Source organism: Elephas maximus, chromosome X, assembly GCF_024166365.1.
Source record: "Elephas maximus indicus isolate mEleMax1 chromosome X, mEleMax1 primary haplotype, whole genome shotgun sequence".
NCBI lineage: Eukaryota > Metazoa > Chordata > Mammalia > Proboscidea > Elephantidae > Elephas > Elephas maximus.
Window position 1 is genome coordinate 146,806,005 of NC_064846.1, and position 72,089 is coordinate 146,878,093.

Genomic DNA, 72,089 nt, shown 5'->3' on the forward strand with positions numbered 1-72,089 from the left:
ACATAATTCAATCCATGACACAGATGTTCACTCAAGAGATGGAATTGTCTCCAACTACGCTCTGAACAAGAAGTTCATGGGAACCCAGGGAGATTATAAGGGTACCCTGTCAACTGATGGGATGAATGCAATTTTCAGAGTCACACTGAAATGATGTGTCTTTAAACACGCTTGCAATGTGTCTTTCAGTTGAGAAGAAACCATGGAGAAAGTTACAATCGTTATTCCTGTGGGACTTTGCTGTTCGCCATGTAAGTTGTCATATGCGTCTAACCACAGCATACGCCATCTGATCTTTAAGGAACCAGGTAAGTGACTATCCTGTCCCTAACACGTATCATTACCGTGTTCTTTTTCTTTTTTTATTAACTTTTATTGAGCTTCAAGTGAACGTTTACAAATCAAGTAAGTATGTCACATATAAATTAATATACATCTTACTCCTTACTCCCACTTGCTCTCCCCCTAATGAGTCGGCCCTTCCAGTCTCTCCTTTTGTGAAAACTTTGGCAGCCTCCGACTCTCTCTATCCTCCCATCCCCCCTCCAGACAGGAGATGCCAACACAGTCTCAAGTGTCCACCTGATATAATTAGGTCACTCTTCATCAGCATCTCTCTCCCACCCACTGTCCAGTCCCTTTCATGTCTGATGAATTGTTTTCGGGGATGGTTCCCGTCCTGTGCCAACAGAAGGTTTGGGGACCATGACCGCCGGGATTCTTCTAGTCACATCCAGACCATTAAGTATGGTCTTATTATGAGAATTTGGGGTCTGCATCCCACTGATCTCCTGCTCCCTCAGGGGTTCTCTATTGTGCTCCCTGTGAGGGCAGTGATATAGATTGTGGCCGGGCACCAACTAGTTCTTCTGGTGTCAGGATAATGTAGGTCTCTGGTTCATGTGGCCCTCTCTGTCTTTTGGGCTCTTAGTTGTCGTGTGACCTTGGTGTTCTTCATTCTCCTTTGCTCCAGGTGGGTTGAGAACAATTGATGCATCTTAGATGGCTGCTTGTTAGCTTTTAAGACCCCAGACGCCACATTTCAAAGTGGGATGCAGAATGATTTCATAATAGAATTATTTTGCCAGTTGACTTAGAAGTCCCCTTAAACCATAGTTCCCAAACCCCCGCCCTTGCTCCACTGACCTTTGAAGTATTCAGTTTATCCCGGAAACTGCTTTTGGTCCAGTCCAGTCCAGTTGAGCTGACCTTCCATGTATTGAGTGTTGTCCTTCCCTTCACCTAAAGCAGTTCTTTTCAGCTAATTAATCAGTAAAAAACCCTCTCCCTCCCTGCCTCCCTCCCTCCCCCGCTCGTAACCACAAAAGTATGTGTTCTTCTCACTTTATACTATTTCTCAAGATCTTATAATAGTGGTCTTATACAATATTTGTCCTTTTGCCTCTGACTGATTTTGCTCAGCATAATGCCTTCCAGGTTCCTCCATGTTATGAAATGTTTGACAGATTCGTCACTGTTCTTTATCGATGCGTAGTATTCCATTGTGTGAATATACCACAATTTATTTACCCATTCATCCGTTGATGGACACCTTGGTTGCTTCCAACTTTTTGCTATTGTAAACAGAGCTGCAATAAACATGGGTGTGCATATATCTGTTTGTATGAAGGCTCTTGTATCTCTAGGGTATATTCCTAGGAGTGGGATTTCTGGGTTGTATGGTAGTTCTATTTCTAACTGTTTAAGATAACGCCAGATAGATTTCCAAAGTGGTTGTACCATTTTACATTCCCACCAGCAGTGTATGAGAGTTCCAATCTCTCCGCAGCCTCTCCAACATTTATTATTTTGTGTTTTTTGGATTAATGCCAGCCTTGTTGGAGTGAGATGGAATCTCATCATAGTTTTAATCTGGATTTCTCTAATGGCTAATGATCGAGAGCATTTTCTCATGTATCTGTTGGGTGCCTGAATATCTTCTTTAGTGAAGTGTGTGTTCATATCCTTTGCCCACTTCTTGATTGGGTTGTTTGTCTTTTTGTGGTTGAGTTTTGACAGAATCATGTAGATTTTAGAGATCAGGCGCTGGTCTGAGATGTCATAGCTGAAAATTCTTTCCCAGTCTGTAGGTGGTCTTTTTACTCTTTTGGTGAAGTCTTTAGATGAGCATAGGTGTTTGATTTTTAGGAGCTCCCAGTTATCTGGTTTCTCTTCATCATTTTTGGTAATTTTTTTAAATTAATATTTATTAAGCTTCAAGTGAACATTTACCATTGCAATCAGTCTGCCACATGTAGGTTTACATACATCTTACTCCCTTCTCCCACTTGCTCTCCCCCTATTGAGTCAGCCCTTTCAGTCTCTTGTTTCATGCCAATTTTGCCATCTTCCCTCTCTCTCTATCTTCCCATCCCCCCTCCAGTCAAGAGTTGCCAACACACTCTCCAGTGTCCACCTGATTTAATTAGCTCACTCTTCATCAGCATCTCTCTCCCCACCACTGACCAGTCCTTTTCATGCCTGATGATTTGTCTTTGGGGATGGTTCCTGTCCTATGCCATCAGAAGTTCTGGGGAGCATTGTCTCTGGGATTCCTCTAGTCGCAGTCATACCATTAGGTATGGTCTTTTTATGAGAATTTGGGGTCTGTATCCCATTGGTCTCCTGCTTCCTCAGGAGTTGTCTGTTGTGCTCCCTGACAGGGCAGACATCGATTGTGGCCGGGCACCAACTAGTTTTTCTGGTCTCAGGATAATGTAGGTCTCTGGTTCATGTGGCCCTTTCTGTCTCTTGGGTTCTTAGTTGTCGTGTGACCTTGGTGTTCTTCCTTTGCCTTTGCTCCAGGTGGGTTGAGACCAATTGATGTATCTTAGATGGCCGCTTGTTGGCATTTAGGACCCCAGGCGCCACAATTCAAAGTGGGATGCAGAATGTTTTCATAATAGAATTATTTTGCCCATTGACTTAGAAGTCCCCTCAGACTAAGTTCCCCAGACCCCCGCCCCTGCTCCGCTGACCTTTGAAGCATTCATTTTATCCCGGAAACCTCTTTGCTTTTAGTCCAGTCCAATTAGGCTGACCTTCCTTGTAGTGAGTGTTGTCTTTCCCTTCACCCAAAGCAGTTCTTATCTACTGATTGATCAATAAAAAGCCCTCTCCCTCCCTCCCTCCCTCCCTCCCCCCTTTGTAACCACAAAAGTATGTGTTCTTCTCCGTTTTTTCTATTTCTCAAGATCTTATAATAGTGGTCTTATACAATATTTGTCCTTTTGCCTCTGACTCATTTCGCTCAGCATAATGCCTTCCAGGTTCCTCCATGTTATGAAATGTTTCAGAGATTCGTCACTGTTCTTTATCGATGCGTAGTATTCCGTTGTGTGAATATACCACAATTTATTTACCCATTCATCTGTTGACGGACACCTTGGTTGCTTCCAGCTTTTTTCTATTGTAAACAGAGCTGCAATAAACATGGGTGTGCATATATCTGTTTGTGTGAAGGCTCTTGTATCTCTAGGGTATATTCCGAGGAGTGGGATTTCTGGGTTGTATGGTAGTTCTATTTCTAACTGTTTAAGATAACACCAGATGGATTTCCAAAGTGGTTGTACCATTTTACAATCCCACCAGCAGTGTATGAGAGTTCCAATCTCTCCGCAGCCTCTCCAACATTTATTATTTTGTGTTTTTTGGATTAATGCCAGTCTAGTTGGTGTGAGATGGAATCTCATCATAGTTTTAATTTGCATTTCTCTAATGGCTAATGATCAGGAGCATTTTCTCCTGTATCTGTTGGCTGCCTGAATATCTTCTTTAGTGAAATGTGTGTTCATATCCTTTGCCCACTTCTTGATTGGGTTGTTTGTCTTTTTGTGGTTCAATCTCTTTTTTTGTTATGGGTCTATTTAGTTGTTCTACTTCTGAATGTGTTAGTTTAGGTAGGTAGTGTTTTTCCAAGAATTCATCCATTTCTTCTAGGTTTGCAAATTTGTTAGAGTACAATTTTTCGTAGTAATCTGAAATGATTCTTTTAATTTCATTTGGCTCTGTTGTGATGTGGTCCTTCTCGTTTCTTATTCGGGTTATTTGTTTCCTTTCCTGTATTTCTTTAGTCAGTCTAGACAATGGTTTATCAATTTTGTTAATTTTTTCAAAGAACCAACTTTTGGCTTTGTTAATTCTTTCAATTGTTTTTCTGTTCTCTAATTCATTTAGTTCAGCTCTCATTTTTATTATTTGTTTTCTTCTGGTGCCTGATGGATTCTTTTGTTGCTCACTTTCTATTTGTTCAAGTTGTCGGGACAGTTCTCTGCTTTTGGCTCTTTCTTCTTTTTGTATATGTGCATTTATCGATATAAATTGACCTCTGAGCACTGCTTTTGCTGTGTCCCAGAGGTTTTGATAGGAAGTACTTTCATTCTCGTTGCATTCTTTGCATTTCCTTATTCCCTCCTTGATGTCTTCTATAACCCAGTCTTTTTTCAGGAGGGTATTGTTCATTTTCCAAGTATTTGATTTCTTTTCCCTAGTTTTTCTGTTATTGATTTCTAGTTTTATTGCCTTGTGGTCTGAGAAGATGCTTTGTAATATTTCGATGTTTTGGATTCTGCAAATGTTTGTTTTATGACCTAATATGTGGTCTATTCTAGAGAATGTCCCATGTGCGCTAGAAAAAAAAGTATACTTTGCAGCAGTTGGGTGGAGAGTTCTGTATAAGTCAATGAGGTCAAGTTGGTTGATTGTTGTAATTAGGTCTTCCCTGTCTCTATTGAGCTTCTTACTGGATGTTCTGTCCTTCTCCGAAAGTGGTGTGTTGAAGTCTCCTACTATAATTGTGGAGGTGTCTATCTCACTTTTCAGTTCTGTTAAAATTTGATTTATGTATCTTGCAGCCCTGTCATTGGGTGCATAAATATTTAATATGGCTATGTCTTTCTGATCAATTGTCCCTTTTATCATTATGTAGTGTCCTTCTTTATCCTTTGTGGTGGATTTAAGTCTAAAGTCTATTTTGTCAGAAATTAATATTGCTACTCCTGCTCTTTTTTGCTTATTGTTTGCTTGATATATTTTTTTCCATCCTTTGAGTTTTAGTTTGTTTGTGTCTCTAAGTCTAAGGTGTGTCTCTTGTAGGCAGCATATAGACGGATCGTGTTTCTTTATCCAGTCCGTGACTGTCTCTTTATTGGTGCATTTAGTCCATTTACATTCAGCGTAATTATAGATAAATAAGTGTTTAGTGTTGTCATTTTGCTGCCTTTTTATGTGTGTTGTTGACAATTTCATTTTTCCACTTACTTTTTTTGTGCTGAGACGTTTTTCTTATTAAATTATGAGATCCTCATTTTCGTAGTGTTTGACTTTATGTTTGTTGAGTCGTTACGTTTTTCTTGGCTTTTATCTTGAGTTATGGAGTTGTTATACCTCTTTGTGGTTACCTTATTATTTACCCCTATTTTTCTAAGTACAAACCTAACTTGTATTGTTCTATATCGCCTTGTATCACTCTCCATATGGCAGTTCTATGCCTCCTGTATTTAGTCCCTTTTTGATTATTGTGATCTTTTACATATTGACTTCCGTGATTCCCTGTTATGAGCATTTTTTTTTAATTAATCTTAATTTGTTTTTGTGATTTCCCTATGTGAGTTCATGTCAGGATGTTCTGTTTTGTGACCTTGTGTTGTACTGGTATCTGATGTTATTGGTTTTCTGACCAAACAATATCCTTTAGTATTTCTTGTAGCTTTGGTTTGGTTTTTGCAAATTCTCTAAACTTGTGTTTATCTGTAAATATCTTAATTTTGCCTTCATATTTCAGAGAGAGTTTTGCTGGATATATGATCCTTGGCTGGCAGTTCTTCTCCTTCAGTGCTCTGTATATGTCGTCCCATTCCCTTCTTGCCTGCAAGGTTTCTGCTGAGTAGTCTGTACTTACTGTTTCTCCCTTGCAGGAAACCTTTCTTTTCTCCCTGGCTGCTTTTAAAATTTTCTCTTTATCTTTGGTTTTGGCGAGTTTGATGATAATATGTCTTGGTGTTCTTCTTTTTGGATCAGTCTTAGATGGGGTTCGGTGAGCATCTTGGATAGATATCCTTTTGTCTTTCATGATGTCAGGGAAGTTTTCTGTCAGGAGATCTTCAACTATTTTCTCTGTGTTTTCTGTCCTCCCTCCCTGTTCTGGAACTCCAATCACACACAAGTTATCCTTCTTGATAGAGTCCCACATGATTCTTAGGGTTTCTTCATTTTTTTTAATTCTTTTATCTGATTTTTTTCCAGCTATGTTGGTGTTAATTCCCTGGTCCTCCAGATGTCCCACTCTGCATTCTAATTGCTCGAGTCTATTCCTTTGACTTCCTATTGCGTTGTCTAATTCTGTAATTTTATTGTTAATCTTTTGGATTTCTACATGCTGTCTCTCTATGGATTCTTGCAACTTATTAATTTTTCCACTATGTTCTTGAATAATCTTTTTGAGTTCTTCAACTGTTTTATCAGTGTGTTCCTTGGCTTTTTCTGCAGTTTGCCTTATTTAGTTTCTGATGTCTTGAAGCATTCTCTAAATGAGTTTTTTTTTTATTCTTTATCTGATAATTCCAGGATTGTATCTTCATTTGGGAAAGATTTTGATTCTTTTGTTTGGGGGGTTGGAGAAGCTGTCACGGTCTGCTTCTTTATGCAGTTTGATATGGAGTGCTGTCTCCGAGCCATCACTGGGAAACTAGTTTGTCCAGAAAATCTGCTAAAGAAAAAATGCAGTCAGATTCCTATCAGAACTGCCTTTGGATTATAACCGCCACCTTGTTCCCTGTAAGGATGAAAGTCTGAGATTTGGATCATATATGCTTGGCTGTAGCTGGTTCTGTGTTTTTAGTCCAATTAGGGTGGATTTTTGGTCCCTGGGTTTTTTTTTGGTTCCTTCTCTCAGGCTGGAAGAGTGGGTTAGGAAAAGACCAAAAGAAAAAAAAAAAGGGGCGGGGGGAGCAAAGTGGCCGCGGAGCCGGAGCCATTCTCCCTCTGGCTCAGGAAATTCCAATGTTAATGAAGCCGCCTGGGGAGGGTGGAGGAGGGATCAGAGAGATAGGAGAGTAGCACCTCAGAATATAGCCAGAGTTGCTTGTCTTGCTTGAAATGACTATTTTATCTGAGATTCCCGAGGGGCCTGTTGCCTATGTGTGCTGGCTGTGTGGAGATTGCCCCCGGGGATCTGGCCCACTGAAGCCGTGGTCAGATCCTCCACTGCCAGTCCCACGCCCAGCATCAAGGTTCCCCTGCTGGGACGGTGCACTCCCAACTCCAAAATCAGCCGCTGCCTTCCGGGGACTTCTCCCACCGGCTGCGTCGCCACGCCGCTGTCGCGAACCGGCTGGGCCCCCTCCCGGGGTGAGTTCCGGGGGGGTAGGGCTGCACCCCTTGTTTGTGCCATCAGCTCCCCTGGGCCCTGCCCTATATCGGGTGCCAAGGTTACCTGACTGGGTCGCTGGCTCCAGGCTCTGAAAACAATCACTGCCTCCCCGTATTTGTTCGTTCTCCCGTCTCTAAATCTGTGTTTGTTCAGGATTCGTAGATTGTTATGTATGTGATCGATTCACTTGTTTTTCCGAGTCTTTGTTGCAAGAGGGATCCGAGGTAGCGTCTACCTAGTCTGCCATCTTGGCCCCGCCTCATGATATTTTAAAGCATATTTACTGCAAAACGAAAGTTGCTGATGAAGAAAGCAAGATAAACTTCTGAAAGGAAAGACAAGTTTACTGGACCAAGAATCTTCAGGAGCCAGAAGGGTTCCTGGACGTCTCTTCCTCTGAAACTAAAAGGAGAGATGAAGTGATGGGTGTAAAGGAGAGATGTAGCTGCTAAGAGAAACTAAGGCAGCTCACAACCTTACCAGATTCTGTTGAGTTGATTCCAACTCTTGGAGACCCCTTGTGTGCCAGAGAATAAATGTGCTCCACAGGGTTTCCAATGGCTGATTTTTCAGAAGTGGATTGCCGGGCCTTTCTTCCGAGGTGCCTCTGGTTGGACTAGAACCTCCAACCATTTGATTAGCCACCCAATGTAAAGTGTTAACCATTTGCACCACCCAGGGACTCTCAGTTCACAACAACTTTCCTTATTAACTGAAGACTGATGTCTTGGTCATCTTGCTAGTTTCCTTTTAGCTTCTGTCTATCCTTTTGGGTGCTCCCTGAGACACCTATCCTAGGCCACATTCCACCAGAGATGTAAACATCTTCATGTTTGTATGATTTTAGAAGACTCCAAGCCTGGAAAGCATTTTAAAATCCTTTAAACATAACAGGTATTTAGAAGACGTATCTTTTGAGTAAGCCTTCTTGCTGAATCTCCACAAATTCTAGATTATCTCATTTCGACTCTGTGGTCTATCCTAAACCAAACCACACCTCTTTCTGTCAAGTTGATTGCAACTCATGGCAATCCCATGTGTTTCAGGGTAGAACTAGGCTCCATAGGGTTTTCAATGACTGAATTTTTTGGAAATGGATCGCCAGGCCTTTCATCTGTGGCACCTCTGAATTAACTCGAACCACGAAAACTTTCCTCCCAATGAATACACTGCTCGTTGGGTTTACGTCATGTAGAGATAGCCTTAGATCCAAGTACCATTTTCCAGTGTTCTTTTTTAAAAGGAAAATTATTACCAAAAAATCGTTTATTTTAATATTGTCTTTTAAAATTTTATTGGATTTCCAAAGATATTACTTTTAAATTAGGTTTGAAATTTGCATTCACATGGTACAAAAATTGAAATAGTAAAAATTCTGTTTAAATGGGAAGAATGTCCTCTTCCCCAAAGAGAACTACTGTTACGAGTTTTTGTATCGTAGTGGTTAACTTTGGTGAAGGGTAAGGCAGTACACAATACTAGGGAAGCCAGCACAACCTATCCAAGGCAAGGTCATGGAAGCTGTATAGACACATCCAAACTCCCTGAGGGACTAAATCGCTGGGCTAAGGGCTGTGGTGTTCATGGTCTCCGGGATCATCTAGTTCAATGGGCATGACATATATTATAAAGAAAATGCTCTACATTCTACTTTGGTGAATAGTGTCTGGGGTTTTAAAGCTTGTGAGTGACCATCTAAGATACTCCACTGCTCTCACCCTGTTGAGCACAGGGAAGAAAGAAGAAAACTAAAGATACAAGGGAAAGATTAGTCCAAAGGATTAATGGACCATATCTACCATGGCCTCCACCAGACTGAGTCCAGCACAACTAGATGGTACTCAGTTATCCCCACTGTCTGCTCTGACAGGGATTACAACAGAGGGTCCCAGACAGAGCTGGAGAAAAATGTAGAATAAAATTGTAACTCACACACACACAAAAAAGACCAGACATAGTGTCTGACAGAGCCTGGAGAAATCACGAGAGTATGGCCCCCGGACACCCTTATAGCTCAGTACTGAAGTCACTCCTCAGGTTTACCCTTCAGGCAAAGATTAGGCAGGCCCATAAAACAAAATGAGTCTAAATGGGCACACCAGCCCAGGTGCGAGGAAGAGAAGGCAGGAGAGGACAGGAAACCTGGTAACAGGGAACCCAAGGTCGAGAAGGGGAGAGTGTTGACATGTTGTGGGGTTGGCAACCAATGTCACAAAACAATATGTGTATTAATTGTTTAATAAGAAACTAGTTTGCTCTGTAAACCTTCATCTAACATACACTAAAAAAATAAAATTTAGTTTCCTGATAGAGGAGGAAAGATAGTAATGAACAAGATATGAAGCAAAGTGTAAGTGGCAAGGAACTGGACTCAGGTTCAAGATTTTTTATTTTGGATCATAGTAAATGGGCAGCTAGACAGACCCTTAAAGATACAGAGAGGAGACTTGCATTGTCTTCACTGACGCAGAAGTTACCGTCAGAGCAAAGACTGAATTCCTAGGTTTCTTTTAACTGTTCTTAAACTTAACTATAATGATCCAGAGCACAAGCGCTGGAGAAAGGTCTGAATTCCACCAGTTACTGTGACTTAAAGCAAATATCTTAACATTGTCTGAGCCTCAGTTTCTGCATCTGTAAAATGGGGTCAGTTATAGGGCTGGTGTATGAACTAATGCACGTAAAAAGGTTAACGCGGTAGATGGTACATAGAAAACACTCAGTAAATTTTTGCTATCATCATTTTCTTTGTTCCATAAAGATAGTTTCCATGTCTGTTATTACTTACTGTTGTATGCATTATTGGTTAGCACAGTCCCTATCACGTAGTATGCTTATATAATTATGTGGTAGATAAGTGAATATTTGGTAGGAAATAAAAGATTTGGCAATAAATGGAAGAAAATAATTAAAGCAGTAGCTAGAAAAATTACGTATTTAAGTAAAATTTTATGTTACATAACAAAGCATGCCAAATTTTAGTGGTTCAAAACACAGCCATTTGTTTATGAGTCTGTGGTTTCAGTTGGGATGGCATATCTCTGCACCGTGTAGTGTTGTCTAAGTTCACTCCAGATTTTGTGATTAGCTGATGGTCCATGGCCTCACTCATATGTCTCTTACTCGGCTACCTGTCTTTATGTTGGGAGGGGCAAAAGAGGTATCTAGGCCCTTCAGCTCTCACCATGCAGGAGGCTAGCCTGTGTTTGTTCACATGGTGTTGGCTACAAGTTATCTCTTTTCAAGTTTCTACTTGTATCATGTTTGCTATTATCCCTTTGAGCAAAGCAAGCACTATGGCCAAACCAAGGGTAAGTATTGGAAGGGACTTGCCAAGGCTTGGACAATACGGAGGATAATCAAGGTGGCCATTTATGCACAGGTGACAAAAATGCACCAGATAGCTCTCATGATTTTTGAGCATATTTACTGCAAATGGAAAGTTGCTGATGAAGAAAGGAAGATAAACTTCTGAAACCACAGATGAGTTCACAGAACCAAGAATTTTCAGGATCCAGAAGGATTCCTGGGCATCTCTTCCTCGGAAGCTAAAAGGGGAGTTGAAGTGATGGGTACAAAGGGGAGATTTGGCTGCTAAGAAAAACTAAGGCAGTTCACAACCTTACCACTTACTGTTGAGTTGATGCCAACTCACGGCGACCCCATGTGTGCCAGAAAACAACTGTGCTCCATATGGTTTCTAATGGCTGATTTTTCAGAAGTGGACTGCCAGGCCTTTCTTCTGAGGTACCTTTGGTAGGACTCAAACTTCCAACCTTTTGATTAGCAGCCCAATGTAAAGTGTTAACCATTTGCATCACCCAGGGACTCCCAGTTCACAACAACCGGAAGTCTGATGTCTTGGTCATGTTGCTAGTTTCCATTTAGCTTCTATCTATTCTTTTGGGTGCTCCCTAAGACATCTATCCTAGGCCACATTCCACCAGAGATGCAAACATCTCCTTCATGGTTCTATTCTTGTAGTAGACTCCTAGTCTGGAAAGCATTTTTAAAAGTACATTAAACATAACAGGCACTAGAAGAGGTTTTTTTTTTTTTTTAATTTTTATTGTGCTTTAAGTGAAAGTTTACAAATCAAGTCAGTCTCTCACATAAAAACTTATACACTCCTTGCTACACACTCCCAGTTACTCTCCCCCTAATGAGACAGCCCGCTTTCTCCCTCCACTCACTCTTTTTGTGTCCATTTCTCCAACTTCTAACCCCCTGTACCCTCTCATCTCCCCTCCAGGCAGAAGATGCCAACATAGTCTCAAGTGTCCACCTGATCCAAGAAGCTCACTCCTCTCCAGCATCCCTCTCCAACCCATTGTCCACTCCAATCCATGTCTGAAGAGTTGGCTTCGGGAATGGTTCCTGTCCTGGGCCAACAGAAGGTCTGGGGGCCATGACCACCGGGGTCCTTCCAGTCTCAGTCAGACCATTAAGTCTGGTCTTTTTATGAGAATTTGGGGTCTGCATCCCACTGCTCTCCTGCTCCCTCAGGGGTTCTCTGTTGTGTTCCCTGTCAGGGCAGTCATCGATTGTAGCCAGGCACCATTTAGTTCTTCTGGTCTCAGGATGATGTAGTCTCTGGTTCATGTGGCCCTTTTTGTCTTTTGGGCTCGTAATCACCTTGCGTCCTTGGTGTTCTTCATTCTCCTTTGATCCAGGTGGGTTGAAACCAATTGATGCATCTTAGATGGCTGCTTGCTAGGGTTTAAGACCCTAGACGCCACTCTTCAAAGTGGAATGCAGAATGTTTTCTTAATAGGTTTTATTATGCCAATTGACTTAGCTCTCCCCTGAAATCATGGTCCCCAAACCCCTGCCCCTGCTACACTGGCCTTCGAAGCATTCAGTTTATTCACGCAGCTTCTTTGCTTTTGGTTTATTCCAATTGTGCTGACCTTTCCTGTACTGTGTGTTGTCTTTCCCTTCACCTAAAGTATTTCTTATCTACTATCTAATTAGTGAATACCCCTCTCCCACCTTCCCTCCCTTCCTCCTCTCGTAACCAGAAAAGAATGTTTTCTTCTCAGCTTAAACTATTTCTCAAGTTCTTATAATAGTGGTCTTAGGCAATATTTGTCCTTTTGCAACTGACTAATTTCACTCAGCATAATGCCTTCCAGGTTCCTCCATGTTATAAAATGTTTCACAGATTCCTCACTGTCCTTTATCGATGTCTAGTACTCCATTGTGTGAATATACCATAATTTATTTATCCATTCATCCGTCGATGAGCACCTTGGTTGCTTCCATCTTTTTGCTGTTGTGAACAGTGCTGCAATAAAGATGGGTGTGCGTATATCTGTTCGTGTAAAGGCTCTTATTTCTCTAGGATATATTCCAAGGAGTGGGACTGCTGGATCATGTGGTAGTTCTATTTCTAGCTTTTTAAGGAAGCGCCAGATTGATTTCCAAAGTGGTTGTACCATTTTACATTCCCACCAGCAGTGTACAAGTGTTCCACTCTCCACAGCCTCTCCAACATTTATTATTTTATGTTTTTTGGATTAATGCCAGCCTTGTTGGGATGAGATGAAATCTCCTTGTAGTTTTGATCTGCATTTCTCTAATGGCTAATGATTGTGAACATTTCCTCATGTATTTGTTAGCTGCCTGAATGTCTTCTTTAGTGAAGTGTCTATTCATATCTTTTGCCCATTTTTTAATAGGGTTATTTGTCTTTTTGTAGTTGAATTTTTGCAGTATCATGCAGATTTTAAAGATCAGGTGCTGATCAGAAATGTCATAGCTAAAAACTTTTTCCCAGTCTTTAGATAGTCTTTTTACTCTTTTGATGAAGTCTTTGGATGAGCATAGGTGTTTGGTTTTTAGGAGCTCCCAGTTATCTAGTTTTTCTTCTGCATTCTTAACAATGTTTTGTATACTGTTTATGCCATGTATTAGGGCTCCTAACGTTGTCCCTATTTTTTCTTCCATGATCTTTATCGTTTTAGATTTTATATTTAGGTCTTTGATCCATTTTGAGCTCGTTTTTGTGCATGGAGTGAGGTATGGGTCTTGTTTCATTTTTTTGCAAATGGATATCCAGTTATGCCAGCACTATTTGTTAAAAAGACTGTCTTTTCCCCATTTAACTGTTTTGGGGCCTTTGTCAAATATCAGCTGCTCACATGTGGATGGATTTATGTCTGGATTCTCAATTCTGTTCCATTGGTCTATGTATCTGTTGTTGTACCAGTACCAGGCTGTTTTGACTACTGTGGTGGTATAAGAGGTCCTAAAATCAGGTAAAGTAAAGCCTTCCACTTTGCTCTTTTTCAGTAATGCTTTACTTCTCCGGGGCCTCTTTCCCTTCCATATGAAGTTGGTAATTTGTTTCTCCATCTCATTAAAGAATGTCGTTGGGATTTGGATCGGAATTGCATTAAATGTATAGATCGCTTTTGGTAGAATAGACATTTTTATAACGTTAAGTCTTGCTATCCATGAGCAAGATATGTTTTTCCACTTATGTAAGTCTCTTGTGGTTTCTTGCAGAAGTGTACGGTAGTTTTCCTTGTGTAAGTCTTTTACATCTCTGGTAAGATTTATTCCTAAGTATTTTATCTTCTTGGGGGCTACTGTAAATGGTATTTATTTGGTGGTTTCCTCTTCGATGTTCTTTTTGTTGGTGTAGAGGAATCCAACTGATTTTTGTATGTTTATCTTGTATTCCGATACTCTGCTAAACTCTTCTATTAGTTTCAGTAGTTTTCTTGAGGATTCCTTAGGGTTTCCTGTGCATGAGATCATGTCATCTGCAAATAGAGATACTTTTACTTCTTCCTTGGCAATCTGGATGCCCTTTATTTCTTTATCTAGCCTAATTGCTCTGGCTAGGACCTCCAACACAATGTTGAATAAGAGCGGTGATAAAGGGTATCCTTGTCTAGTTCCCGATCTGAATGGGAATGCTTTCAGGCTCTCTCCATTTAGGGTGATTTTGACTGTTGGCTTTGTATAAAAAAAAAATTATAAATGCCCTTTATTATGTTGAGGAATTTTCCTATTTTGCTGAGAGTTTTTATCATGAATGTGTGTTGAACGTTGTCAAATGCCTTTTCTGTATCAATTGATAAAATCATGTAGTCATTGTCTTTTTTTTTTCTTTATGTGGTGGATTACATTAGTTGTTTTTCTAATGTTGAACCATCCCTGCATACCTCGTATGAATCCCACTTGGTCATGGTGAATTATTTTTTTGATATGTTGTTGAATTCTATTGGCAAGAATTTTGTGGAGGATTTTTGCATCTACATTCATGAGGGATATAGGTCTATAATTTTCTTTTCTTTTGGTGTCTCTACCTGGTTTTTGTATAAGGGATATGGTGGTTTCATAGAATGAGTTTGGGAGTATTCCATCCTTTTCTATGCTCTGAAATACCTTTAGTACTAGTGTTAACTCTTCTCTGAAAGTTTGATAGAACTCTGCAGTGAAGCTGTCAGGACCAGGGCTTTTTTTTTTGTTGGGAGTTTTTTGAATACCTTTTCAATCTCTTCTTTTGTTATGGGTCTAATTAGTTGTTCTACCTCTGTTTGTGTTAGTGTAGGTAGGTAGTGTGTTTCTAGGAATTCATCCATTTCTTCTAGCTTTTCAAATTTGTTAGAGTACAATTTTTCATAGTAATCCGATATGATTCTTTTAATTTCAGTTTGGTCTGTTGTAATATCGCCCCTCTCATTTCTTATTCGTGTTATTTGCTTCCTCTCCTGTTTTCCTTTTGTCAGTTTGGCAGTGGTTTATCAATTTTGTTGATTTTTTCAAAAAACCAGCTTTTGGTCTTGTTAAGTCTTTCAATCGCTTTTCTGTTTTCTATTTCATTTAGTTCAGCTCTAATTTTTATTATTTGTTTTCTTCTGGTGCCTGAGGGTTTCTTTTGCTGCTCTCCTTCTATTCAAGTTGTAAGGATAATTCTTTGATTTTGGCCGTTTATTCTTTTTGGATGTGTGCATTTATTGATATAAATTGGCTTCTGAGCACCGCTTTTGCTGTGTCCCAAAAGTTCTGATAGGAGATGTTTTCATTCTCATTGGATTCTCTGAATTTCTTTATTGCATCCTTAATGTCTTCTATAATCCAGTCTTTTTTGAGCAGGATATTGTTCAGTTACCAAGTGTTTGATTTCTTTTCCCTGCTTTTCCTGTTAATGATTTCCACTTTTATGGCCTTATGGTCAGAGAAGATGCTTTGTAATATTTCAATGTTTTGGATTCTGCTAAGGCTTGCTTTATGCCCTAATATGTGGTCTATTCTAGAGAATGTTCCACGTGCACTAGAAAAGAAAGTATACTTGGTTGCTGTTGGGTGGAGTATTCTGTATATGTCTATGAGGTCAAGTTGGTTGATTGTGGCAGTTAGATCCTCCGTGTCTTTATTGAGCTTCTTTCTGGATGTCCTGTCCTTCACCGAAAGTGGTGTGTTGACGTCTCCTACTATTACTGTGGAGCTGTCTATCTCAGTTTTCAATGCTGTTAGCATTTGTTTTATGTATCTTGCAGCCCTATCATTGGGTGCATAAATATTTAATATGGTTATATCTTCTTGGTGTATTGTCACTTTTATCATTATATAGTGTCCTTCCTTATCCTTTATGGTGGATTTAACTTTAAAGTCTGTTTTGTCAGAAATGAATACTGCCACTCCTGCTCTTTTTTGATTGTTGTGTGCTTGATGTATTTTTTTCCATCCTTTGAGTTTTAGCGTGTTTGTGTCTCTAAGTCTAAGGTGTGTCTCTTATAGGCAGCATACAGACGGATCTTGTTTTTAAATCCATTCTGCCACTCTCTGTCTCTTTATTGGTGCATTTCATCCATTTACATTCAGGGTAATTATGGATAGGTATGAATTTAGTGCTGTCGTTTTGATGTCTTTTTTTGTGTGTCATTGACAGTTTCTTTTTCCCACTTAATTTTATGTGCTGAGTAGATTATATGTTGTCCTTTCCTTGTATTTGTTGTTGTCGATTTTATTTCTGCTGAGTCTCTGTTTTTTTCTTGTATTTTATTTTGATGAGTAGGGTAGTTTTCCTTCTTTGTGGTTACCTTATTATTTACCCCTATTTTTCTAAATTTAAAACTAGCTTTTATTTCCTTGTATCGCAGTATCTTCCTCTGCATATGGAAGGTGTATGATTACATTTCTTAAAAAAAAATTTATTAGTCCCTCTTTATTATTCTAATGTTGTCTTCTTTTATATTATATCATCACTGTTACCCTGTTTTGAGCTTTTTTTTTTAATTTTATAATGTTGCTTTGTTTTTTTGGATTTCCCTGTCTGGGTTGACTTCTGGTTGCCCTGCCCAGTGTTCTAGTCTTGGGTTGATACCTGATATTATTGATTTTTTAACCAAAGAGCTCCCTGTAGTATTTCTTGTAGTTTGGTTTCATTTTTATGAATTCCCTAAACTTGTGTTTATCTGGAAATGTCTTAATTTCACCTTCATATTTAAGGCACAGTTTTGCTGGATATATGATTCTTGGCAGGTAATTTTTTCCCTTCATTTTTAAAAATATGTCATCCCATTTCCTTCTTGCCTGCATGGTTCTTGCTTGAGTAGTCCGAGCTTAATCTTATTGCCTCTCCTTTGCAGGTGACTTTTCGTTTATCCCTCGACGCTCTTATAATTCTCTCCTTATCTTTGGTTTTGGCAAACTTGATTATAATATGTCTTGGTGACTTTCTTTTAACATCTACCTTATGTGGAGTTGGATGAGCATCTTGGATAGATATCTTCTCATCTTTCACGATATCAGGGAAGTTTTCTGCCAACAAACCTTCAACAATTCTCTCTGTATTTTCTGTTATCCCTCCCTGTTCTGGTACTCCAATCACTCTCATGTTATTTCTCTTCATAGAGTCCCACATGATTCTTCATTTTTTTCAACTCTTTTATCTTATTTTTCTTCAAATATATTAATGCCAAGTAATTTATCTTTGAGCTCAGAAATTCTACCTTCTACTTGCTCAATTCTGCCCCTCTGACTTTCTGTTGAGTTGTCTAATCCTGTAATTTTATTGTTAATCTTCTGAATTTCTGATTGTTGTCTGTCTGTGGATTTTTCCAGCTTATTAAACTTTTCATTATGTTCCTGAATAATCTTTCCAATTTTTTCAATTGCTTTGTCTGTGTGTTCCTTGGCTTGTTCTGCATGTTGTCTCACTTCCTTCCTGATGTCTTGAAGGGTTCTGTATGTTAAACTTTTGTATTCTGCATCTGGTAATTCCAGGAATGCGCTTTCATCTAGAAGATCCCTGGATTCTTTGTTTTGAGAGCCTTTTGAGGTGATCATGGTCTGTTTCTTTATGTGACTTGATATTGACTGTTGTCTCCGAGCCATCAATAAGTTATTGTATTAGTTTATGCTTGCTTACTGTGTCGTAGCTGCTTGCTTTGTTTTGTTTTGGTATACCCCTATGGGCTGCTTGAGTGAGCTATTTTGATTATTTTCGCCTTTGGAGCTCTGGTATTCTGTCCCCAGCTGGCTAGAGCTGTTATCAGGTATATCAGTCTAGGAGTCCATTCAGTTTTCTTGTATGAATTCAGCTCAGGTTTCCAGGTAGCTGATCATCAAGTGTGTGGTACAGGCTCTGTCTTACAGTCTTAGAGGGGCAGGTGTGATTGGCGCATATACTGGTACCTGATCACAGCAGGGGATTATGCTCTGAAGAAGGCAGGGGACTCAGAACCGGCCCCCAAGTGTCTCTGAGGAAAGCGCATCCCTGTTCCCTACAGCTTGCAGGTAGGTGGATTCTGCAGACGGACCATGGGAACCCATAGTTTTTGGCTATAAGGACTGGGAGGTACCAGTTATCTTTGTACCCCTCTTGTGGGTGGCTCGGTGACCTGAGTGGAGCTACCAGTCCTTAGGTCCCTGATGTGGGTAGGTGAGGACCTTGTTTAATAGGCAAAGCAATGTCAAACATCAAACACCCACCTCTCCACCGCACAACTGAAATGGTTGGAGTCTTCCAAGAAGGGCCTACTCTGCTGAGATAGGCCCACAGAGGTCCATGCAGAAGGGAAAGGTGCTCAAATTCCACGGACAGTTTATGCCTGGACAATAGCTGCTTCTGCCCTGAGCTCCCCTGGCTAATGGAGCTAGCAAATTATCTTTTCCCCCAAGTGAAATTTTTTCCTTGCCCAAGGCCGGGAGGATGGCTCTAGGTGCTCAACAGTGCCTATCTCAGGCCCAGGGAATTCAGCCATTGAAGCCAGTTTGTGGGTGGGGGGTTGCGTTAAAATATACGAGAGTACTTAGCTTTTGCCGAGAGTGCCATTCTCCTCAGGTTCCGGAGGTGTGAGTAGGCTGTGTGGCTGGCTGCTTCTCCCTGAGGAAACTGTGGCCGAACGCTAGTACCAGCCTGCTGCCGCCACTGCCGCTCCAGGAGTGGTGCCTGAAGGCTCCCCACGATTCAGATCCAGTAACTCTCTGCTCCTGAACAGTCTCTTTCTCCCCCTGCCCCTCAGTTCGTTTTCTAAACTTGCGTTTGAAGCTCAGGGCTCCCAGCTTGTCACAAATATACAAGTTTCACTTGTTTTTTCGGATCTTTGTTGTAAAGAGGGCTCACCAGAAGCATCGATCTATTCTGCCATCTTGGCTCCACCCCGTTTAAAAAAATTTTTTTATTGCGCTTTAAGTGAAAGTTTGCAAATCAAGTCAGTCTCTCGTACAAAAACTTATATACACCTTGCTACATACTCCTAGTTGCTCTCCCCGTAATGAGACAGCACACTCCTTCCCTCCACTCTCTGTTTTCGTGTCCTTTCAGTCAGCTTCTGACCCCCTCTATCCTCTCATCTCTCCTCCAGACAGGAGCTACCCACATAGTCGTAAGTGTCTACTTGATCCAAGAAGCTCAATTTCCACCAGTCTCATTTTCTATCCCATAGTCCAGTCCAATCCCTGTCTGAAGAACTGGCTTTGGGAATGGTTCCTGTCTTGGGCTAACAGAACGTCTGGGGACCATGACCTCCATGGTCCTTCTAGTCTGAGCCAGACCATTAAGTCTGGTTTTTTTACAAGAATTTGGGGTCTGCATCCCACTGCTCTCCTGCTACATCAGGATTCTCTGTTTTGTTTCCTGTCAGGGTAGTCGGTAGGTCACCCCCAAAACACTCAGGATCCACACCTAACTCCAGTTAGGGACAAGACTCCTCCCTCTGTAGAACTGGTGCTGCCCCTTTAGACCGGACCCTTCTTCCCTGAGACCACTCAGGAAGATGCAATGGGCACGTCTGGCAGAGAGCTCTCCCAGAGGCTTCTGAGGACTAAGAACAGAGGCAATGCTCTCTTCTGCTCCTTCTGTTGATGGGGTTCCCACTCATAACACTCAGGGTGGTCACCTTGCCTCCTGTGAGGGTCTGAGTCTCCTCCCTCTACGGACCTGGCATATGCCCACAAGAACTGATACTCTCCAGGCAGAATTGAGGGGACTTCTCATCCTGACAACTCTGCCCGGGGACTCCCAGGGCCGACAGCAGGAAGGATTTTTTGTGGCCTCCTCTGTCTGGGGTGGGTGGTTCCCTCCTTCCTCATTCACAGTCTTTATCTTGAACCTGACCAGTCCTGATCCTCCACTCCCTGATGAATCCAAGGATGCTCCCCTCAAATCAAGGTCTTCACTGACCTGGGACCTGTGATTTGGAAGTCAGGATGAGTCATATCCAGCCAGGACTGTTCAAGATCTCTCAGGGCCAAGTGCAAGGCAGGATGCCAGGGGAAGTCACTGTTCTCGAGGAGCCACCCATCATCTTCATTCAGGATCATCGCATAGATATCTATCAGAGGCTGAGTGCCTGGGGCTCTCTAGGTCTGAGAGCAAGCCCTGCAATTCCTTGTGTGATCCCTAAATTCTGGTGTGTGTTTCTTCTGTGTTTTCATTCACTGGGGTTCTCTTCTTGATTCCTCTTTGATGAAAGGCTTCCTGAGAAATGCAACATCCTTGCAAACTTGAGCAAATTTGCTATGGAAATCTGGCAGAGATTGGTTCCCTGCCCAAGAGCGAGGAGTGGCATGAGGTGGGGAAGCTGCAGCCAATGACAAGAACCCCAACGTAGGTGGTGGGCTGTCAGAAAACCAGGCTGATCTCATCCTTCTCTCCTTCAGCCACGCACAGAGACTCATGTAATGTTGGTTCTGATAGATCTACCTTCTACAGGCAGGGGCTCTCCAGGATGATTTTATGAGCCCCAAATCTTTTCAGGTTATCTGGCCTTGTATATGTCAGTGATTGTATTGTCATTGAATGTTATCTTTTCCTTTTCCTTGTTCATAAGTCTCACTTATTTTAGTATTCACATACCTCTGGCTATACAGTCCAACTCAATGCTCTGGGCACAGCATTATTCATTTTCTTACCTGAGAAACATTTTGTAGTAGAGAGAAGAATAGTGAATTAAGAGACACACGGTAAGCCCCTGGCTGGGAGGAGTGGTCAGTGCGGGCTCTAGACGGATTCAGACCAGGGGTCTAATGTAGCTCGCTCATGTACTAGACTTGCAAGCTCGAACACATTACCAAACACCTTGAGCTCCAGGTTCTTCTTCTGTGAAGTTGGATTGATACGCCCTGTCTTCTAGGGCTGGTGCGTTGTGCGCAAGGCATGAGAAGCACGTGGCAAGCTGACTGGCAAATATTGGGTCTTTAAAGAATGGCAGTTATTACTATGATTATTTTGACACCACAAAGTACCGCCCACCCATCTGAGAATTTTTGTTTTGTTTTCTTCAGGGTTTGTAAGATTATGCAGTGCTCTAGGACAAAGAAAACCAAATGAGAAGAAATACTACTTAGAAAGAAAAACTAATATTTTACAATAACTTCTTAACATCAAGTCAATTCCAACTAAATGCAACCCCATGTAGAACTGCCCTATAGGGTTTCCTTGGCTATAAATTTTAAAGACACAGATTGCCAGGTCTTTCTTCTGCGGTGCCACTGGATGGGTCTGCACTGCCAACATTTATGTTAGTAGTCAAGGTCAAAGCATTTCATCACTCATTAGGGAGTGTCATAGTTATCTAGTGCTGTTATAACAGATATACCACAAGGGGAAGGCTTTAACAAATAGAAATTTATTTTCTCACAGTTTAAAAAAAAAAAAGGGAGCCTAGAAATCTGAATTCAGGTGCTGGCTCTAGGGGAAAGCTTTAACTCTTTGTTTGCTGAGGGGGAAGGTCCTTGTCTTTCTTCAGCTTCCGTTTCTTCTCTCCTTGGAGATCTCACGTGCCCTGGCAACTATCATTCCCCACTTGTGATTACTTGCTTGCCAAATCACCTCCTTTATATCTCAGATGAGACTGGACTAAAGATACCGCCCTGCAAAAAAAAAAAAAAAATCACTGCTGTCCAGAAGATTCTGACTCACAGGGATGCAACAGGACAGAGCAGGACTGCCCCATAGGGTTTCCAAGGGTGTAAATCTTACAGAAGCTGACTGCCACATCTTTCTCCCCTGGAGAATGTGTCGGTTGACTCAAGACACACCTTACAACCCCCTCTCTTTAACATAACACATATTCCCAAATGGCATCATAACCATGGTTATTGGGTCATTATTTACACCACCTGTTTTGGGGGGACGTGGTGGTTAAATTCAATCCATAGCAGGGAGTAAATTTTTTAATGTGCATGTGGGTAGACTGTCCCAGTTTAATGAACACAAAGCTCTTAGAAGTGCTGTCAAGGACAATTTCCCCTCCCAACTGTCCTTCCACCTATGTCACCCCAGTTCTCATCACCATGGCCAAAAGTCCAGTTTTCACTTGGTGTTTGCCAAGTGACACTGAAGACAACCTCATTCTACCATCCTTTCAATGGCATGGCCTCTGGCTCCCCCAGCCAAAGGCAAAAAGCTACTAACACTGGCTTCCTCACATGGAGTATCTCCCTATTTCTCAGAAACTCTGGAAATGATGTGCATGACACACACAGTCAGCACTTGTGTTCAAGAGCACTGGGACAAGAACACAGGACACCTTCCAGTCCTGCTCCGGGGGGGATTTCTCTCTCGTTTACCGTCGTCAATCCCAGAGGCAGTGTGAAGAGCTGGTTGCCATTCCAGGCAAAGTCATTCCACACTGAGACACATGATGGGAATGTCTGACCCTGCACACTCCTCCCGCAACCCCATCTGGACTCGCCCCTGCCCCCAGCCTCACCCCTACCTGCTCTTCTCGCCCCCTACCCTTCCCTCCCCTATGTTTCCTAACTTAAAATTCCCCCAGTGCACACTGAGAGATCAAAATTTCCCAAGACCCCAAAATGCCCTCCCTCAGGGCATTTGCACTAGAGGGAATCCTGAAGTGTTCACTGCGTTTCTACTAGTCCTGAGGTCTTGGAGAGTACTTCCACCTCTTTCTTATTTCAGAGCTGTTGTCAGACTCTAAAATCTATACTCGGGCTTCGACACCTTTGCTTAAAGGGCCCCAGTACTAGCAGGAAGCCTTCCAAAGGGCAGACGCTCAATTACTCTTTGGGGAAAATAAGAGGCAGGGAACAAGAGGTCAAATCATCACGATTTATTTTCCCCCACATCCTTAAATAAGCCAAACAATTCCAGGCACATGAATGTTCTACTCTTACCAAATGGAATAAGGGAAACCAAGAATTGACCAACTTTTATGGTTTTCCACCTCTACCTTGTCATCCCAACTCTTTTGGATATCTTTAATATTTCCAAGAACATCCCAATTCCGATACCACATTAACTAGTTCTGGATTCATAAGAAACGTTTCAAGGATTTTCAATTTGTTTTACACAATACAAAACTCTTTCCCCTAAATCTGAAAAACAACAATAAATGCATGAGGGTGAAATTAGATTCTGAATCCTAAAACCTTCAATTAAAAGAACAACATTTGAAAAATACAAAAAACGACCTAAACCTGCAAGTCACTCAAGTGTAACGGGAATACAAGAAGACATACATGTTCCCTCTCCAGCCCCATGTTGCCTCCACTTATTAGAAAGTTAACCAGCCATTTTCAACAACAAAGTGAAGACTCTGCATCAGACTTCACCAGGGATGGGAGGACTGGCTGGACTTGCCCTGACACTAGCCCTGGCCCTTTCTCTGCCTGCGGCTGTCTCTTCCTCATCTCCCCAAGTTTCTTGAAACAGGGCTTGGAAGGCACTGGAGTTGGTATCCTTGAGCTTGGCCGAAAACTCCAGGACTTTTGTCTTGCTGGCTTCAGCTTGGGCTCTGGGACCCCACAGGAATTCGTAGCATGGAGGATCACTGTTGGGCACCTGCCGGTACTCCAGGTACTTTGCCTGCACCAAATCTTTCATGATGAGCTTCCGGGGCTCCCCAAAGATGAAGTGCCTCTTCCCATCATACATCCCAAACATATTCAGGAATTCCCACATCTCCTCCTCGGTGGCCCGGTTGCCATTCATGGAGATCATGGCCAGGAGAGGCATCAGAAGCCCGGTCTTGGGAAACCCTCTGCCACCACTCAGATTCTCTTCCTCGGTGATCTCCAACTTGCTGACAAGGGCATAGGACTGACCTTTGGAATCGACTTCCTTCACGTCAAGGCCAAAGGCCAGCTCTATGTACTCAGAGGCTCTCCTCAGGATCTCAGGGAAGTGCTCCTTGTACCTTTTGTTGATGATCTTGATCATTTTTCCCTTTGTAATGCGCTCTTGCATTTCATACTTTGACAGCAGAAACTGTGATAACATGATCACCCTCCCGGTTAGAGGGTCCCTTTGTGACCTCTCATTCGGGGCTCGCGCTGAAGAGGAACTTGGACCTCCCTCACCTTGGCCCTTGGCCCCTCTAGGAGCTCTTCTGCCCAAAGCACCTGGTGCAGCAGTGGTGGTGGCTGGGGCTTTCTGAGACCCCTGGGGAGTGCGAGCAGCAGGGGAGCTCTGGGGAGGCCCCTCAATAGGAGAGGAAGAGGAGGGGGACCCTTCCTCCTCTGCTGCAGTGGCCTGAGCACCCTTGACACTGTGGGTGTCACCTTGGGCCTGGCGACGTTTCTCGCGGGCGCGGAGCTTACTCTTATGACCACGAGGCATGATGACTCTGCTCAAGGACGGTAGGCAGGAGTGTGAGAGGGTAGGTGATACGGGCCCACAGGAGGAAGAAGGCTGAGAGGATGTGCGCCCCTGTAGCAGAGAGATGCTTCCTTGGCTTTCACAGCTGACGCCTCTGCAGTATTCTTTAGGATACTGCTATAGAACCTCACAAGGCTCCAATTGTCCCGGTCAGGATGCTATAGAGCAAATTAGAGGAAGGATTAGGTTGTAGATTGCCAGCCCTGTTTGGGGCTTACTGGGGTGACAGCAGGGGCAGACACTAGGGACTCTGTACTGGGTTACTGGGGATTCTTCTAATTTCAGTCATAGGGCCATCCTATTAACTGCTGGCAGGGCCAGAACACCTCCCCTCTACTACTCTGACCCTAAAACCTCAATTCCCTCTGGGACCCACACGCAAAAACTGAAGGATCAGCTCAGCCACCACTCCTGGCAGGGTTTCTCAGTGATGACAGCACTGTGGGGCCCGTTCTGTCTGGGATTCCTTGTAGGCCTCAGTTTTCCACCCGGGTCCCCCCTTTTACCAGGTCCCTTACCTCCCCAAAACACTCTGGAAGTTAGTGAGTGCAACTCACTAAGTAACCATACCCAGGTCCTCCAGCTCTGAACGCAGTGTTGGGGCACTATGTTTCCCCCTTTCTTCTGGGAGGAGTCACCTCATCAGAACTCAGTATCCTCACCTTGACTCCTACTAGAGACCATGTCTCCTGCCTCTGTAGAACACCCCGTTGGGTACCCATTACCGTCAAGTCAATTACAACTCATATTGACCCTACAGGACAGAACAGACCTGCCCCATGGAGTTTCCAAGAAGCACGTGGTGGACTGAACTGCCGACCTTTTGGTTAGCAGCCGTACTACTTAACCATTATGCCACCAGGGTTCCCTCTCCTGAATAAGGCTCCCCGTTAGTCCCAGGACTTCATGTCCCTGAGACCATCTGTCCTTAGGAACAAACCAGGGGCACCTCAGCCTGACACCTCTGACTGTGGCTCCCCTGGGCCAATAGCAGTAGGAGACTTTGCTGCATCCTCCTCTTGTCTTGGGGGAGGGGAAGAGAGGGGTTAATTTGAATCCTAGTGCCTTCTAAAGGATTTTTACCTTGACTCCCACCAGTTTCTGGGATCCCTCTGTCTCCTGAATTGGGGCTTAAACGAAGGCGGGCATCTCCCTCAGACACTCTAGGCAGAAGTCCAGAGTCACCTGAACTTGCCAGATTTGTCCTTCCAGGGTTAACAGCATCAGCAGAGCCCACTTCAATCCTCCCCATTTTGGGTTGAGTGGTCCCAGTACCTCAATTATATCTTCCCTTCACTCTGCACCATTCCTGGGACCCCACACTCTGCTGTCATGAGGCCACATCCCTCAGACTAAAGACCACACCTTCCTGAGACCTCAGAATTGAATGTCAGAGTGAGCCACATCCTATGCACGCTGTTTTGGAAATCCTAGTGCTGGTCAGGGCAGCGGGGCTTACGTGACCACAGAGTTCTTAATTGGTGACCCCTTCTTTGCTCACTCAGGCTTCTGAACTTGTTCCCATGTAGGGATTCCTCCTTCTCCTAAAGTCCCCCCGAAAACGGGTAGGATTGATGGCTCAGACCAAGGCCCTCATCTCCATAGAGGGTAGTCGGGGTGCTGCGCATCAGGTAACCCCTGCCCGGGGGCTCCCAAAGCTGACATCGAGGTTGAGCTGTGGGCCGCCCCTGTTTTGAAGGGAAGCCTCCTCATTAGCACTAAGGGTCCTTGCCTCGCCTGCAGTTCGGGTCTAGGTCTCCTCCATCATCGGAACACGGGTGCTTTCTTGGACCAAGGCCCGCCCATCCTGAGACTTTACAGGCCGAAGTCAGCCTGGTGGCCTTGAGGCTGGCGGTAGGGGCGGGACTTTGTGGGACCTTCTCTGTTCTGGGTTAGGTGTCCCCTTAGTCCACATTCAGCATCCTCACCTGGACTCCTGACCGGTCCCGAGACTCCACCCTCCTCTGATGATGAACCGCGCCCCTCAGATCAGGGGCCGCAACTTTCCGGCACTTCCTGTGCGGAGACAGGACGTCAGGATACGTCACATCCGGCCAAGGCTGGAGGGGGCCCTCTAAGGGCCAAGGCTGTTGGGGGTGCCTACAAGGGCCGACAGCAAGGGTGGAACGCCTGAGACCCCACTGTGCAGACTTGAGTGGTTCCTTTGTGTTCAACTCAGGGTCCTCACCTTGATACCTATCAGAGCCTGGGGATTCTGCCTATACAGCCCTGAGTCACAGGTTGAAAATAAGACCCTCACCTCGTAGAGACTCTAGAGGGGGCCATCAGGGCGTGCCTCACGCTACCCCTGCCTGGGGCCTCACAGGAGTGCCCTCTTGGGTCAGTGCTCTGAGAAGACCCTCTTTTGGGGGTACGTCGCCCCTTTAGCACTCAGGGTCCACATCTTACACTGGTTAGGCACAAGCCTGAACCACGTCAGACCAGAGGCCTCACCTTCCCGGCACTTCCTGGATGGAAGTTGGCACATGCCCGCCCGTCACGTCCACCCAAGGGTATAGGGGGGCCTCCGAGGGCCAACAGCAGTGTGGTGCTCTTCGGACCCACTTTTCTGGGGTTAATTGGTCACCACAGTCTACATTCAGAGTCCGCACCTTGACTCGTGATCAGTCCTGAGATTCCACTCTCCTCTGCTGAGGAGAGCTCACAGCCCCCCAAACCAGAAGCTGTACCTTCCCAGCACTTCCTAGATGGAAGCCAGGACACGTCACATCCGTACTAGGCTGTACCGACGGCCTCCAAGGATCAAGACCCTCCTACAGGGGCAGGGGGGCCTCTGAGGACCGACAGCATGGGCAGGCTCCTTGCGACCCCAGTATTCTGGAGTGAGTGGTCCCTAGTGCCCACGCAGGGTCCTCACCTTGATACCTATCAGAGCCTGGGAGTCCCGCGTATGAAAACTTGACTCGCAGGCTCAGAACAAGATCTCACCACGCCGAGACCCTAGAGGGACAGGTCAGTGTGCTGCACCGTACACTTGCCTGAGGCCTCACAGGATTGCATGCTATTTCACTACCCCTGGCAGATCCTTTTTAGGCGGTAGGTACCCCCCTACCCCAAACACTCAGGGTCCACACTTTACCTCACTTAGGGACAAGACTCTGCCCTCTGCACAATGGGGGCCACCCCTTTGGACTTAGGCCCTTCCCCCCGACACTCTTAGTACTGAAAAGAGGAGACACTTCAGGCTGATAACTCTGCCTGGTGCTTTCCTGGATCAAAACTGACTAAGCTCTATAGGGATCTTTCTGTTTGTTGTTGGGGATCCCCTCAAAACACACAGCGTCTTCACTTTGACTCTTGTTACATACTAGGTCTGTTCCGTCTCAAGAACCATAACTGCTCTCCCTTTCGCCCCCAATTAGACCAAAGCCCTTGCCACAGAGAAACCCTACAGGAGGAAATAAAGGGGTGCCTCAGACTGAGAGCTTTGCTGGCACCTCACAGAGCTCTGAACAGGGGTGGGACTCTGTGAGGAGCCATTTGTTTTGGGGAGCCCTTCATAACAGGAAGGATCTTTATCCTGCCTCCCACTAGGGCCTAGGTGTCCTCCCTCTGCAGAACTAGGGCCAAATGAAATGTACCAAGGACCTGAGACAATCTCTGCATAGCCACTTCTGGGAAGGAAATGAAGGTAGTGCTTAGTCTGACAGCTCTGAGCTGTGCATCCCAAATTGGATAGCAGTGGGGGAAGGGACTTTGTGGGGCTTTCTCTGTTCTGGGGTGGATGGTTCCCTCATTCCTCAGTCAGGGTCCTCACCATGACACCGGATCACTTCTGAGAATCTACCCTCTACTTACCTGAGGATCCTCTCTGATCAAGGTCCACACCTTCATGGCACTGTGATTTGGAATCCGGGTGATGCATATCTGTCTACAGCTCTTCAGGACTTTGAAGGAGTAACAGCAGAGATGAGTCTCTATGGGACACCACTATTCTGTCTGGGTCCTTCCATCATCCTCATTCAGGGTCATCAGCTTGATATCTATCAGAGACTGAGACTCCTGCATCTACTGACTTGAGGTGCCTTTCTTAGGCCCAGGCTCTCAAGTCCCTGAGAACTCTAAAGTATAAGTGAGGGGATGCTCAGCCTGACAGCCCTGCCTGGGGCTTTCTAGGTTTGAGAGCAGGTGCCAGTCGGTCTCTGGGTGAGCCCTACATTCTGGGGTGTTCCTCTTCCCAGTCCCCACTCACAAATGTCCTCATCTTGGTTCCTAAGGCTTCCCGGAAAATGTCACATCCCTCCAAGTCTTGAGTCATTTGCCTCCTGGAAACCTTGCAGAGAATGGGTCCCTGTCCAAGGGTGATGTAAGATGGGGGCGCTTCAGCACAAGACAAGGGGCCCAGAACAGTGCTCTTGGCAAAAACCAAACCCACTGCTGTCGAGTTGATTCTGACTCATAGCAACCCTATAGGACAGAGTAGAACTGTCCCATAGGGTTTCCAAGGAGTGGCTGGTGCATTTGAACTGCTAACCTCTTAACCACTACCAGGCCTTCTCCTCTTGGGCAATCTCCATAATGCACTGTTCTGTTGTCCATTGTCCAAAACTGGTGTTTACTAAATCTTGTTCAGTTTTTCTAGGTGTTTATAGCATGAGGGCAAGTCTGTTAACAGTGACTTCCTTAAGGCCCCAAGCCTGTTGCTACTAATTTATTAAAAACTAATTGCAACATACACAGCATTGAAACAGTTTACACATTCCTTTCCTGAAGGGTTTTCTAAAGAACACAATTTTGTGTTTGGGGAAAGGACCTCAAGAAGAGCCATTTGTTTTAGCCTCAGGCCATCCTTCCGGAGGCTGTATGGTCTGTTTTGACAAATCTGCTCAGAGGACCCTTAAATCCTTGTCTTATCCATCCAGTACTGGGGTACTCAGAAGGTGCAGAGAAGGTATGCAAAAATTAAGTCCCTGCTTCTTTGTCTTTCCTTCTTCTCTTCCCCCCCCCCCCACCCTTTGGGCCTATGAATAAGTCTCTGCCATTATACAACTTTTGCTACCTTTAAAAGTGCATATTATTTGTTTTATCCATTTCATCATGTTTCTCAAAGTATAATTATTACAAAATGAATGCTGTTTTCTGTTCAGATGCATAAAACTTGTTCAAGCCCTCCTGTAATTTTGAAAGGTATGTTTGTTTTTTTTTTAATCTTATAAAACTTTAGTCACTGACTCTATTTACCTGGATGACCAAGAATGCAACTCCAGCATAGGGACATTTTTTAGGCTTAGAAAGGAAAGTGTGAGTGTTAGAACTCGTGTTTTATATTCATGATGTCAGTTTGCCTGCATCTTCTTTGGTATTGGTTTATTCCCTAAAACAGGCTGACACAGGAACAGTACTGAATTTTAGAGAAGGAAATGAAACTCTCTTGGTGCTCTCTGAGGGTCTAACCAGTCTCCAAGGCCTTCCTAAACTGGCCTCTGGTTATTTCTCTAAACCCTTCTCCCAACCCTCTTCTCTTGTTCACTTTAGTCAATCATAATGGCTCCTGTGTGTTCCTTGGAGGGACAGAGCATGGTCCTGTTTCAGGGTAGTTACTTTCCACAATCCGTCCAGAAATGCTCATTCCCTGGTTATCCATATCGCTTTCTTTCTCATTTCTTTCAGGCTTCTGTTCAAATATCAATTCCCCATGGCGAGCTACTTGACAATTCAGAATGAACTCAAATAGCTTCAAATGCTATTTGATTTGGCAAAAGAGAAGACAATGCTAATCTTCAAGAGTTTAGTTTTCCGAATACACGGCATTAACAGCATGCAAACCATAACTAGCAATACACAAACACCAGAAGATAAACTAGGTAACTGGGCTCTTCTAAAAATTAAATACTTCTGCTCATAAAAAGACTTCACCAAAAGATTTTTTAAAAAAGAACCTACAGACTGGGAGAAAATTTTGACTCTGACAAATCCAACAAAGTTCTAATGTCTAAAATCTACAGGAAAATCCAACACCTCTACAACAAAAGACAAATAGTACGATTAAAAGATGGGCAAAGGATGTGAACAGACACACTTCATCAAAAAAGACATTCAAGTGGCTAACAGATACATGAGGAAATGCTCATGATCATTAGCTATTAGAGAAATGAAAATCAAAACTACAATGAGATATCTCACCCCAATAACACTGGCATTAATCCAAAAACACAAAATAATATATGTTGGAGAGTTTGTGGAGAGACTGGAACACTTACACACTGCTGGTGGGAATGTCAAATGGTACAACCAATTTGGAAATCGATTTGGCATTTCCTTAAAAACCTGGAAATAGAACTACCATAGGATCCAGCAATCCCACTTCTTGTAATATATCCTAGAGAAATAAGAGCCTTACACGAACAGATATATGCACATCCATGTTCGTTGCAGCACTGTATACAATAGCAAAAAGGTGGAAACAACCTAGATGCCCATCAACAGAGGAATGGATAAAGAAAATGTACTACATACGCATAATGGAGTATGACAGAACGATAAAGGACAATGAATGGATAAACAAATGGAGCTACATGCACGCAATGGAGTATGACAGAACAGTAAAGAACAATCAATGGATAAACAAACTGCTACATACAATGGAGTATTACACAATGATAAAGAACAGCGATGAATCTGTGAAGCATCTCATAACATGGATGAATCTGGAGGGCATTATGCTGAGTGAAATAAGTCAATCACAAAAGGATAAATATTGTGTGAGTCCACTCCTGTACTGAAAGGGTTTACGGACAAAAAGAAACAATCTTAGATGGTTACGGGGGAGGGGAGTGATGGGGATGGAAAAATACTAAATAGACAATAGATAAGTGGTACGTTGGTGAGAGGTAAGACAGTACACAATACTGGGGAAGCCAGCACAACTTGTACAAGGCAAGGTCGTGGAAGCTCCATAGACACATCCAAAATCCCGGAGGGACCAAATTACTGGGCTGAGGGCTGTGGGGACCATGGTCTTGGGGAACATCTAGCTCAATTGGCGAAACATAGTTTATAAAGAAAATGTTCTACAATCTACTTTGGTGAGTAGCGACTGGGGTTTCAAAGCTTGTGAGTGGACATCTAAGATACTCCACTGGTCCCACCCCATCTAGAGCAACGGAGAATGAAGAAAACTAAAGATACAAGGGAAAGATTAGTCCAAAGGACGAATGGACCACAACTACCACAGCCTCTACCAGACTGAGTCCAGCACGGCTAGATAGAGCCTGGCTACCACCACTGACTGCTCCGACAGGGATCACCATAGAAAGTCCTGACATAGCTGGAGAAAAATGTAGAACAAAGTTCTAACTCACACACACACACACACAAAAACAGATTTATTGGTCTGACAGAGACTGGAGAAACCCTGAAATTATGGCCCCCAGACACTGTTACTGTACTGAAGTCACTCCTGAAGATCACCCTTCAGCCAAAGATTAGACAGGCCCATAAAAGAAAACGAGTCTGAATGGGCACACCAGGCCAGGGGCGAGAACAAGAAGGCAGGAAGGGACAGGGAAGCTGGTAATGGGGAACCCAAGATCGAAAAGGGAAGAGTATTGTTAGATCATGGGGTTGGCAACCAATGTCACAAAACAATATGTGTATTAATTATTTGATAAACTAGTTTGCTTTATAAACCCTTGTATAACATACTATAAAAGAATTAAAAAAGGCTTTAGTTTCCCAATAGAGGAGGACAGATACTAATGCACAAGATATGAAGCAAAGCGTAAGTGGCGAGGAACTGGACTCAGGTTAAAGACTTTACACTGGATCATAGTAAAAGGGTAGCTAGACAGACCCTTAAAGATAAAGGAGACACGTTCTTTTCATTGACGCAGAAGTTTCTGTCAGAGCTAAGACTGAATTCCTAGGTTTCTTTATATCTGTTCTTAAACTAAAGCATAATAGTTCAGACAACAAGTGCTGGAGAAAGACCTGAATTCCACCACTTACAGTGACTTAATGCAAATATCTTAACATTCGCTGAACCTCCATTTCTGCATCTGTTTAAAATGGGTTCAATAATAGGGTTGGTGAATGAACTAACATATACTAGAAGATTAACATGGTACATGGTATATAGAAAACACTCAATAAATTTTAGCTATCATCATTTTCTTTGCTCCATGAAGATAGTTCTCATGTCTGTTACTGCTTCCTATTCTATGCATTATTGGTTAGCACAGTCCCTATCACATGGTATGCTTATATAATTATGTGGTATATGAGTGAGTATCTGGTAGGAAATAAAAGATTTGGCAATAAATGGAAGAAAATAATGAAAGCAGGAGCTAGAAGGGTTATATAGTTAAGATTTATGTTATATAACAAACCATGCCAATTTTTCCTGCCTCAAAACAACAGCCATTTATTTGTTCAGGAGTCTGTGGTTTCAGTTGGGATGGCACATCTCTGCAACGTGTAGTGTTGTCTGGGTTCACTCCTGAGTTTGTGGTCAGCTGATGGTCCAGGGCCTCACTCACATGTCTGTTGCCTGGCTGCCTGTCTTTCTGAGAGCGGGGCCAAAGGATTTATCTAGGCCATTCAGCTCTCACCATCCAGCAGGCTAGCCTGTGTTTATTCACATGGCGATGGTCTCAAGGCATCGCAAGAAACGTAGGAGAAGGCAAACCCCAGTGTCACATCTCTTCTAGAGTCTCTACTTGTGTCATGTTTGCTATTATCCCATTGAGCAAAGCAAGCACTATGGCCAAGCCCAGGCTCATTTTGGCAAGAGACTTCGCAAGGCTTAGACAACAGTGAGGGTAATCAGTGTGTCCATTTATGCACAAGTGAAAAAAATGCGCCAGATAGACCTCATATTTTTTCCTTTAATTTTTATTGTGCTTTAAGTGAAAGTTTACAAATCAAGTCAGTCTCTCACATATAAACTTACATACACCTTACTACATACTCCCACTTACTCTCCCCCTAATGAGTCAGCCCGCTCCATCCTTCCAGTCTCTCCTTCATGGCCGTTTTGCCAGTTTCTAACCCCCCCTACCCTCCCTTCTCCCCTCCAGACAGGAGATGCCAACAGAGTCTCAAGTATCCACCTGATGCAAGTAGCTCCCTCTTCATCAGCATCTCTCTCCAACCCATCGTCCAGTCCAAAGCATGTCTGCTGAGTTAGCTTCGGGAATGGTTCCTGTCCTGGGCCAAAAGAAGGTTTGGAGATCATGACCGCCGGGATTCTTCTAGTCTTAGTCAGACCATTAAGTCTGGTCTTTTTATGAGAATTTGGTGTCTGCATCCCACTGCTCTCCTGCTCCCTCAGGGGTTCTCTGTTGTGCTCCCTGTCAAGGCAGTTATTGGTTGTGGCTGGGCACCATCTAGTTCTTCTAGTCTCAGAATGGGTTCATGTGGCCCTTTCTGTCTCTTGGGCTCATAATTACCTTGTGATCTTGGTGTTCTTCATTTTCCTTTGATCCAGGTGGGCTGAGACCAATTGATGCATCTTAGATGGCCACTTGTTAGTGTTTAAGACCCCAGACATCACACTTCAAAGTGGAATGCAGAATGTTTTCTTAATAGAATTTATTTTGCCAATTGATTCAGATGTCCCCTAAAGCCATAGTCCCCAAACCCCTGCCTTTGCGCCGCTGACCTTCGAAGTATTCAGTTCATTCAGGAAACTTCTTTGCTTTTGGTCCAATCCAGTTGTGCCGACCTCCCCTGTATTGATCATGATATCTTAAAGCATATTTACTGCAAAATGAAAGTTGCTGATGAAAAAAGCAAGATAAACTTCTGAAAGGAAAGACGAGTTTACTGAACCAAGAATTTTCAGGAGCCAGAAGGGTTCCTGGACGTCTCTTCCTCTGAAATTAAAAGGAGAGATCAAGTGATGGATCTAAAGGGGAGATGTGGCTGCTAAGAGAAACTAAGGCAGTTCACAACCTTACCAGTTACTGTTGAGTTGATTCCAATTCATGACGACGCCATGTGTGCCAGAGAACAACTGTGCTCCATAGGGTTTCCAATGGCTGATTTTTCAGAAGTGGATTGCCAGGCCTTTCTTCTGAGGTGCGTCTGGTTGGACTAGAATCTCCAACCATTTGATTAGCCATCCAATGCAAAGTGTTAACCATTTTCATCACCCAGGGACTCCCAATTCACAACAACTTCCCTTATTAACTGAAGACTGATGTCTTGGTCATCTTGCTAGTTTCCTTTTAGCTTCTGTCTATTCTTTTGGGTGCTCCCTAAGACATCTATCCTAGGCCACATTCCACCAGAGATGCAAACATCTCCTTCATGGTTGTATTATTGTAGTAGACTCCAAGTCTGGAAAGCATTTTAAAAAGGACATTAAACATAACAGGCACTAGAAGAGGTTTTTTTTTTCTTTTTTAATTTTTATTGCTCTTTAAGAGAAAGTTTACAAATCAAGTCTGTCTCTCATACAAAAACTTATATACGCCTTGCTACATACTCCTAGTTGCTCTCCCCCTAACAAGAAGCACACTCCTTCCCTCCAGTCTCAATTTTCGTGTCCATTCAGCCAGCTTCTGACCCCCTCTGCCCTCTCATCTCCCCTCCAGACAGGAGCTGCCCACATAGTCTTAAGTGTCTACTTGATCCAAGAAGCTCAGTCTTCACCACTCTCATTTTCTATCCCATAGTCCAGTCCAATCCCTGTCTGAAGAGTTAGCTTTGGGAATGGTTCCTGTCTGGGGCTAACAGAACGTCTGGGGACCATGACCTCCAGGGTCCTTCTAGTCTGAGTCAGACCATTGAGTCTGTTTTTTTTTTTTTTTACGAGAATTTGGGGTCTGCATCCCACTGCTCTCCTGCTCCCTCAGGATTCTCTGTTGTGTTCCCTGTCAGGGCAGTCATCGTTTGTAGCCATCCACCATCTAGTTCTTCGGGTCTCAGGCTGATATAGTCTCTGGTTTATGTGGCCCTTGTTTTTTTTCTGTCTTAGAAGAGGTATTTTTTGAGTAAGCCTTCTTGGTGCTTCTCCAAAATTGTAGATTATCTCAGTTTTTGTCAAGCTGATTACAACTCATGGTAACCCCATGTGTGTCAGGGTAGAACTGTGCTCCACAGAATTTTCAAGAAGTGATTTTTTTTTAAATAGATTGCCAGGCCATTCTTGTGAGGCACCTCTGGATTGACTCAAAGCATCAAAACTTTTCTCCCAATGAGTAAACTGCTCGTTGAGTTGTCATCATGTAGAGATACCCTTAGATCCAATTACCTTTTCCCGGTGTTCTTTTTAAAAGGTTGGTTAGTACAAAAAAAACCATTGATTTTAATATTATCTATTAAAATTGTGTTGAATTTCAAAAGATATTACTTTCAAATTAGATTTAAAATTTTGTTGAAAAGTAATACATGGACATGGTTCACATAGTAAAAAATTGTTTAAATAGAAAGAATGTCTTCTTTCCAAAAGACAACTACTGTTAAGAGTTTTTGTATCCTAGTGGTGACTTTGGTGAATGGTAAGATAGTACACAATACTGAGGAAGTCAGCACAGCTTATCCAAGGCAAGGTCATGGTAGCTCCATAGACACATCCAAACTCCCTGAGGGACCAAATTACTGGGCTGACTGCTATGGACACCATGGTCTCAGGGAACATCTAGCTCAATTGGCATAACATAGTTTATAAAGAAAATGTTTTACGTTCTACTTTGGTGAGTAGCATCTGGGGTCTTAAAAGCTTGTGAGCAGCCGTCTAAGATACTCCACTGGTCTCACTCTGTCTGGAGCAAGGGAAAATGAAGAAAACCGAAGAAACAAGGGAAAGATTAGTCCAAAGGACTAATGGACCACAACTACCACAGCCTCTACCAGACTGAGCCCAGCACAACTAGATGGAGCCCGGCTACCACCACTGACTGCTCCGAAAGGGATCACAATAGAGTCCTGGACAGAGCTGGAGAAAAATGTAGAACAAAATTTAGCTCACACACACACAAAAAGACTAGACTTAGTGTTTGACAGAGACTGCAGAAACCTCTGCAGAAATGAGAGAATTGCCTCGGACACACATATAGCTCAGTACTAAAGTCATTCCTGAGGTTCACCCTTCAGCCAAAGACTGAACAGGCCCATAAAACAAAATGAGTCTAAATGGGCACACCAGTCCAGGGTTGAGGAAGAGAAGGCAGCAGGGGACAGGAAAGCTGGTAACAGGGAATGCAAGGTTGAGAAGGGGAGAGTATTCACATGTCATGTGGTTGGCAATCAATGTCACAAAACTATGTGTATTAATTGTTTAATAAGAAACTGCTCTGAAACCTTCAACCAACATACAATAAAAAAAAAAAATTAAAAATTTAGTTTCCTGATAGAGGAGGACAGATACTAATGGACAAGATAAGAAGCAAAGTGTAAGTGGCAAGGAACCTGGATCAGGATAAAGACTTTATTTTGGATCATAGTAAAAGGGTAGCTAGACAGACCCTTAAAAATGAAGAAAGGAGTCTTGCATTCTCTTCATTGATGCAGAAGTTACTGTTGGAGCTAAGACTCAATTCCTAGGTTTCTTTGTATCTGTTCTTAAACTAAAGTATAATGGTTCAGAGCACAAGCATTGGAGAAAGGCCTGAATTCCATCACTTACTGTGACTTAAAGCAAATAAGGTTTTCTGAACCTCCATTTCTGCATCTGTAAAATGGGGTCAGTAATAGGGTTGGTATATGAACTCATGTATGCTAAAAGATTAACATGGAAGATGGTACATAGAAAACACTCTTGAGTACTTGTAATAGTGGACTCAGTATATTTGTCCTTTGCGACTGACTAATTTCATTCAGTATAATGCCTTCCAGATTCTTCCGTGTTATGTTTCATGGAATCATCATTGTTCTTTGTCATTGTGTAGTATTCCATTGTGTGAATATACCATAATTTGTTTATCCATTCATCCATTGATAGGCACATAGGTTGTTTCCATCTTTTTGCTATTGTAAACAGTGCTGCAGTGAACATGGGTGTGCATATATTTATTCGTGTGAGCACTCTTATTTCTCTAGGATATATTCCAAGGAGTGGATTGCTGGACCATATGGTACTTCTATTTCTAGCTTTTTAAGGAAGCTCCAGATCAGTTTTCAAATTGGTTGTACCATTTTACATTCCCACCATCTGTATATAAGTGTTCCAGTCTGTCCACAACCTCTCCAACCTTTATCATTTTGTGTTTTCTGGATTAATGGCAGCGTTGTTGGTGTGAGATGGTATCTCATTCTAGTTTATTTATTTTTTTTATTAACTTTTATTAAGCTTCAAGTGAACGTTTACAAATCCAATCAGTCTGTCACATATAAGTTTACATACATCTTACTCTCTACTCCCACTTGCTCTCCCCTTATTGAGTCAGCCCTTTCAGTCTCTCCTTTCGTGACAATTTTGCCAGCTTCCCTCTCTCTCTATCCTCCCGTCCCCCCTCCAGACAAGAGTTGCCAACACAATCTCAAGTGTCCACCTGATTTAATTAGCTCACTCTTCATCAGCATCTCTCTCCCCCCCGCTGACCAGTCCCTTTCATGTCTGATGAATTGTCTTCGGGGATGGTTCCTGTCCTGTGCCAACAGAAGGTCTGGGGAGCATTGCCGCCGGGATTCCTCTAGTCTCAGTCAGACCATTAAGTATGGTCTTTTTATGAGAATTTGGGGTCTGCATCCCACTGATCTCCTGTTCCCTCAGGAGTTCTCTATTGTGCTCCCTGTGAGGGCAGTCATCGATTGTGGCCGGGCACCAACTAGTTCTTCTGGTCTCAGGATGATGTAGGTCTCTGGTTCATGTGGTCCTTTCTGTCTCTTGGGCTCTTAGTTGTCGTGTGACCTTGGTGTTCTTCATTTTCCTTTGCTCCAGGTGGGTTGAGACCAATTGATGCATCTTAGATGGCCACTTGTTAGCATTTAAGACCCCAGACGCCACATTTCAAAGTGGGATGCAGAATGTTTTCATAATAGAATTATTTTGTCCATTCACTTAGAAGTCCCCTCAAACCATGTTCCCCAGACCCCCGCCCCTGCTCCGCTGACCTTTGAAGCATTCATTTTATCCCGGAAACCTCTTTGCTTTTGGTCCAGTCCAATTGAGCTGACCTTCCATGTATTGAGTGTTGTCTTTCCCTTCACCCAAAGCAGTTCTTATCTACTGATTAATCAATAAGAAACCCTCTCCCTCCCTCCCTCCCTCCCCCCTTCGTAACCACAAAAGTATGTGTTCTTCTCAGTTTTTACTATTTCTCAAGATCTTATAATAGTGGTCTTATACAATATTTGTCCTTTTGCCTCTGACTCATTTCGCTCAGCATAATGCCTTCCAGGTTCCTCCATGTTATGAAATGTTTGACAGATTCGTCACTGTTCTTTATCGATGCGTAGTATTCCATTGAGTGAATATACCACAATTTATTTACCCATTCATCCGTTGACGGATACCTTGGTTGCTTCCAGCTTTTTGCTATTGTAAACAGAGCTGCAATAAACATGGGTGTGCATATATCTGTTTGTGTGAAGGCTCTTATTTCTCTAGGGTATATTCCGAGGAGTGGGATTTCTGGGTTGTATGGTAGTTCTATTTCTGTTTAAGATAATGCCAGATGGATTTCCAAAGTGGTTGTACCATTTTACATTCCCACCAGCGGTGTATGAGAGTTCCAATCTCTCCGCAGCCTCTCCAACATTTATTATTTTGTGTTTTTTGGATTAATGCCAGTCTAGTTGGTGTGAGATGGAATCTCATCGTAGTTTTAATTTGCATTTCTCTAATGGCTAATGATCGAGAGCATTTTCTCATGTATCTGTTGGCTGCCTGAATATCTTCTTTAGTGAAATGTGTGTTCACAGCCTTTGCCCACTTCTTGATTGGGTTGTTTGTCTTTTTGTGGTTGAGTTTTGACAGAATCATGTAGATTTTAGAGATCAGGCGCTGGTCGGAGATGTCATAGCTGAAAATTCTTTCCCAGTCTGTAGGTGGTCTTTTTACTCTTTTGGTGAAGTCTTTAGATGAGCATAGGTGTTTGATTTTTAGGAGCTCCCAGTTATCTGGTTTCTCTTCATCATTTTTGGTAATGTTTTGTATTCTGTTTATGCCCTGTATTAGGGCTCCTAGGGTTGTTCCTATTTTTTCTTCCATGATCTTTATCGTTTTAGTCTTTATGTTTAGGTCTTTGATCCACTTGGAGTTAGTTTTTGTGCATGGTGTGAGGTATGGGTCCTGTTTCATTCTTTTGCAAATGGATATGCAGTTATGCCAGCACCATTTGTTAAAAAGACTATCTTTTCCCCAATTAACTGACACTGGACCTTTGTCAAATATCAGCTGCTCATACCTGGATGGATTTATATCTGGGTTCTCAATTCTGTTCCATTGGTCTATGTGCCTGTTGTTGTACCAGTACCAGGCTGTTTTGACTACTGTAGCTGTATAGTAGGTTCTGAAATCAGGTAGAGTGAGGCCTCCCACTTTCTTCTTCTTTTTCAGTAATGCTTTGCTTATCCGGGGGTTCTTTCCCTTCCATATGAAATTGGTGATTTGTTTCTCTATCCCCTTAAAATATGACATTGGAATTTGGATTGGAAGTGCATTATATGTATAGATGGCTTTTGGTAGAATAGACATTTTTACTATGTTAAGTCTTCCTATCCATGAGCAGGGTATGTTTTTCCACTTAAGTATGTCCTTTTGAATTTCTTGTAGTAGAGCTTTGTAGTTTTCTTTGTATAGGTCTTTTACATCCTTGCTAAGATTTATTCCTAAGTATTTTATCTTCTTGGGGGCTACTGTGAATGGTATTGATTTGGTTATTTCCTCTTCGGTGTTCTTTTTGTTGATGTAGAGGAATCCAAGTGATTTTTGTATGTTTATTTTATAACCTGAGACTCTGCCAAAGTCTTCTATTAGTTTCAGTAGTTTTCTGGAGGATTCCTTGGGGTTTTCCGTGTATACGATCCTGTCATCTGCAAATAGTGATAGCTTTACTTCCTCCTTGCCAATCCGGATACCCTTTGTTTCTTTGTCTAGCCTAATTGCCCTGGCTAGGACTTCAAGCACGATGTTGAATAAGAGCGGTGATAAAGGGCATCCTTGTCTGGTTCCCGTTCTCAAGGGAAATGCTTTCAGGCTCTCTCCATTTAGAGTGATATTGGCTGTTGGCTTTGCATAGATGCCCTTTATTATGTTTAGGAATTTTCCTTCAATTCCTATTTTGGTAAGAGTTTTTATCATAAATGGGTGTTGAACTTTGTCAAATGCCTTTTCTGCATCAATTGATAAGATCATGTGGTTTTTGTCTTTTGTTTTATTTATGTGATGGATTACATTAATGGTTTTTCTGATATTAAACCAGCCTTGCATACCTGGTATAAATCCCACTTGATCAGGGTCAATTATTTTTTTGATGTGTTGTTGGATTCTATTGGCTAGAATTTTGTTGAGGATTTTTGCATCTATGTTCATGAGGGATATAGGTCTATAATTTTCTTTTTTTGTAATGTCTTTACCTGGTTTTGGTATCAGGGAGATGGTAGCTTCATAGAATGAGTTGGGTAGTATTCCGTCTTTTTCTATGCTTTGAAATACCTTCAGTAGTAATGGTGTTATGTCTTCTCTGAAGGTTTGGTAGAACTCTGTAGTGAAGCCGTCCGGGCCAGGACTTTTTTTTGTTGGAAGTTTTTTGATTACCGTTTCAATCTCTTTTTTTGTTATGGGTCTATTTAGTTGTTCTACTTCTGAATGTGTTAGTTTAGGTAGGTAGTATTTTTCCAAGAATTTATCCATTTCTTCTAGGTTTTCAAATTTGTTAGAGTACAATTTTCTGTAGTAATCTGAAATGATTCTTTTAATTTCATTTGGTTCTGTTGTGATGTGGTCCTTCTCGTTTCTTATTTGGGTTATTTGTTTCCTTTCCTGTTTTTCTTTAGTCAGTGTAGCCAATGGTTTATCAATTTTGTTAATTTTTTCAAAGAACCAACTTTTGGCTTTGTTAATTCTTTCAATTGTTTTTCTGTTCTCTAATTCATTTAGTTCAGCTCTCATTTTTATTATTTGTTTTCTTCTGGTGCCTGATGGGTTCTTTTGTTGCTCACTTTCTATTTGTTCAAGTTGTCGGGACAGTTCTCTGATTTTGGCTCTTTCTTCTTTTTGTATGTGTGCATTTATCGATCTAAATTGGCCTCTGAGCACTGCTTTTGCTGTGTCCCAGAGGTTTTGATAGGAAGTATTTTCATTCTCGTTGCTTTCTAAGAATTTCCTTATTCCCTCCTTAATGTCTTCTATAACCCAGTCTTTTTTCAGGAGGGTATTGTTCATTTTCCAAGTATTTGATTTCTTTTCCCTAGTTTTTCTGTTATTTGATTTCTAGTTTCATTGCCTTGTGGTCTGAGAAGATGCTTTGTAACATTTCGAAGTTTTGGATTCTGCAAAGATTTGTTTTATGACCTAATATGTGGTCTATTCTAGAGAATGTTCCATGTGCACTAGAAAAGAAAGTACATTTTGCCGCTGTTGGATGGAGAGTTCTGTATAAGTCAATGAGGTCAAGTTGGTTGATTGTTGTAAGTAGGTCTTCCGTGTCTCTATTGAGCTTCTTACTGGATGTCCTGTCCTTCTCCGAAAGTGGTGTGTTGAAGTCTCCTACTATAATTGTGGAGGTGTCTATCTCACTTTTCAATTCTGTTAAAATTTGATTTATGTATCTTGCAGCCCTGTCATTGGGTGCATAAATATTTAATATGGTTATGTCTTCCTGATCAATTGTCCCTTTTATCATTATATACTGTCCTTTATCCTTTGTGACGGGTTTAAGTCTAAAGTCTATTTTGTCAGAAATTAATATTGCTACTCCTCTTCTTTTTTGCTTGATATATTTTTTTCCATCCTTTGAGTTTTAGTTTGTTTGTGTCTCTAAGTCTAAGGTGTGTCTCTTGTAGGCAGCATATAGATGGCTCGTGTTTCTTTATCCAGTCCGTGACTGTCTGTCTCTTTATTGGTGCATTTAGTCCATTTACATTCAGCGTAATTATAGATAAATAAGTTTTTAGTGCTGTCATTTTTATGCCTTTTCATGTGTGTTGTTGGCCATTTCATTTTTCCACATACTTTTTTGTGCTGAGACGTTTTTCTTAGCAGTTTGTGAGATCCTCATTTTCATAATGTTTAACTTTATGTTTGTTGAGTCGTTACGTTTTTCTTGGCTTTTTTCTTGAGTTATGGAATTGATATTCCTTTTTGTGTTTACCTTATTCTTTACCCCTATTTTTCTAAGTAAAAACCTAACTTGTATCGTTCTATATTGCCTTGTATCACTCTCCATCTGGCAGTTCAATGCCTCCTATATTTAGTCCCTCTTTTTGATTATTGTGATCGTTTACCTATTGATTTCCATGATTTCCTGTTATGTGTATTATTTTGTTTATTTATTTTTTAGAATTAATCTTAATTTGTTTGTTTTTGTGCTTTCCCTATTTGAGTTGCGTTGATATCAGGACGTTCTGTTTTGTGACCTTGTATTGTGCTGGTACCTGATATTATTGGTCATCAGGCCAAACAATCTCCTTTAGCATTTCTTGCAGTCTTGGTTTAGTTTTTGCAAATTCTCTAAACTTGTGTTTATCTGTAAATATCTTAATTTCTCCTTCATATTTCAGAGAGAGTTTTGCTGGATATATGATCCTTGGTTGGCAGTTTTTCTCCTTCAGTGCTCTGTATACGTCGTCCTATTCCCTTCTTGCCTGCATGGTTTCTGCTGAGTAGTCTGAACTTATTGATTCTCCCTTGAAGGAAACCTTTCTTTTCTCCCTGGCTGCTTTTAAAATTTTCTGTTTGTCTTTGGTTTTGGCAAGTTTGATGATAATATGTCTTGGTGTTTTTCTTTTTGGATCAATCTTAAATGGGGTTCGGTGAGCATCTTGGATAGATATCCTTTCGTCTTTCATGATGTCAGGGAAGTTTTCTGTCAGGAGTTCTTCAACTATTTTCTCTGTGTTTTCTGTCCCCCCTCCCTGTTCTGGGACTCCAATCACTCGCAAGTTATCCTTCTTGATAGAGTCCCACATGATTCTTAGGGTTTCTTCATTTTTTTTAATTCTTTTATCTGATTTTTTTCCAGCTATGTTGGTGTTAATTCCCTGGTCCTCCAGATGTCCCACTCTGCATTCTAATTGCTCGAGTCTATTCCTTTGACTTCCTATTGCGTTGTCTAATTCTGTAATTTTATTGTTAATCTTTTGGATTTCTACATGCTGTCTCTCTATGGATTCTTGCAACTTATTAATTTTTCCAGTATGTTCTTGAATAATCTTTTTGAGTTCTTCAACAGTTTTATCAGTGTGTTCCTTGGCTTTTTCTGCAGCTATCCTAATTTCATTTGTGATATCTTTAAGCATTCTATAAATTAGTTTTTTATATTCTGTATCTGATTATTCCAGGATTGTATTTTCATTTGGGAAAGATTTTGATTCTTTTGTTTGTGTGGTTGGAGAAGCTGTCATGGTCTGTTTCTTTATGTGGTTTGATATGGACTGCTGTCTCCGAGCCATCACTGGGAAACTATATTTTCCAGGTAATCAGCTAAAAAAATTGCAGTCAGATCCCTATCTGAATTCTCCCTCTGGCTCAGGGTATTCGGATGTTAATGGAGCCGCCTGGGGAGGGTGGGGGAGGGATCAGAGAGCTAGGAGTGTAGCACCACAGAATATAGAGCTGATCCCCGCATTCACGCTCCGCCCCCGTCTGCCAAAATCCCGGCGGGACGGCTCCCCGGCTGGGACGCTACTCTCCCGGCTCCGAGACCAGTCCCTTCCTCCCGGGGACTTCTCCCTCCGGTGCACCGCACCGCTGGCGCGAACTGGGTGGGCGTCTCCCGCACGAACGGGTGGGCCCGTCCCCGTGGTCTGTTCAGGGGAATATAACTGATCCCCGCGCTCACACCCCGCCCGCTTTTGCCAAAATCCCAGCGGGACTGCTCCCCAGCTGGGATGCTGCTCTCCCCGCTCCAAGATCTGTCACTTCCTCCCGGGGACTTCTCCCTCCGGTGCGTTGCGCCACACGCGCAAAGTGGATGGGCGTCCCCCACACCAACGTGTGGGCCCTGCTCCGGGGTTGCTTTAGGGAAATATAGCTGATCCCCCTGCTTGCGCCACACCCACTTTCCACCAGACTCCCGTTGGGACGGCTCCCCGGCTGGGACACTGCTCTCCCCGCTCCAAGATCAGTCACTGCCTCCCGGGTGCTTCTCCCTCCGGCTGCGCCGCTACGCCGCCCGCACCAACCAGCTAGACTCCCTCCCGGGATGGGTTCGGGGGGGGGTAGGGCTGGGCCCCTTGTCTGTGCCGTCTGCCCCCCTGGGCTCTGCCCCAGATTGGGCTCCGAAGGTCACCTGCCTGGTACGCTGGCTCCTAGTTCTGGAAACGGTCGCTGTCTGCCCATATTTGTTCGTTTTCCGTCTCTAAGTCTGTGTTTGTTGTTCAGAGTTCGTAGATTGTTATGTATGTAATCGATTCACTTGTTTTTCCGAGTCTTTGTTGCAAGAGGGATCCGCGGTCGCGTCCACCTAGTCCGCCATCTGGGCCCCGCCTCTCTCGAGATAGCCTAATTCTAATGTCCTTTCAATGAAGTGGGCTCTGGCTCCCCCAGCCCAACGCAAAAGGCTAGTAACAGTGGCTTCCTGACATCTCACCTCAAGGGAGTGTTTCCTTATTTCTCAGAAACTTCCTGGAAATCATGTGCATAACACACCCAGTTAGAGCACGTGTTCAAGAGCGCAGGCACATTTGAGCCCTGCCGCAGGTGGGGATTTCTCTCTGGTTTGTTTGCAATCCCAGGGTAACTGTGAAGAGCCGGTTTCCATTCTAGGCTCAGCCTCTTGAGGCTGAGACACATCATGGGAGTGTCTGGCCCTGCACACCCCTCCCACAGCCTCATCTAGCCTCCCATGATGCCTAACTTAAAATGACCGCCCACTCAGGCATGTGGAGTTCCCCAAAGCCTCCATCTCCCCTGCCTCAGGGGACACTGACGGCTATCATCTCGAACCTCCCCTCTTGTCACTCCTTTTTACTAGTTATTTAGGTCTTAAAGAGTATCCCACTGTCTTCCTTATCTGATGGCTGCTCCTAAACTCTAAAATTCTATGGCCAGAGGAATGGGATTCTCCTTTTTTTTTCTTTTAAAAGCACTTCCAGTAGCTCAAAGCCCGCCACATACCAGATGTTTGGTTAACATTTGGGGTGTAAATCAGACAGTGAACAAAACTTTTAATGCACACAGTTTAGTTTCTACATTCTGGAATAAGCTAAGCAAATTCAGGCATATATCTTTTTTAATTTTACAAAAAAGAACTATTACAAGGTTTGACAGGAAATAGTAAAACTTTTTCTTTATTTCTTGATCCCATCTATTCTACTATGGGAATCATTCACATTTACAAGAAAATATCTGTTCTAATGCATGTTATCTTATTCTGGACCACAAAAGAGATTCCAGGATGTTCTATTTGTTTTTAAAAATGCCAAAACTGTTACACTAATATACGAAAACAGCAATCAACAAGTGATCCATGTTATTCATAAACTTAGATTATGAATCTGAATAAACTTTCTACTACGAGGAACAGAATTTTCAAAGTAACCCCAAACAAAAAAAAAATCTTAACGTTATCCATGTAGATGAAGAACAAAAAGAAGAGATACATGTGCTCCCTCCAGCCCGAAATCTCCTCCATGACACAGAAGGTTGACAGCTCTCTTGGAACACAAAGTGAAGAACCTGCCTCAGACGTCACTAGGGGTGGGAGGACCTGCTGGACTTACCCTGAAACGGGCCCTGGCATTAGGACCAACCCAGCCCATTCTCTGGCTGCTGCTCTCTTTGCCTCATTTACCCAGGTTTCTTCATACAGGGCTTGGAAAGCATGAGGGTCGGTATCATTGATCTTGGCCAAAAACTCCAGGACTTTTGTCTTGCTGGCTTCAGCATGGGCTCTGGGACCCCACAGGAATTCGTAGCATGGAGGATCACTGTTGGGCACCTGCCGGTACTCCAGGTACTCTTCTTGCACCAAATCTTTGGCGATGAGCTTCCTGAGCTCCCCAAAGATGAAGTGCCTCTTCCCATTGTAGATCCTCATGAAACTCAGGAATTCCCACATTTCCTCCTCGGTGGCCCGGGTGGCATTCCTACAGATCATGCCCAGGAGAGGCATCAGGAGCCCGGTCTTGGGAAAGTCCCTGCCACCACTCAGATTCTCTTCCTTGGTGATCTCGAATTTGCTGACAATGGTATAAGATTGACCTTTGGAGTTGATTTCCTTCAGGTCAACACCAAAGACCACCTCCATGTGCACAGAGGCTCTCCTCAGGATGTCAGGGAAGTGCTCCTTGTACCTTTTGTTAATGATCTTCATCATTTCTGCCTTCGTTAATGAGCTCCTTAATTTTATACTTGTGCAGCAGGAACTGCAACAACATGCTCACCCTCCGGGTTACGGGGTCTCTTTGAGACCTCTCAGTGGGGGCTGGGGCCGCAGAGGAACTTGGACCTCCCTCATCTTGGCCCTCGGCCCCTCCAGCAGCTCTTGTGCCCGAAGCACCAGCAGCAGCAGAGGTGATGGGCGGGATGCTCTGAGGCCCCTGGGGAACGGCAGCAGCAGGGGAGCTCGGGGGAGATCCCCCAAAAGGAGGAGAGGAAGAGGAAGGGGACCCTTCCTCCTCTGCTGCAGTGACCTGAGCACCCTGGGCACTGTGGGTGTCACCTCAGGCCTGTGGACGTTTCTCACGGGCGCGGAGCTTACTCTTCTGACCACGAGGCATGATGACTCTGGTGAAGGAGAGCAGGCAGGAGTGTGGAAGGGATGCTGAGAGGGTGTGTACCCCTGTATCATAGAGATGCCTCCTTGGCTTTCACAGCTGCCGCCTCTGCAGGATTCTGGAGGACACTGCTCTAGGACTCCTCAAGGCTCCTATTGTCCTGTCAGGACCCTGTAGAGGAAATTAAAGGAAGGATTAGGTTGTAGATTGCCAGCCCTGCTTGGGGCTTACTGGGGTGACAACAGGGCCTGGCACTAGGTACTCTCTGTCCTGGGTTACTGGGGGTCTTTTAAGTTCACTCTCAGGGCCATTATATCAACTGCTGGCAATGCCATGGCCCCTCCCTCTGCTACTGTGAACTTGACACCTCAAATCCCTCTGGGACCCACAAGGAGGAACTGAAGGAACAGGGTGTCTCAGTGATGAGAGCACAGTGGGACCCATTCTGTCTGGGGTTCCTTGGAGGCCTCAGTCCTCCACCAGGGTCCTCACTATGGTTGCCCCCTTTCACCAGATCCCTCACCTCCCTGAGGTGCCCTGGGAGTTAGGGAGTGCAACTCACTAAGTCACCATACCCAAGTCTTCCATGTCGGAAAGAGTGTTGGGGCTCTATGGTTCCCCCTTATTTCTAGGAAGAATCACCTCATCATAAATCAGTATCCTCACTTGATTCCTCTTAGGGACCAAGTCTGCTGCCTTTGCTGAATGGCCTCCCATTTAGTCCAAGGACTTCCTGTCCCTGAGACCACCGACCCCAGGAACAAATGAGGGGGCATCTCAGCCTGGCATCTCTCACCTTGGCTTCCCAGGTCCGATAGCAGAGGGGGAACTTTGTGTAGCCTCTTCTCTTCTCAGGGTATTAATTCCCTCTTTCCTCTTTCAGGATTTGTTCCTTGACTCCCACCAGCTTCTGGGATTCCTATCTCTGTTGCATTGGGACAACCAGCCTTAAACCAAGGACTTCATCTCCCTGAGACACTCCAGGCAGAAGTCAGGGGGCACCCAAACCTGCCATATTTGTCCTGGGCTCCCTGGGCCAATGGCAGGAACAGGGTTCAGGTCAGGCCTCCCCATTTTGGGTTAAGTGGTCTCCAGTATCTCAATCATGTCTTCATCTTGACTCTGCACCATTCTTGGGACCCACCCTCTGCTGAACTGAGGCTACACCTCTCAGACCAAAGACCTCATCTTCCTGAGACCTGAGAGTTGCAAATCAGAGTGAGCCACATCCTGTGCAGGCCGTTTTGGGAATACTAGGTCTGGCTGGGGTGGCCGGGGTTACCTGACCCCAGAGTTCTCAATTTGGTGACCCCTTCGTTCTTCACTCAGGCTTCTGACCTTGCTTCTGGGTAGGACTTGGGATTCCTTCCTCTGCTAACTTGTGTCCACCTGAAAGCAGGGGTAGGATTCATTGCATAGACTAAGGCCCTCACCTCCCTAGAGGGAAGTTGGGGTGCTCCACATTTGGCTACCCCTGCCCCGCAGCTCCAAGAGCTGAGCGCAGGGGTTGTTTGTGGGCGGGCCCTCTTTTGCGGGGGAGGCCTCCTCATTAGCACTAAGGGTCCTCATCTCACCTCCAGTTAGGATCTAGTCCTCACTCTTGAGAACTGGGGTGCTTTCTTGGACTAAGGCCCGCCCGTCCCCGAGACTCATCGGGCCGAAGTCGGTCTGGTGGCCTTGAGGCTGGCATTTGGGGGCGAAACTTGGTGGTACTTCCTCTGTTCTAGGTTAGGTGGTCCCCTTAGCTCACATTCAGGGTACTCACCTGGACTCCTGACCAGTCCTGAGACTCCACCCTCCTCCGATGATGAACCGCGCCCCTCAGATCAGGGGCCGCAACTTTCTGGTACTTTCTGTGCGGAAAACAGGAAGTAACAATACCTCATTTCTGGCCAAGGCTAGAGGGGGCCTTCTAAAGGCCAAGGTTGTTGGGGGGCTTCTGAGGGCAGACAGCAAGGGCAGGACCCCTGAGACCCCACTGTGCAGACTTGGGTGGTCCCTTTGTGCTCACTCAGGGTCCTCACCTTGATAGCTGTCAGAACCTGGGGATTCTGCCTATAAAGACCCGAGTCATAAGCTGAGAACAAGACCCTCAACTCACAGAGACCCAAGAGGGGGCAGTCAGGGTGTGCCTCATGCAACCCTTGCCTGGGGCTTAACAAGAGTGTTGGCTGGGTCAGCGCTCTGAGAAGACCCTCTTTTGGAGGGAGGTTGCCACTTTAGCACTCAGGGTCCACACCTTACCCCAGTTAGGGAGAAGACTCCACCCTCTGCACAATGGGGGCGCCCTTTTGGACTTAAGTCTTCCCTCCCTGATACCCTTAGTGCTCCAATGAGGGGGCACTTCAGGATGATTACTCTGCCTGGTGCTTTCCAGGATCAAAACGAGCTAAGCTCTGTAGGGGTCTTTCTGTTGTTGCAGGTCCCCTCAAAACACATAGGGCCTTCACTTTGACTCCTCTCAGGTCCTAGGTCTATGCCTGCTGGAGAAGCAGGAGTGTTCTCCCTCCCACCCCCCATTAGACCAAAGCCCTTGCCACACAGAAACCCTACAGGAGGAAATAAAGGGGCGCCTCAGACTGACAGCTTTGCTAGGACCTCACAGAGCTGTGAACAGGGGTGGGACTCTGTGAGGAGCCCTTTGTTTTGGGGAGCCCTTCCTAACAGGAAGGATCTTTATCCTACCTCCTTCTAGGGCCTAGGTGTCCTTCCTCTGCAGAACTAGCACCAACTGCAATGTACCAAGGACCTGAGACAATTTCTGCATAGCCATTTCTGGGAAGGAAATGAGGGTAGTGCTTAGTCTGACAGCTCTGAGGTGTGTATCCCAACTCAGGCAGCAGCAGGGAAAGGGACTTTGTGGGGCTTTCTCTGTTCTGGGGTGGATGGTTCCCTCATTCATTAGTCAGGGTCATCACCTTGACATCTGTCATTGATTGAATTATGTCCCCCCCAAAATGTGCATATCAACAAGGTTAGGCCATGATTTCCAATACTGTATTGTAATTTGTTGTTAAGAGAATCAGAGTGGGATTGGAACACCACCCTCCCTCAGGTCACCTCCCTGATCCAAGGTAAAGGAAGCTTCCCTGGGGTGTGGCCTGCACCACCTTTTATCTCTCAAGAGATAAAAAGAAAGTGAAGTGGGGCAGAGCCAAGATGGCAGAATAGACAGATGCTTCCAGCAAGCCCTCTTTACAACAAAGACCCCAAAAAACAAGTGAATCAAGTATATTTATCACAAGCTAGAAGCCCCAAACATTAAAAGCAAGCTTAGAAAATAAAATGAGGGGCACGGGGAGGAAGAGGTGGTTCAGAAGCGGAGAGGAGTTCCTGGACCTGAATAGTGGGGAGCCCTCACGCACCATTAATGGAGCAGTGCTGCGGGCTGGTGTTAGTGTTCGGCTGCAGTTTCCTCAGGGAGAAGCAGCCACCCACACAGCCTACTCACTCCTCCAGAACCAGAGAAGAACAGCGCTCTTGGCAAAAGCTAAGTACTTGAGTATATTTTACCGTGCTCACCCCCCAACCCCTGCTGCCCCGCTCCCAAGCCAGCTACAGTGGCTGACTTCCCTGGGCCAGCGATAGGACTTGTTGAGCACCTAGAGTCACCCTCCTAGCTGTGGAGAAGGAATAACTTTGCAATTGTGGATAAAGATAATTTGCCAGGTCTACTGACTGGGGGAGCTCAGGACAGAACCGCCTCCTGTCCAGGCAAAAAAGGTTCATGGACTTTGAGTACCTTTCCCTTCTGCATGGACCTGTGTGGGCCTATTTCAGGAGAATAGGCCCTTGTTGGCAGACTCCAACTGTTTCAGTTATGCGGCAGAGAGGTGGGTGTTTGACATTGCTTTGCCTATTAAACAGGGTCCTCACCTACCCACATCAGGGGCCTAAGGACAGGTAGCTCCACTCAGGTCATCCAGCCACTCGTGACAGGGGTCCAAGGATAACTGGTACCTCCAAATTCTTACAACCAAAAACGTTGGGTGTCCATGGTCCATCTGCAGAACCCACCCACCTGTAGACTGTAGGGATCGGGGACACACTTTCCTCAGAGACACGTGGGGGACGATTCTCAGCTCTGTGCCTGGTTCAGAGTGTGATCCCTTGCTGCAACCAGATGCTGGTAACTACACCAATCACCCTTGCCCCTCTAAGACTGTAGGACAGAGCCTATACCACACACTTGATGATCAGCTACCTGGACACCTGAGCCGAATTCATACAAGAAAAGTGAATGGACTCCTAGACTGATATACCTGATAACAGCTCTAGCCATCTGGGACAGGACGTCACAGCTCCAAAGGCAAAAATAATCAAGCTAGCTCACTCAAGCAACCCATTTGGGAATATCAAAACAAACCAAGAAGCTACGACTCAGTAGGCAAACATAAAATAAACTAATACAATAACTTATAGATGGCTCAGAGGCAACAGTCAATATCAAGTCACATAGAGAAACAGACCATGATTGCCTCAGCAAGCTCTCAAACAAAGAATCCAGGGATCTTCTAGATCAAAGTGCCTTCCCGGAATTACCGAAGCCAGAATACGAAAGATTAACATATAGAACCCTTCAAGACATCAGGAAGAAAATGAGGCAATATGCAGAACAAGCAAAGGAACACAAAGATAAAGAAAATGAAGAAATTAAAAAGATTATTCAGGAACATAATGAAAAATTTAATCAGCTGGAAAAATCCATAAACAGCAATCAGAAATTCAGAAGATTAACAATAAAATCACAGAAGTAGACAACTCAATAGAGAGTCAGAGGAGCAGAACTGAGCAAGTGGAAGGCAGAATTTCTGAACTTGAAGATAAAGCACTTGGCACTAATATATTTGAAGAAAAATCAGATAAAAGAGTTAAAAAAAAAAAAAAAGAAGAAGAAACCCTAAGAATCGTGTGGGACTCTATCAAGAGAAATAACCTATGAGTGATTGGAATACCAGAACAGGGAGGGATAACAGAAAATTCAGAGAATTGGTAAAGATTTGTTGGCAGAAAACTTCTCTGATATTGTGAAAGATGAGATGATATGTATCCAAAATGCTCATTGAACTCCACATAAGGTAGATGTTAAAAGAAAGTCACCAAGACAATCTTGGCAAAAGCAAAGGTAAACAGAATTTTAAGAGCACCTAGGGATAAACAAAAAGTCACCTACAAAGGAGAGCCTAAAGGAATAAGCTCGGACTACTCGGCAGAAACCATGCAGGCAAGAAAGCAATGGGATGGCTTATATAAAAAAATTGAAGGAAAAAAATTGCCAGCCAAGAATCATATATTCAGCAAAACTGTCTCTTAAATATGAAGGTGAAATTAGGACATTTCCAGATAAACAGAAGTGCAGGAAATTCATAAAAACCAAACCAAAACTACAAGAAATACTAAAGGGAGTTCTTTGGTTAGGAAATCAATAATATTGGGTATCAACCTAAAACCAGGACACTGGGCAGATCAATCAGATGTCAACCTAGACAGGGAAATCACAAAAATAAATCAATATACAAAAAAGCTCAAGACTGGGTAACAACGATGATTTATTAAAAGAAGACAACATTAAAACAATAAAGAGGGACTAAGAAATGTAGTCATAGATCTTTCATATGGAGAGGAAGATAAGGTGATAGAAATAAAAGTTGGTTTTAAATTTAGAAAAATAGGGGTAAATATTAAGGTAACCACAAAGGAGACAAACTACTGTATACATCAAAATAAAATACAAGAAAAAAAATAGAGTCTCAACAGAAACAAAATCAACAACAAATATGAGGAAAGGACAATATATAATCTACTCAGCACATAAAATTAAGTGGGAAAAAGAAATTGTCAACAACACACAAGAAAAGACATCAAAATGATAGCACTAAATTCGTACCTATCCATAATTACACTAAATGTAAATGGACTAAATGCACCAATAAAGAGAGAGTGGCAGAATGGATTAAAAAACACGATCTGTCTACATGCTAACTATAGGAGACACACCCCTTAGAATTAGAGACACAAACTAAAACTCAAAGGATGGAAAAAAATATATCAAGCAAACGATAATCAAAAGGAGCAGGAGTGGCAATATTAATTTCTGACAAAATAGATGTTAAAGTTAAATCTACCACAAAGGAGAAGGAAGGACACTATGTAATGATTAAAAGGACAATATACCAGGAGGCTATAACCGTATTAAATATTTATGTACCCAGTGACAGGGCTGTAAGATACATAAAACAACCTCTATCAGCATTGAAAAGTGAGATAGACAGCTCCACAATTATAGTAGGAATCTTCAACACAGCACTTTCGGTGAAGAACAGGACATCCAGAAAGAAGCTCAATAAAGACACGGAAGTTTTAAATGCCACAGTCAACCAACTTAATCTCATAGACAGATACAGAACACTCCACCCAACAGCAGCAAAGTATACTTCCTTTTCTAGGTCACATGGAACATTTTCTAGAATAGACCACACATTAGGTCATAAAGCAAGCCTTAGCAGAATCCAAAACATTGAAATATTACAAAGCATCTTCTCTGACCATAAGGTCATAAAAGTGGAAATCAATACCAGAAAAAGCAGGGAAAAGAAATCAAATACTGGGAGCTGAACAATACCCTGCTCAAAAAAGACTGGATTTTAGAAGACATTAAGGATGGAATAAAGGAATTCATAGAATCCAATGAGAATGAAAACACTTCCTATCAGAACCTTTCGGACACAGCGAAAGCAGTGCTCAGAGGTCAATAAATGCACACATCCAAAAAGAAGAAAGGGCCAAAATCAAAGATCCCTACAACCTGAACAAATAGAGAGCAACAAAAGAAACCCTCAGGTACCAGAAGAAAATAAATAATAAAAATTAGAGCAGAACTAAATGAAATAGAAAACAGAAAAACAATTGAAAGAATTAGAAGATCAAAAGCTGGTTCTTTGAAAAAATCAACAAAATTAATAAACCATTGGCCAAACTGACAAAAACAGGAGAGGAAGCAAATAACCCAAATAAGAAATGAGAGGGGCGATATTACAACAGACCCAACTGAAATTAAAAGAATCATATCAGATTACTATGAAAAACTGTACTCAAACAACTTTGAAAACCTATAAGAAATGGATGATTCCTAGAAACACACTACCTACCTAAACTAACAGAAACAGAGGTAGAATAACTAAATAGACCCATAGCAAAAGAAGAGATTGAAAAGGTAATAAAAAAACACCCAACGAAAAAAAAAAGCCCTGGCCTGGACGGCTTCTCTGCAGAGTTCTACCAAACTTTCAGAGAAGAGTTAACACCACTACTGCTAAAGGTATTTCAGAGTATAGAAAAGGACAGAATACTCCCAAACTCATTCTATGAAGCCAGCGTATCCCTGATACCAAAACCAGGTAAAAAAAAGATACCATAAAAAAAGAAATTACAGACCTATATCCCTCATGAACACAGATGCAAAAATCCTCAACAAAATTCTAACCCATAGAATTCGACAACATATCAAAAAATAATAATAATCATTCACCATGACCAAATGGGATTCATACCAGGTATGCAGGGATGGTTCAACATTAGAAAAACAATTAGTGTAATTCATCATATAAATAAAACAAAAGACAAGAATCACATGGTTTTATCGATTGATGCAGAAAAGGCATTTGACAAAGTTCAACACACATTCATGATAAAAACTCTCAGCAAAACAGGAATAGAAGGAAAATTCCTCAACATAATAAAGGGCATTTATACAAAGCCAATAGCCAACAACATCCTAAATGGAGACAGTCTGAAAGCATTCCCCTTGAGATTGGGAGCCAGACAAAGATGCCCTTTATCACCCCTCTTATTCAACATTGTGCTGGAGGTCCTAGCCAGAGCAATTAGGCTAGATAAAGAAATAAAGGCCATCCAGATTGGCAAGGAAGAAGTCAAAGTATCTCTATTTGCAGATGACGTGATCTTATACACAGAAAACCCTAAGGAATCCTCAAGAAAACTATTGAAACTAACAGAAGAGTTCAGCAGAGTATCGGGAAACAAGATAAACATACAAAAATCAGTTGGATTCCTCTACACTAACAAAAAGAACATCGAATAGGAAATCACCAAATCAATACCATTTACAGTAGCCCCCAGGAAGACTTAGGAATAAATCTTACCAGAGATGTAAAAGACTTATACAAAGAAAACTACAGTACACTTCTGCAAGAAACCAAAAGAGACCTGCATAAGTGGAAAAACTTACCTTGCTCGTGGATAGGAAGACTTAACATTATAAAAATGTCCATTCTACCAAAAGCAATCTATAGATTTAATGCAATTCTGATCCAAATTCCAACGACATTTTTTAATAAGATGGAGAAACAAATCACCAACTTCGTATGGAAGGGAAAGAGGCCCCGGAGAAGGAAAGCATTACTGAAAAAGAAGAACAAAGTGCGAGGCCTTAATCTACCTGATTTTAGAACGTATTATACCGCTACACTAGTCAAAACAGCATGGTACTGGTATGACAACAGATACATAGACTAATGGAACAGAATTGAGAATCCAGACATAAATCCATCCACATATGAGCAGCTGATATTTGACAAAGGTCCCAAAACAGTTAAATGGGGAAAAGACAGTCTTTTAAACAAATGGTGCTGGCATAACTGGGTATCCATCTGCAAAAAAATGAAACAAGACCCATACCTCACTCCATGCACAAAAACGAGCTCAAAATGGATCAAAGACCTAAATACAAAATCTAAAACGATAAAGATCATGGAAGAAAAAATAGGGACAATGTGAGGAGCCCTAATACATGGCATAAAGAGTTTATAAAACATTACTAACAATGCAGAAGAAAAACTAGATAACTCGGAGCTTCTAAAAATCAACCCCCTATGCTCATCCATAGACTTCATCGAAAGAGTAAAAAGATTACCTATAGACGGGGAAGACGTTTTTAGCTATGACCTTTCTGATCAGCACCTGATCTCTAAAATCTATATGATACTGTAAAAACTCAACTACAAAAAGATAAATAACCCAATTAAAAAACAGGCCAAGGATATAAACAGACACTTCACTAAAGAACACATTCAGGTAGCTAACAGATACAAGAGGAAATGGTCACGATCATTAGCCATTAGAGAATTGCAAATCAAAACTACAGTGATATTTCATCTCCAAGGCTGGCATTAATCCAAAAAACACAAAATAATAAATGTTGGAGTGGATGCAGAGAGACTGGAACACTTATACACTGCTGGTGGGAATGTAAAAATGGTACACCCACTTTGGAAATGGATTGGCGCTTCCTTAAAAAGCTAGAAATAGGACTACCATACGATCCAGTAATCCCACTCCTTGGAATATATCGTAGAGAAAGAAGAGCATTTACATGAACAGATGTATGCACACCCATCTTTATTGCAGCACTGTTTACAATAGCGAAAAGATGGAAGCAACCAAGGTGCCCATCAATGGATGAATGGATAAATAAATTATGGTATATTCACACAATGGAATACTACGCATCGATAAAGAACAGTGAGAAATCTGTGAGACATTTCCTAACATAGAGGAATCTGGAAGGCATTATGCTGAGTGAAATTCGTCAGTTCCAAAAGGACAAATATTGTATAAGATCAGTAGTATAAGAACTCGAGAAATAGCTTAGACAAAGAAGAAAACATTCTTTGATGGTTAGGAGAGGGGGGAGGGAAGGAGGTTGGGAGAGGGGTGTTCACTAATTAGATACTAGATAAGAACTACTTTAGGTGAAGAGAAAGACAGCACACAATACGGGGGAAGTCAGCACAATTGGACTAAACCAAAAGCAAAGCATTTTCCTGAATAAACTGAATGCTTTGAAGGCCAGCATAGCAGGGGCAGGGGTCTGGGGACCATGGTTTCAGGGGACATCTAAGTCAATTGGCATAATAAAATCTATTAAGAAAACATTCTGCATCCCGCTTTGAATAGTGGCATCTGGGGTCTTAAACGCTAGCAAGCAGCCATCTAAGATGCATCAATTGGTCTCAACCCACCTGGATCAAAGGAGAATGAAGAACACCAAGGACACAAGGCTATTACAAGCCCAAGAGACAGAAAGGGCCTCATGAGCCAGAAACTACATCAACCTGAGACCAGAAGAACTATATGGTCCCCAGCTACAACCGATGACTGCCCTGACAGGGAACACAACAGAGAACCCTTGAGGGAGCAGGAGTGCAGTGGGATGCAGATCCCAAATTCTCATAAAAAGACCGGACTTAATGGTCTGACTGAGACTAGAAGGACCTCAGTGGTCATGGCCTCCAGACCTTCTGTTGACCCAGGACAGGAACCATTCCCAAAGCCAACTCTTCAGACAGGGATTGGACTGGACGATGAGTTGGAGAGCGATGCCGATGAGGAGTGAGCTTCTTGGATCAGGTGGACACTTGAGACTATGTTGGCATCTCCTGCCTGGAGGGGAGATGAGAAGGTAGAGGGGGTTAGAAGCTGGCAAAATGGACACAAAAAGAGAGAGTGGAGGGAGGAAGTGGGCTGTCTTGTTAGGGGGAGAGCAATTGGTGTATGTCGCAAGGTGTAGATAAGTGGGTGAGAGACTGACTTGATTTGTAAACTTTCACTTAAAGCACAATAAAAGTTCAAAAAAAATTAAAAAAAAAGGAAAGTGAAGCAAGCAGAGAGTTGGGGACCTCATACCTCCAAGAAAGCAGCACCAGGAGCAGAGCGCATCCTTTGGGCCTGGGGTCCCTGCACCAGAGAAGCTCCTTGACCATGGGAAGATTGAAGACAAGGACCTTCCTCCAGAACCAACACCCTGAATTGGGGTTTGTAGTCTACTAGACTGTAAAAGAATAAATTTCTCTTTGTTGAAAGCATCCACTTGTATTTCTATTTTGGTAGCACTAGATGACCAAGGCAACACCAGATAGGTTCTGAGAATCTACCCTCTACTTACCCGAAGATCCTCTCTGATCAAGGTCCACACCTTCCTGGCACCATGATTTGGAAGCCGGGTGATGCATATCTGTCCACAGCTCTTCAGGACCTCAAAAGAGTGACAGCAGAGATGAGTGTCTATGGGACACCACTATTCTGTCTGGGTCCTTCCATCATCCTCATTCAGGATCAGTCTGATATCTATCAGAGACTGAGACTCCTGCATCTACTGACTTGAGGTGCCCTTCTTAGGCCCAGGCTCTCAAGTCCCTGAGAGCTGTAAAGGATAAGAGAGGGGATGCTCAGCCTGACAGCCCTGCCTGGGGGTTTCTAGGTTTGAGAGCAGGTGCCAGTCAGTCTCTGGGTGAGCCCTATATTCTGGGGTGTTCATCTTCACAGTCCTCACTCATGGGTGTCCTGATCTTGGTTCCTGTGTCTTGGACTAAAGGCTTCTGGGAAATGTCACATCCCTCCAAGTCTTGAGTATTTGCCTTCTGGAAACCTTGCATGGAATGGGTCCCTGTCCCAGAGCGATGTGAAATGGGGACGCTGCAGCACAAGACAAGGGGCCCAGGTCAGGTGGTGGGCTGCCAGAGAAAATACACCGGGATCTAGTCCATCACTTCATCAGCCAGACCTGGCATCTGTTTTTCTTTCTTTCTTTTTTTTTTTGTACAACCAATTCTATCCTTTTTTTTTTTGTGCTTTAGGTGAAAGTTTACAGCTGAAGTTAATTTGTCATACAAAAATGTATATACATATTTTTATGTGACACTAGTTGCAATCCTTATAATGTGACAGCACACTCCCCCTTCCCAGCCCAGATTTCCAGTGTCCCTCCAGCCAGCTCCTGTCCCTTCCTGCCTTCTCAACCTGCCTCTGGACAGGAGCCGCCCACTTGGTCTCGTCTGTCTGCTTGAACTAAAAAGCACACTCTTCACGAGTATTGTTTTCTGTTTTAAAGTTCAGTCTAATCTTTGTCTGAAGAGTAGGCTTCGGGAATGGTTTTAGTTCTGGCATCTATTTTGACTTCTGTCCTAAAAGGTTTACTTCCTACAGGAAAGGGGCTGTCCAAGTTGATTTTGTGAGCTTCTATGTTTTGAGGTTATCTGAGATAGCATAAGTAGATGATCATGATTTCAGTGAGAAGTATCTGTTTATCTCACTTATTCATACCACTGGGTTATTTTGGTATTCTTATGGTTCTGGCTGTGTATTCCAACTCAGTGCTTTGAGCACAAAGATACTCTTTTTTCACTTGAGAGACATTTTGCAGTGGTGAGAAGAACAGTGAATTAAGAGACACAAAGTAAGCCTCAGGCTGGGAGGAGTGGAACAGTGTATGCTCCTGAGGGATTCAGACTGGGGCTCTAGTCCAGCTCTGTTACGTACTAGACTTGTGAACTCGCACACATTAGCAAACTTTCAGAGCCTCAGGTTCTTCATTTGTGAAGTGGATTTGATAAGTCCTGTCTTCTAGGATTGTTGAAATTCATGTAATGTATGTAAATTACCTGGCACAGTGCCTGGCATGTTTTGAGACCTTACAGAATGGCAGGTATTACTATCATTATTTTGACCCTATAGTCTGACCCTACGAATACCAGTAAATTTCCATTAGTCCTTAAAGTGACCCAAGCCAGATTTGGCCCATGCTGCATGCGCAGAATGGCCATCTGTGACCGCTAATTGACACCAACAGAGGACCCAGCAACAGGTGGAATGAATCAGAAGAAAAATCATCACCCGGACCCTATTCCAAAGCCAGAAGTCCGACAGGAACCATGTCACCTCCTGTTTCCTGGCCGCCTTCTAGAATTTTTCCTTCCCCAGTACACCTGCGCAGTCGCCACCTTGCTGCCCAAATCATAAATAAGCCCTGCTTCCCCGACGCTCTAGGAATCAGATCTGAGAAACTTCCTCCTGGCTCCTTGCTCTGTGCTTTGCAATAGAATTATTTGCTTTTTCTCAAAGACCAGTGTCCAGATTATTGGCAAGTCTGAGTGTGCTCACAGGGACCCACCTTTCCGGGTTCGGTAACAATTTTGGAGCCCAATGTGGGGCCAGAATGTCGCAGAGACCCTCTGTCTTGAGCCCGGCAGCCCCTCGACTGTGAGCGGAAAGTCCACCGTTCCTCAGGGACCATCGAGCCTCTTGTTGGGAGGATCCTGTGTGTCTCCTAACTGTCACCAAGGTGGCGACCGGCCCGAGGCACTTTTGCTTTGAGAATTAGAAACTAACACAAGAATGGACGTCCATTAGATAAGTGCCCTGGGAATTTCTCTTGTTAAGTGGGCAAGTGCTTGGAATTGGAGGTATCAGGAGGTATCTGGAGGATGGAAGTAGGACTAAGACAACCCCATTGGGGGGGCTGAAGCCCTGCTAAGATCATCCTCGTTACTACAGCATTCCACCTAGCGGACGGCAGAGAATGGGCAGCCTAGTTTCCCGTTGTTAGTTAGCTTCCGGTTCTGGTTCTGAGTGAGTGTGAGTCAAAAATGGGAGACCCCTGGCGCTCTTTGTTTTTTTTATGTGGATTCTAATTACTGTTTGGGGTCACTTAACTATGCTACCATCTTACAGTTAGATCTGTTTTGCAAAAGAGGGAGAAAATGGGATGAAATCCCCTAAGTAGAAATCTTTGTTTCTCTGGCAAAATAAAAACCTACAAAAAGAGTGTAAGCTAATGGTGAAGGGGAGCAAAGCCCCACCTGGAGAGGTGTGGGGCCAAAGCCAGGCCATTTAAAAGGGATGATTGATAGGGGGCCAAGGTCTTCTGGGTCCATCAAGCCAGAGGCCCAAGGGGAAATGCATATGAATGGGAAGATTTCGACTCATAGTGACCCTATAGGGCAGTTTTACTCTGTCCCATAGGGTTTCCAAGGAGGAGCTGGTGGATTCAAACTGCTAACCTTTTGGTTAGCAGCCATAGTTTTTAACCACTGAGCCACTAGGGCTCCAGTTTACAGAAGACTGAACTGGAATGTCTTAATAGGATTGTGTTTAGGTTTATGCATTTATCTGAATGTACTATGGATATCGAACATTTCTCCTGCCTAAAAAAAAAAATTTTTTTTAATGTAAAGCAGACCTAAATGTATGCTAGAAATGAACACTGAGTATTAGAGATTACAGAGCATGTAACTCCGCCTTGGATGTGCTAACAGGGGAACTAGGATTTGCCCAGGGGAAACACAGGCTCCTTGTTTATAGAGTGGGGGCTTAGGTCGACCACCTGAGCTGCACTGAGATTTGCTTATCCATACCCCTTCCGCCTGGAGGTGTAGGCCTGGCAGTGTTACTCCTTTGGTGGAACCCTCTGCCACTCCTCCGGAAAATTGCTCCCAGGCCTCCTGAGTCAGAGACTTCCAGTCCTGCCTAGGGAATAGTCTCTGCAGCACACACCCGTAGTGGGGTGAAGTTTGGCCAGGGACCCAGCCAGATTTCCTCACAGCAATTTCCACTGAGATAAATGTCTGCCGACTGGATCACAACGGCCAGCCTAGAGGGTTTATCTGGGTCCATACACCGTTCTCCACCTGACTCCAGAGGAACAGAAGATGGTCTCAGAAAGGACACGCCAACAGGCTGACAGGCTGCATAACCTCAACCGGCAAAAAGGCGTTAGACTCCCAGCAGCCCAGGCTGTATGTGCCGCAGATATCGGCTGGGGGCAGGAGAGCTGGAACAGGATAAAAATTGTCTGACAGCAAGGGACCCCAAAACAGAAGAGTCTGAGGCAAGTGCAGGCCCCAAGGAAAATCCCTCCAGCTTCCTAGGAAGCATATTGGAATTTACTGACATAAACCCTGAAGACCCAGAGAATGCCTGGTTCCTAAATAATGAGTTTCATCACCCAAGAGTGCCCCCGACATCAGGTGGAAACTTCAGAAGTTAGAAGGAGGTCTAGGAATGACTACTTCACAACTTGTTGAGATTGCCTTTAAGGTCTTCAATAATTGGGACCAGGTACAAGGAAAAAGGCCACGCTCCTGGTAGCAGCTCTCAGAGGTTACCTTCCACCCAGGCAGACCTCATGTTGAATAAGTCCTCGGCCCCGACAGGACCAGTGGTTGACCCAAGGCCACCTAAGCCCCAGACAGTGTGCCTACTGCAAATAGAAAGGCCACTGGATATGAGAGTGCCCCTGGCGGCCAGCCCAGCCCGAGCAGAAAACCCATAACAGTTTCTGCCCCTGTCAGCCGATGACTTGGACTGATGGGGCCCTGGGGCTCCCCTGCAACCCACAGGGAACCCCAGGTTGCAATAACAGTGGGAGGATAACTTAATGACACAACAGACCAGAGAACTAGAAAACATGGCCTCAGCTGCTGTCCCAGGCACACAGGGGATTCTCCAGCCACCACAGGCAGGAACAAGTCTGCAGTCCCAGCCATCAGCCAGCTTCATTGGCAGGATGGAGAGTTGCCAAACACAGGCAGAAGTGCCACACACAGCTTCAGGGCCTGGTGAGACGGTCACCATCCTTAACTCGCCCCATACCCTGTCAGGGTTGTGGCAGTAAAAAGCATCTTGGCTGGTCGGACTGGAGGAAAGATAGCCTACTAGAGATGCCTTTATTGGAGTAATGTACTACATATGGTCAACAGAGGTGGCAGGTATACACTGCCCCAGGTACCAGAAGGGAGAGTCTCACACAATTAAATGATCAGGCAGCCAAACAAGCTGCTAGAACAAAACCCCCACCACTTGCTTTGCTTTAATTCCTAATCTTCAGCTACCAGAAAACCCCCAGTGCACTGAATGTGATACAAACACAGCTTGTGAATGGGGCTTTGACCTCGAACAGAGCAGAAGACAGGTGGTTGTAGAATTTCCAAGGAGAGGTGTTAATACCAGAACACCTGATGCACCCGATAATAAAGGCAGCTCATGAGAGCACACATTACGGTCCACATGCTGTTTCACTAGCTAGCCAAACTGAATAAAGGACCTAATCTACAAAAGACTCAAAAATGTGTCACCTGCGTGAAGAAGAAGCCAAAACAGGCCCAGCACCTCCTATGCCTGGGGTACATGCCGGCGGGACTGGACCCAGAGAAGACTGGCAGGTGGACTTAACAGTTATGCCAGTGGCTCCAGGAGGTTTCAAATATCATTTAGTGTTTGTAGATGCCCCTTTACTTTATGGGTAGAAGCCTTCGCCTCCGAACGGAAAAGCCATCCGAGGTAAGCAAGGCTGTCCTCAGTGAAATGATTCCTGGATTTGGCCTACCTTATTCAATTCAAAGTGATAATGGAGGAGACTTTGTATCCAAAGTCAGGACATTTATGAATTTGGTGGGAGCTACATGCTTCCTGGAGACCACTACTGTTACTACTACTGCCGTGACTGGGTGCTTAAAAGGTCTAATTAGAAACCTAAGGTAGTGTGGGCAATGTGGATGAATACTTGTATTCTGAGAGACCAGTCTGCCTTGGATCAAGCTGCTACATTGTCCTGTTGAGAGTCCGGGTGGCCCCTAGAAGCTGGCTCCAACTGAGCCCTTATGAAATGTTGTATGGGAGACCTCTCCGTAGGGCAGCCTGGGGATGTAGTGGTCCAGATGACCCTTAAGTAGTCCAGGAACTTAGTGTTTCCGGGTATCTTAGGTAAAGGTTCTCCTTCAGTCTCCTGGGCCGGGGTGAGGACGCCTTGCATTTCAGTGGTTACTGGGGTGTGTTCTGCTTATACAGGGCAGTTTCCTTTGCTTCTCCTAGCACCTAAGCAACATTTATTGGCCGTTCTCTTTGCCCTCCTAAATCTTAGGGGTGGAGCAAAGCAGCAGAAGCTTGTGTGTAGCACTGGTGCCCAGAAGCTGGAGGACATCGGCAGGTATACAGTGTTTATGGGGAGGTTGTTTTAATTAGATTGAAGGGAAAACCTCTCTGAGTGTATGAAAGGGCCTGGCAGAAGAAGAAAACCAATAAAGTTTCTGGTGGCAGTATAGCAGAAAGGTCCTGGAGACCATCTGACTGTGTTCAAATTTTGGCTCTGCTAGCTTCTGATTTTGGGTCAAGGGACTTCACTTCCAAGTGGCTAAGATAAACTGAAAACCACTTAGACATTTATATTTTTGTGAGTTTGGTGGGGAAGGTAAGGGGAAGACTTAAGCTCTCCTTTTCTACCTTCTAAGTGTTCTTTGCTTGCTGCCTCCAGGAGATAATCATTCCTTGCCTCTTCCTTTGTCCCTAAAACTCCACCCCATGTCAGCAGGAAGTAGCCAGATGAGTAGCCGACTCTTATCCCTTAAGGTTAAGGAATTGCTACATCTCAAGGGGAGATTGTAACCTGGCTCTATGAATGCCAGTAAATTTCCATTAGTCCTTAAACTAGTCCCAGTCAGATTTGGCCCACCCAGCATGTGCAGAAGGGCCAGCCATGACCCAAATGATCACAAGAGGGGACACAGCAACAGGTGGAATGAATCAGAGGAGAAATCAACACGTGGACCCTATTGCAAAGCAAGGGGTCTGACAAAAACTGCATCACCTCCTGTTTCCTGGCCATCTTCTAGAATTTTCCCTCCCCAGAACACCTGCATGGCCGCCATCTTGCTGCTGAAGTCACATGTAAGGCCTGCTTCCCTGTAGCTCGGAGAGTCGAATCTGAAGAACTTCTTTTCTGGCTCCTTACTCTGGGCATTGCAATAAAGTTACTTTCTTTCTCAAAGACTGGCGTCCAGATTATTGGCAAGTCTGAGTATGTCCCACAAGGACCCCCCTTCCCAGGTTGAGTAACAACCCCAAGGGGCCACCCAGCCCAGAGGTTTTTTTTTTTTTGTATAATTTTTATTGTGCATTAAGTGAAAGTTTACAAATCAAGTCAGTCTCTCACACAAAAACCCATATACACCTTGCTACATACTCCCAATTACTGTCCCCTTAATGAGACAGCCTGCTCTCTCCCTCCACTCTCTCTTTTCCTGTCCATTTCACCAGCATCTAACCCCTTCCACCCTCTCATCTCCCCTCCAGGCAGGAGATGCCAACATAGTCTCAAGTGCCCACATGATCCAAGAAGCTCACGCCTCACCAGCATTGCTCTCCAGCCCATTGTCCAGTCTAATCCCTGTCTGAAGAGTTGCCTTTGGGAATGGTTCCCGTCCTCGGCCAGCAAAAGATCTGGGAGCCATGACCGCCGGGGTCCTTCTAGTCTCAGTCAGACCATTAAGTCTACTCTGATGAGAATTTGGGGCCTGCATTTTTTTATCCCACTGCTCTCCTGCTCCCTTAGGGGTTCTCTGTTGTGTTCCTTGCCAGGGCAGTCATCGGTTGTAGGTGGGGACCATATAGTTCTTCTGGTCTCAGGCTGATGTAGTTTCTGGCTCATGAGGCCCTTTCTGTCTCTTGGGCTTGTAATAGCCTTGTGTCCTTGGTGTTCTTCATTCTCCTTTGATCCAGGTGGGTTGAGACCAATTGATGCATCTTAGATGGCTGCTTGCTAGCGTTTAAGACCCCAGATGCCACTGTTCAAAGCGGGATGCAGAATGTTTTCTTAATAGATTTTATTATGCCAATTGACTTACATGTCCCCTGAAACCATGGTCCCCAGACCCCTGCCCCTGCTACGCTGGCCTTTGAAGCATTCAGTTTATTCTGGAAACTTCTTTGCTTTTGGTTTAGTCCAATTGTGCTGACCTCCCCCATATTGTGTGCTGTCTTTCCTTTCACCTAACGTAGTTCTTATCTACTATGTAATTGGTGAATGTCCCTTTCCCACTCTCCCTCCCTCCCCCCTGTTGTAACCACAAAAGAATGTTTTCTTCTCAGTTTAAACTATTTCTCAAGTTCTTATAGTAGTGGTCTTATACAATATTTGTCCTTTTGGAACTGACGAATTTCACTCAGCATAATGCCTTCCAGCTTCCTCCATGTTATAAAATGTTCCACAGATTCCTCACTGTTCTTTATCGATGTGTAGTATTCCATTGTGTGAATATACCACAATTTATTTATCCATTCATCCATTGATGGGCACCTTGGTTACTTCCATCTTTTTGCTATTGTAAACAGTGCTGCAATAAAGATGGGTGTGCATATATCTGTTCTTGTAAAGACTCTTATTACTCTAGGATATATTCCAAGGAATGGGATTGCTGGATTGTATGGTAGTTCTATTTCTAGCTTTTTAAGGAAGCGCCAAATCGATTTCCAAAGTGGGTGTACCATTTTACATTCCCACCAGCAGTGTATAAGTGTTGCAGTCTCTCCACAGCCTCTCCAACATTTATTATTTTGTGTTTTTTGGATTAATGCCAACCTTGTTGGAGTGAGATAAAATCTCCTTGTAGTTTTGATCTGCATTTCTCTAATGGCTAATGATTGTGAACATTTCTTCATATATCTGTTAGCTACCTGAATGTCTTCTTTATTGTAGTGTCTATTCATGTCTTTTGCCCATTTTTTAATTGCATTATTTGCCTTTTTGCTGTTGAGTTTTTGCAGTGTCATGTAGATTTTAGAGATCAGGCGCTGATCAGAAATGTCATAGCTAAAAACTTTTTCCCAGTCTGTAGGCGGTCTTTTTACTCTTTTGGTGACGTCTTTGGATGAGCATAGGTGTTTGATTTTTAGGAGTTCCCAGTTATCTAGTTTTTCTTTTACATTCTTTATAATGTTTTGTATACTGTTTATGCCATGTATTAGGGCTCCTCACATTGTCCCTATTTTTTCTTCCATGATCTTTATCGTTTTAGATTTTGTATTTAGGTCTTTGATGCATTTTGAACTCGTTTTTGTGCATGGAGTGAGGTATGGGTCTTGTTTCATTTTTTTGCAGATGGATATCCAGTTATGCCAGCACCATTTGTTCAAAAGACTGTCTTTTTCCCATTTAACTGTTTTGGGGCCTTTGTCAAATATCAGCTGCTTATATGTGGATGGATTTATGTCTGGATTCTCAATTCTGTTCCATTGGTCTATGTATCTGTTGTTGTACCAGTACCAGGCTGTTTAATAGGTTCGAAAATCAGGTAAAATAAGGCCTCCCACTTCGTTCTTGTTTTTCAGTAATGTCTTATTTATCCGGGGTCTCTTTCCCTTCCATACGAAGTTGGTGATTTGTTTCTCCATCTCATTAAAGAATGTCGTTGGGATTTGGATCGGAATAGCATTAGACGTATAGATCGCTTGTGGTAGAATAGACATTTTTATAATGTTAAGTCTTCCTATCCACGAGCAAGGTATGTTCTTCCACTTACGTCTTTTTTGTTTCTTGCAGAAGTGTACTGTAGTTTTCTTTGTGTAAGTCTTTTACATCTCTGGTAAGATTTATTCCTAAGTATTTTATCTTCTTGGGGGCTACTGTAAATGGTATTGATTTGGTGATTTCCTATTGGATGTTCTTTTTGTTGGTGTAGAGGAATCCAACTGATTTTTGTATGTTTATCTTGTGTCCCGATACTCTGCTGAACTCTTCTGTTAGTTTCAATAGTTTTCTTGAGGATTCCTTAGGGTTTTCTGTGTATAAGATCATGTTATCTGCAAATAGAGATACTTTGACTTGTTCCTTGCTAATCTGGTTGCCCTTTATTTCTTTATCTAGCCTAATCGCTCTGGCTAGGACTTCAGGACAATGTTGAATAAAAGTGGTGATAAAGGACATCACTTGTCTGGTTCCCGATCTCAATGGGAACGTTTTCAGGCTCTCTCCATTTAGGGTGATGTTGGCCGTTGGCTTTGTATAAATGCCCTTTATTATGTTGAGGAATTTTCCTTCTATTCCTATTTTGCTGAGAGTTTTTATCATGAATGTGTGTTGAACTTTGTCAAATGACTTTTCTTCATCAATTGATAAAATCACGTGATTCTTGTGTTTTATTTATGTGGTGGATTAAATTAATTGCTTTTTTTAATGTTGAACCATCCCTGCATACCTGGTATGAATCCCACTTGGTCATGGTGAATTATTTTTTTGATATGTTGTTGAATTCTATTGGCTAGAATTTTGTGGAGGATTTTTGCATCTACATTCATGAGGGATATAGGTCTATATTTTTCTTTTCTGTGGTGTCTTTACCTGATTTTGGTATCAGGGACATGGTGGCTTCATAGAATGAGTTGGGTAGTATTCCGTCCTTTTCTATGCTCTGAAATACCTTTAGTAGTAGTGGTGTTAACTCTTCTCTGAAAGTTTGGTAGAACTCTGCAGCGAAGCCGTTCGACCAGGTTTTTTTTTTTTTTGTTGGGAGTTTTTGATTACCTTTTCAGTCTCTTCTTTTGCTATGGGTCTATTTAGTTGTTCTACCTCTGTTTGTGTTAGTTTAGGTAGGTAGTATGTTTCTTGGGATTCATCTATTTCTTCTAGGTTTTTAAATTTGTTTGAGTATAGTTTTTCATAGTAATCTGATATGATTCTTTTAATTTCAGTTTGGTCTGTTGTAATATCGCCCCTCTCATTTCTTATTCGTGTTATTTGCTTCCTCTCCTGTTTTCCTTCTGTCAGTTTGGCCAGTGCTTTTTTCAATTTTTTTTTTATTTAAAAAAAAAAAACCCAGCTTTTGGTCTTCTTCTTTCAACTGTTTTTCTGTTTTCTATTTCATATAGTTCAGCTCTAATTTTTATTATTTGTTTTCTTCTGGTGCCTGAGGGTTTCTTTTGTTGCTCTCTTTCTATTTGTTCAAGGTGTAGGGATAATTCTTTGATTTTGACCCTTTCTTCTTTTTGGATGTGTGCATTTATTGATATAAATTGGCCTCTGAGCACCGCTTTTGCTGTTTCCCAAAGGTTCTGATACGAAGTGTGTTCGTTCTCATTGGATTCTCTGAATTTCTTTATTCCATCCTTAATGTCTTCTATAATCCAGTCTTTTTTGAGCAGGGTATTGTTCAGTTTCCAAGTGTTGGATTTCTTTTCCCTGGTTTTTCCTGTTATTGATTTCCATTTTTTTGGCCTTATGGTCAGAGAAGATGCTGGGTAATATTTCAGTGTTTTGGATTCTGCTAAGGCTTGCTTTATGACCTAATATGTGGTCTATTCTAGAGAATGTTCCATGTGCACTAGAAAAGAAAGTATAGTTGGTTGCTGTTGGGTGGAGTATTCTGTATATGTTTACGAGGTCAAGTTGGTTGATTGTGGCATTTAGATCTTACGTGTCTTTATTGAGCTTTTTTCTGGATGCCGTGACCTTCACCAAAAGTGGTGTGTTGAAGTCTCCTACTATTATTGTGGAGCTGTCCATCTCACTTTTCAATGCTGATAGAGTTTGTTTTATGTATCTTGCAGCCCTGTCATTGGGTGCATAAATATTTAATCTGGTTATATCTTCTTGGTGTATTGTCACTTTAATCATTATATAGTGTCTTTCCTTATCCTTTCTGATGGATTTAACTTTAACATCTATTTTGTCAGAAATGAATATTGCCACTCCTGCTCTTTTTTGATTGTTGTTTGCTTGATATATTTTTTCCATCCTTTGCGTTTTAGTTTGTTTGTGTCTCTAAGTCTAAGGGGTGTCTCTTGTAGGCAGCATATAGATGGATCTTGTTTTTTAATCCATTCTGCCACTCACTGTCTCTTTATTGGTGCATTTCGTCCATTTACTTTCAGGGTAATTAAGGATAAGTAGGAATTAAAAAAATTTTTTTTTTTTTTTAGGAATTTAGTGCTACCATTTTGATGTGTTTTTTTTTGTGTGTTGTTGACAGTTTCTTTTTCCCACTTGATTTTATGTGCTGAATAGATTTTCTTTATATATTGTCCTTTCCTCATATTTGTTGTTGATTTTGTTTCTGCTGAGTCTGTATTTTTCCCTTGTATTTTATTTTGATGAGTAGGATAGTTTGTCTCCTTTGTGGTTACCTTATTATTTAGCCCTATTTTTCTAAATTTAAAACTAACTTTTCTTTCTTTGTATCACCATATCTTCCCCTCCATATGGAAGGTGTATGATTGCATTTCTTAGTCTCTCTTTATTATTTTAATGTTGTCTTCTTTTATATAATAACATCACTGTGACCCTGTTTTGGTGTTTTTTTTTTTTTTAATAATCTTGTTTTGTTTTTTTTAGATTTCCCTGTCTGGGTTGACTTCTGGTTGCTCTGCCCAGTGTTCTAGTCTTGGGTCGATACCTGGTACTATTGATTTTCTAACCGAAGAACTCCCTTTAGTATTTCTTGTAGTTTTGTTTTGGTTTTTACAAATTCCCTCAACTTGTGTTTCCCTGGAAATGTCTTAATTTCACCTTCATATTTAAGACACAGTTTTGCTGGATATGAGCTTCTTGGCAGGCAATTTTTTTCCTTCAATTTTTTAAATATGTCATTCCATTGCCTTGTTGCCTGCATGGTTTCTGCCAAGTAGTCCGAGCTTATTCTTATTGGCTCTCCTTTGTAGGTGACTTTTTGTTTATACCTCACTGCTCTTATAATTCTCTCTTTATCTTTGGTTTTGGCAAGTTTGATTATAATATGTCTTGGTGACTTTCTTTTAACATCTACCTTATGTGGAATTCGATGAGCATCTTGCATAGATAGATATCTTCTCGTCTTTCACAATATCAGGAAGGTTTTCTGCCAACAAATCTTCAACAATTTTCTCTGTATTTTCTGTTATCCCTCCCTGTTCTGGGACTTCAATCACTCATAGGTTATTTCTGTTGATAGAGTCCCACATGATTCTTAAGGTTTCTTCTTTTTTTTAAATTCTTTTATCTGATTTTTCTTCAAATATATTAGTGCCAATTGTTTATCTTCAATTTCTGAATTTCTATCTTCTACTTGCTCAATTCTGCTCCTCTGACTATTGAGTTGTTTAATTCTGTAATTTCATTTTTAATCTTCTGAATTTCTGATTGGTGTCTGTCTATGGGTTTTTCCAGTTTATTAAACTTTTCATTATGTTCCTGAATAATCTTTCTAATTTCTTTAGTTGCTTTATCTGTGTGTTCCTTAGCTTGATCTGCGTATTGCCTCATTTTCTTCCTGATGTGTTGAAGGGTTCTGTATATTAAACTTTGGTATTCTGCATCTGGTAATTCCAGGAATGCACTTTCATCTAGAAGATCACTGGATTCTTTGTTTTGAGAGCCTGTTGAGGTGATCATGGTCTATTTCTTTATGTGAGTTGATATTGACTGTTGTCTCTGAGCCATCTATAAGTTATTGTATTAGTTTTTGCTTGCTTACTGTGTCGTAGCTGCTTGCTTTGTTTTGTTTTGGTATACCTCTATGGGTGGCTTGAGTGAGCTAGCTTGATTACTTTCACCTTTGGAGCTCTGATGTCCTGTGCTCAGCGGGCTAGAGCTGTTATCAGGTATATTAGTCTAGGAATCCGTTCAGTTTTCTTGTATGAATTCAGCTCAGGTTTCCAGGTAGCTGATGATCAAATGTATGGTACAGGCTCTGTCCTACAGTCTTAGAGGGGCAGGCGTGATTGGCATATATACTGGTATCTGATTGCAACAGGGGTCATGCTCTGAACAAGGCAGGGGGCTGAGAACCAACCTGCAAGTGTCTCTGAGGAAAATGCATCTCTGTTCCCTGGAGCTTGCTGGTGGGTGGGCTCTGCAGAGGGACCACGGGCACCCAAAGTTTTTGGTTGTAAGGACTGGGAGGTACCAGTTATCTTTGGACCCCTGTCACAGGTGGCTGGGTGACTTGAGTGGAGCTACCAGTCCTTAGGTCCCTGATGTGGGTAATAGGCAAAGCAATGTCACCGCACAGCTGAAATGGTTGGAGTTTGCCAGCATAGGCTTATTCTTCCAAAATAGGCCCACATAGAAGGGAAAGGTGCTCAAGGTCCACAGACAGTTTATGCCTGGACTGGAGCCGCTTCAGTCCTGAGCCCCCTTGGTTAATGGAGCTAGCAAATTATCTTTTCCCCCAACTGCAAATTTTTTCCTTCCCCGAGGCCGGGAGGATGGCTCTAGGTGCTCACCAGGGTCTATCTCAGTCTCAGGGATTC

The 72,089-nt window shown here is 43.1% G+C and overlaps 1 protein-coding gene and 1 pseudogene across 1 annotated transcript; both read right to left on the reverse strand.

Moving 5' to 3' along the window:
* Positions 1 to 23,396: 23,396 nt before the first annotated feature.
* LOC126068829 (melanoma-associated antigen B2-like) lies at positions 23,397 to 24,413 on the reverse strand. The gene has a single exon (XM_049871524.1). The coding sequence runs from the start codon at positions 24,411 to 24,413 to the stop codon at positions 23,397 to 23,399; it is 1,017 nt and encodes a 338-aa protein (XP_049727481.1).
* Positions 24,414 to 26,356: 1,943 nt separating this feature from the next.
* Positions 26,357 to 47,243, reverse strand: LOC126068830 (melanoma-associated antigen B2-like; annotated as a pseudogene).
* Between the last annotated feature and the right edge of the window lie 24,846 nt (positions 47,244 to 72,089).

Bases quoted from the DNA above. Each gene is read 5' to 3' on its own strand.
- LOC126068829 (XM_049871524.1), bottom strand. From the start codon at position 24,413: ATGCCTCGTGGTCATAAGAGTAAGCTCCGCGCCCGCGAGAAACGTCGC.